Source organism: Petromyzon marinus, chromosome 32 (assembly GCF_048934315.1).
Source record: "Petromyzon marinus isolate PM22_M1 ecotype Great Lakes invasive population chromosome 32, UKy_Petmar_22M1.pri1.0, whole genome shotgun sequence".
NCBI lineage: Eukaryota > Metazoa > Chordata > Hyperoartia > Petromyzontiformes > Petromyzontidae > Petromyzon > Petromyzon marinus.
The window spans coordinates 733,086-804,038 of NC_133698.1; the positions used below are offsets into that span (position 1 = coordinate 733,086).

General features: G+C 52.1%; 2 protein-coding genes across 9 annotated transcripts; one reads left to right on the forward strand and one right to left on the reverse strand.

Annotated features, from left to right (window-relative positions):
* Positions 1–3,598: 3,598 nt before the first annotated feature.
* LOC142929651 (uncharacterized) lies at positions 3,599–5,295 on the reverse strand (the record flags this gene model as incomplete). Its single annotated transcript, XM_076071350.1, has 1 exon — positions 3,599–5,295. A coding segment is annotated over one exon (1,590 nt), but the record flags the coding sequence as incomplete, so codon positions are not given.
* Positions 5,296–15,667: 10,372 nt separating this feature from the next.
* LOC142929609 (transmembrane protein 237-like) lies at positions 15,668–59,566 on the forward strand. 8 transcript variants are annotated; one of them, XM_076071196.1, is made up of 14 exons: positions 15,668–15,790; positions 17,781–17,812; positions 22,459–22,472; positions 23,649–23,711; positions 23,807–23,905; positions 24,414–24,489; positions 24,627–24,717; positions 39,025–39,191; positions 56,029–56,161; positions 57,166–57,342; positions 57,736–57,809; positions 58,114–58,186; positions 58,894–59,003; positions 59,240–59,566. In XM_076071196.1, the coding sequence occupies exons 4-14, from the start codon at positions 23,694–23,696 to the stop codon at positions 59,305–59,307; spliced, it is 1,086 nt and encodes a 361-aa protein (XP_075927311.1). In that variant the 5' UTR covers positions 15,668–15,790; positions 17,781–17,812; positions 22,459–22,472; positions 23,649–23,693; the 3' UTR covers positions 59,308–59,566. The 8 variants fall into 8 exon arrangements, with proteins under 8 accessions (XP_075927311.1, XP_075927314.1, XP_075927310.1 ...); XM_076071195.1 differs by having other exon boundaries at positions 15,671–15,790; positions 23,798–23,905; XM_076071194.1 differs by lacking the exon at positions 24,414–24,489 and having other exon boundaries at positions 15,674–15,790.
* Positions 59,567–70,953: the final 11,387 nt, after the last annotated feature.

Consider the following 70,953-nt stretch of genomic DNA (forward strand, 5'->3'; position numbering starts at 1 on the left):
GAAGGTGGGCGGGAGTGCGAGCCAGGAATTGGGAGTGGGAGCAAGGTGGGTTGGAGTGGGAGCAAGGCAGGTGCGAGTGCGAGTGGGAGTGGGAGAGAGGCGAGTGGGAGTAAGAACGAGGCGAGTGGGAACGAGGTGGGTGAAAGAAAGAGCGGGAGTAAGGTGGAAGTGGGGGCAAAGCGGGTGAGAGTGGGAGAGAAGAGGGTGGGGAGTCGGAGTGGGAGCGAGTCCGGTGGAAGTTGGCGCGAGGCGGGTGAGTGTGGGAGCGAGGTGGGTCGGAGTAGGAGCGAGGCAGGTGGGAGTAGGAGCGAGGCTGGTGGGAGTGGGGGTGGGAGTAAAGCGGTGGGAATGGAAGCGAGGAGGGTGGAAGTGGGAGCGAGGCAGGTGAGGGTGGGAGTGGGAGCGGGAGTGATGCGAGTGGGAGTGGAAGCGAGGTGGGTGGGAGCGAGAGCGAGGCGGGTGGGCAGGAGTGGGGGCCAAGAAGTGGGAGCGGGAGCAAGGCGGGTTGGAATGGGAGCTAGGCAGGTGAGAGTGGGAGTGGAAAAGAGGCAGGAGGGAGTGATAGTGGGAGCGTCACGGGTGGGAGTGAGAGCGAGGAGGGTGAGAGTGGGAGCAGAGGAAAGGCGGGTGAGAACGGGAGCGAGGCGGGTGGGAGTGGGAGCGGGAGCAGGAGCGAGGCGGGTGGGCGGGAATGGGAGCCAGGAAGTGAGAGCTGGAACAAAGTGGGTTGGAGTGGGAGTGAGGCAGGTGAGTGTGGGAGTGGGAGAGAGGCAGGTGGGAGTGGGAGCGATGTGGGTGGGAGTGGGAGTGGGAGCGAGGCGGGTTGGAGTTTTGAGCAAGGCAGGTGAGAGTGGGAGAGAGGCGAGTGGGAGTAAGAGCGAGGCGAGTGGGAGCGAGGCAGGTGAGAGTGGGAGCGAAAGGGTGGTAGTGGGAGCAGAGGAAAGGCGGGTGGGAGCGAGAGTGAGGCGGGTGGGCGGGAGTGGGGGCCAGGAAGTGGGAGCGGGAGCAAGACGGGTTGGAGTGGGAGCTAGGCACGTGAGAGTGGAAGTTTGAGAGAGGCAGGTGGGAGTGAGAGGTGGAGCGAGGCGAGTGGGAGTGAGGAGGGTGGGAGTGGAAGTGGAAGCAAGGCGGGTGGGTCTGGGAGCGACTCGGCTGGGAGTGAGAGCAAGGCGTGCTGGAGTGGGAGCGAGGCAGGTGACAGGATTAGTGGGAGAGAGGCAGGTGGGAGTGGGAGCAAGGCGGGTGGGGGTGGAAGCGAGGCAGGTGGGGGTGGGACCGATGCGGGTGGGAGTGGGAGCGACGCGGGTGAGCGGGAGTGGGAGCCAGGAGGTGGGAGCGGGAGCAAGGTGGGTTGGAGTGGGAGCAAGGCAGGTGAGAGTGGGAGTGGGAGAGAGGCGAGTGGGAGTAAGAGCGAGGCGGGTGGGAGTGGGAGCGAGGCGGGTGGGAGAAAGAGCGGGAGTGCGGTGGGAGTGCGAGCAAGGCGGGTGGGAGTTGGCTCGAGGCGGGTGAGAGTGGGAGCGAGGTGGGTGAGAGTAGGAGCGAGGCTGGTGGGAGTGGGGGTGGGAGTAAAGCGGTGGGAATGGGAGCGAGGAGGGTGGGAGTGAGAGCAAGGTGTGTTGGAGTGGGAGCGAGGCAGGTGAGAGTGTAAGTGGGAGAGAAGCAGGTGGGAGTGGTATGCGAGGAAGGTGTGAGTGGGAGCGAGGAGGGTGGGAGTGGGAGTGGAAGCGAGGCAGGTAGGGGTGGGATCAAGGCGGGTGGGAGTGGAAGCGATGCGGGTGGGAGTGGGAACGAGGCGGGTGAGCGGGAGTGGGAGCCAGGAAGTGGGAGCAAGGCGGGTTGGATTGGGAGCAAGGCAGGTGAGAGTGGGAGAGATGCGAGTGGGAGTAAGAGCGATGCGAGTGGGAGTGAGACGAGTGGGAGTGAGAGCGAGGCAGGTGGGAGAAAGAGCGGGAGTGACTTGGGAGTGGGAGCAAGGCGGGTGGGATTCGGAGAAAAGAGGGTGGGGAGTGGGAGCGAGGTGGGTGGGAGTAGGAGCGAGGCTAGTGGGAGTAGGAGCGAGGCTGGTGGGAGTGGAGATGGGAGTAAAGCAGTGGGAATTCGAGCGAGGAGGGTGGGAGTGAGGCAGGTGGGAGTGGGAGCGAGGCGGGTGGGAGTGGGAGGGAGGTGGGAGCGAGGCAGGTGGGAGTGGGAGCGAGGCGGGTGAGAGTGGGAGTGAGGTGGGAGTGGGAGCGAGGTGGGAGGTAGGCGGGTGGGAGTGGGAGCAAGGTGGGAGTGGGAGCGAGGTGGGAGCGACGCGGGTGAGAGTGGGAGCCAGGCGGGTGAGAGTGGGAGCGAGACGCGAGTGAGAGGGAGGTGGGAGCGAAGCGTGTGGGAGTGGGAGCGAGGCGGGTGGGAGTGGGAGCGAGACAGGTGGGAGTGGGAGCGAGGTGGGAGTGGGAGCGAGGCGGGTGGGAGTGGGAGCGAGGCGGGATTTGGAACGAGGCGGGATTTGGAACGAGGCGGGAGTTGGAACGAGGCGGGAGTTGGAACGAGGCGGGAGTTGGAACGAGGCGGGAGTTGGAACTAGGCGGGAGTGGGAGCGAGGTGGGAGCGAAATGGGTGAGAATGGGAGTCAGGGGCGTGAGAGTGGGAGCGAGGCGGGAGTGGGAGGGAGGTGGGAGCGAGGCGGGTGGGAGTGGGAGCGAGGTGGGTGGGAGTAGGAGCGAGGCAGGTGGGAGTAGGAGCGAGGCTGGTGGGAGTGGGGGTGGGAGTAAAGCGGTGGGAATGGAAGCGAGGAGGGTGGAAGTGGGAGCGAGGCAGGTGAGGGTGGGAGTGGGAGCGGGAGTGATGCGAGTGGGAGTGGAAGCGAGGTGGGTGGGAGCGAGAGCGAGGCGGGTGGGCAGGAGTGGGGGCCAAGAAGTGGTAGCGGGAGCAAGGCGGGTTGGAATGGGAGCTAGGCAGGTGAGAGTGGGAGTGGAAAAGAGGCAGGAGGGAGTGATAGTGGGAGCGTCACGGGTGGGAGTGAGAGCGAGGAGGGTGAGAGTGGGAGCAGAGGAAAGGCGGGTGAGAACGGGAGCGAGGCGGGTGAGAGTGGGAGCGGGAGCAGGAGCGAGGCGGGTGGGCGGGAATGGGAGCCAGGAAGTGGGAGCTGGAGCAAAGTGGGTTGGAGTGGGAGTGAGGCAGGTGAGTGTGGGAGTGGGAGAGAGGCAGGTGGGAGTGGGAGCCAGGACGTGGGAGCAAGGCGGGTTGGAGTGGGAGCAAGGCAGGTGAGAGTGGGAGTGGGAGAGAGGCGAGTGGGAGTAAGAGCGAGGCGAGTGGGAGCGAGGCAGGTGAGTGTTAGTGGGAGAGAGGCAGGTGAGAGTGGGACCGAGGAGGGTGGGATTGGGAGCGAGGAGGGTGGGAGTGGGAGTGGGAGCGAGGCGGGTGGGAGTGGGAACGAGGCGGGTGGTAGTGGGAGCAGAGGAAAGGCGGGTGGGAGCGAGAGCGAGGCGGGTGGGCGGGAGTGGGTGCCAGGAAGTGGGAGCGGGAGCAAGACGGGTTGGAGTGGGAGCTAGGCACGTGAGAGTGGGAGTTTGAGAGAGGAAGGTGGGAGTGAGAGGTGGAGCGAGGCGAGTGGGAGTGAATAGGGTGGGAGTGGAAGTGGAAGCAAGGCGGGTGGGTCTGGGAGCGACTCGGGTGGGAGTGAGAGCAAGGCGTGCTGGAGTGGGAGCGAGGCAGGTGACAGGATTAGTGGGAGAGAGGCAGGTGGGAGTGGGAGCAAGGCGGGTGGGGGTGGAAACGAGGCAGGTGGGGGTGGGACCGATGCGGGTGGGAGTGGGAGCGACGCGGGTGAGCGGGAGTGGGAGCCAGGAGGTGGGAGCGGGAGCAAGGTGGGTTGGAGTGGGAGCAAGGCAGGTGAGAGTGGGAGTGGGAGAGAGGCGAGTGGGAGTAAGAGCGAGGCGGGTGGGAGAAAGAGCGGGAGTGAGGTGGGAGTGCGAGCAAGGCGGGTGGGAGTTGGCTCGAGGCGGGTGAGAGTAGGAGCGAGGCTGGTGGGAGTGGGGGTGGGAGTAAAGCGGTGGGAATGGGAGCGAGGAGGGTGGGAGTGAGAGCAAGGTGTGTTGGAGTGGGAGCGAGGCAGGTGAGAGTGTAAGTGGGAGAGAAGCAGGTGGGAGTGGTAAGCGAGGAGGGTGTGAGTGGGAGCGAGGAGGGTGGGAGTGGGAGTGGAAGCGAGGCAGGTAGGGGTATGATCAAGGCGGGTGGGAGTGGAAGCGATGCGGGTGGGAGTGGGAGCGAGGAGGGTGAGCGGGAGTGGGAGCCAGGAAGTGGGAGCAAGGCGGGTTGGATTGGGAGCAAGGCAGGTGAGAGTGGGAGAGATGCGAGTGGGAGTAAGAGCGATGCGAGTGGGAGTGAGACGAGTGCGAGTGAGAGCGAGGCAGGTGGGAGAAAGAGCGGGAGTGAGGTGGGAGTGGGAGCAAGGCGGGTGGGATTCGGAAAAACGAGGGTGGGGAGTGGGAGCGAGGTGGGTGGGAGTAGGAGCGAGGCTAGTGGGAGTAGGAGCGAGGCTGGTGGGAGTGGAGATGGGAGTAAAGCAGTGGGAATTCGAGCGAGGAGGGTGGGAGTGAGAGCAAGGCGGGTGAGAGTTGGCGGGAGGTGGGAGCGAGGCAGGTGGGAGTTGGAGCAAGGCGGGTGAGAGTGGGAGCGAGGCGGGATTTGGAACGAGGCGGGAGTTGGAACGAGGCGGGAGTTGGAACGAGGCGGGAGTGGAAGCGAGGTGGGAGCGAAATGGGTGAGAATGGGAGCCAGGGGGGTGAGAGTGGGAGGGAGGTGGGAGCGAGGCGGGTGGGAGTGGGAGCGAGGTGGGTGGGAGTAGGAGCGAGGTGGGTGGGAGTAGGAGCGAGGTGGGTGAGAGTAGGAGCGAGGCTGGTGGGAGTGGGGGTGGGAGTAAAGCGGTGGGAATGGAAGCGAGGAGGGTGGAAGTGGGAGCGAGGCAGGTGAGGGTGGGAGTGGGAGCGGGAGTGATGCGGGTGGGAGTGGGAGTGGAATCGAGGTGGGTGGGAGCAGAGGAAAGGCGGGTGAGGACGGGAGCGAGGCGGGTGGGAGTGGGAGCGGGAGCAGGAGCGAGGCGGGTGGGCAGGAATGGGAGCCAGGAAGTGGGAGCTGGAGCAAAGTGGGTTGGAGTGGGAGTGAGGCAGGTGAGTGTGGGAGTGGGAGAGAGGCAGGTGGGAGTGGGAGCGGGAGTGATGCGGGTGGGAGTGGGAGTGGGAGCGAGGCGGGTGAGAGTGGGAGTGGGAGAGAGGCGAGTGGGAGTAAGAGCGAGGCGAGTGGGAGCGAGGCAGGTGAGTGTTAGTGGGAGAGAGGCAGGTGGGAGTGGGAGCGAGGAGGGTGGGAGTGGGAGTGGAAGCGAGGTGGGAGTGGGAGTGGAAGCGAGGTGGGTGGGAGCGAGAGCGAGGCGGGTGGGAGCGGGAGCGAGGCGGGTGGGCGGGAGTGGGGGCCAGGAAGTGGGAGCGGGAGCAAGACGGGTTGGAGTGGGAGCTAGGCACGTGAGAGTGGGAGTTTGAGAGAGGCAGGTCGGAGTGAGAGGTGGAGCGAGGCGAGTGGGAGTGGGAGTGAGGAGGGTGGGAGTGGAAGTGGAAGCAAGGCGGGTGGGTCTGGGAGCGACTCGGGTGGGAGTGAGAGCAAGGCGTGCTGGAGTGGGAGCGAGGCAGGTGACAGGATTAGTGGGAGAGAGGCAGGTGGGAGTGGGACCGATGCGGGTGGGAGTGGGAGCGACGCAGGTGAGCGGGAGTGGGAGCCAGGAGGTGGGAGCGGGAGCAAGGTAGGTTGGAGTGGGAGCAAGACAGGTGAGAGTGGGAGTGGGAGAGAGGCGAGTGGGAGTAAGAGCGAGGCGGGTGGGAGTGGGAGCGAGGCGGGTGGGAGAAAGAGCGGGAGTGCGGTGGGAGTGCGAGCAAGGCGGGTGGGAGTTGGCTCGAGGCGGGTGAGAGTGGGAGCGAGGTGGGTGAGAGTAGGAGCGAGGCTGGTGGGAGTGGGGGTGGGAGTAAAGCGGTGGGAATGGGAGCGAGGAGGGTGGGAGTGAGAGCAAGGCGTGTTGGAGTGGGAGCGAGGCAGGTGAGAGTGTAAGTGGGAGAGAAGCAGGTGGGAGTAGTAAGCGAGGAGGGTGTGAGTGGGAGCGAGGAGGGTGGGAGTGGGAGTGGAAGCGAGGCAGGTAGGGGTGGGAGCAAGGCGGGTGGGAGTGGAAGCGATGCGGGTGGGAGTGGGAGCGAGGCGGGTGAGCGGGAGTGGGAGCCAGGAAGTGGGAGCTAGGCGGGTTGGATTGGGAGCAAGGCAGGTGAGAGTGGGAGAGATGCGAGTGGGAGTAAGAGCGATGCGAGTGGGAGTGAGACGAGTGGGAGTGAGAGCGAGGCAGGTGGGAGAAAGAGCGGGAGTGAGGTGGGAGTGGGAGCAAGGCGGGTGGGATTCGGAGAAAAGAGGGTGGGGAGTGGGAGCGAGGTGGGTGGGAGTAGGAGCGAGGCTAGTGGGAGTAGGAGCGAGGCTGGTTGGAGTGGAGATGGGAGTAAAGCAGTGGGAATTCGAGTGAGGAGGGTCGGAGTGGGAGTGAGGCAGGTGGGAGTGGGAGCGAGGTGGGTGAGAGCGATAGGGAGGCGGGTGGGCGGGAGTGGGGGCTAGGGAGTGGGAGCGGGAGCAAGGCGGGTTGGAGCAGGAGCTAGGCAGGTGAGAGTGGGAGTGGAAAATAGGCAGGTGGGAGTGAGAGTGGGAGCGACACAGGTGGAAGTGAGAGCGAGGTGGGTGGGAGCGGGAGCAAGGCAGGTGAGAGTGGGAGCGAGGCGTGAGTTGGAACAAGGCGGGAGTTGGAACGAGGCGGGAGTTGGAACGAGGCGGGAGTGGGAGCGAGGTGGGAGCAAAATGGGTGAGAGTGGGAGCCAGGGGGGTGAGCGTGGGAGCGAGGCGGGATTTGGAGGGAGGTGGGAGCGAGGCGGGTGGGAGTGGGAGCGAGGCGGGTGAGAGTGGGAGCGAGGTGGGAGTGGGAGCGAGGCGGGTGGGAGTGGGAGCGAGGTGCGAGTGGGAGCCAGGCGGGATTGGGAGGGAGGTGGAAGCGAAATGGGTGAAAGTGGGAGCGAGGAGGGTGGGAGTGGGAGCGAGGCGGGTGGGAGTGGGAGCGAGGCAGGTGGGAGTGGGAGCAAGGCGTTTGGGAGTGGGAGCAAGGTGGGAGCGAGCTGGGAGTGGGAGCTAGTTGGGAGCGAGGTGGGAGTGGGAGCGAGGCGGGTGGGAGTGGGAGCGAGGCGGGTGAGAGTGGGAGCGAGGCGCGAGTGGGAGGGAGGTGGGAGCGAGGCGGGTGGGAGTGGGAGCGAGGCAGATGGGAGTGGGAGCAAGGCGGGATTTGGAACGAGCCGGGAGTTGGAATGAGGCGGGAGTTGGAACGAGGCGGGAGTGGGAGCGAGGTGGGAGCGAAATGGGTGAGAATGGGAGCCAGGGGGGTGAGAGTGGAAGCGAGGCGGGAGTGGGAGGGAGGTGGGAGCGAGGCGGTTGGGAGTGGGAGCGAGGCGGGTGGGAGTGGGAGCGATATGGGAGCGAGGCGGGTGGGAGTGGGAGCGAGGAGGGCTTGGGAGCAAGGCATTTGGGAGTGCGAGCGAGGTGGGAGCAAGGTGGGAGAAGGAGCAAGTTGGGTGGGAGTGGGAGCGAGGTGGGAGTTAGAGCGAGGCGGGTGGGAGTGAGAGCGAGGCGGGTGGGAGTGGGAGCGCGGCGGGTGAGAGTGGGAGCGAGGTGGGAGCAAGGCGGGTGGGAGTGGGAGCGAGGTGGGAGCAAGGCGGGTGGGAGTGGGAGCGAGGTGGAAGCGAGGTGGGTGAGAGTGGGGGCGAGGCGGGAGCGGGAGCGAGGTGGGAGCGAGGCGAGGGGGAGTGGGAGCGAGGCGGGTGAGAATGGGAGCGAGGCGGGAGTGGGAGCGAGGCGGGTGGGAGTGGGAGCGAGGTGGGAGCGAGGCTGGTGGGAGTGGGAGCGAGGAGGGAGTGGGAGCAAGGCGTTTGGGAGTGAGAGCGAGGTGGGAGCGAGGTGGGAGTGGGAGCGAGGTGGGTGGGAGTGGGAGCGAGGCGGGAGAGAGTGGGAGTGAGGTGAGAGTGGGAGCGAGGTGGGAGCGAGGCAGGTGAAAGTGGGAGTGAGCTGGGAGTGGGAGCGAGGTGGGAGGTAGGTGGGAGTGGGGGCGAGGCGGGTGAGAATGAGAGCGAGGCGGGAGTGGGAGCGAGGAGGGAGTGGGAGCGAGGTGGGAGTGAAGCAGTTGAGACTGGGAGCTGGCGGGTAGGAGTGGGAGCGAGGCAGGTGGCAGTGGGAGCGAGGCCGGTGGGAGTGGGAGCGAGGTGGGAGTGGGAGCGAGGTGGGAGTGGGAGCGAGGCGGGTGGGAGTGGGAGCGAGGCATGTGAGAGTGGGAGGGAGGTGGGAGCGAGGCGGGTGGGAGAGGGAGCGAGGTGGGTGGGAGTGGGAGCGAGGCGGGTGGGAGTGGGAGCGAGGCGGGTGGGAGTGGGAGCGAGGCGGGTGAGAATGGGAGCGAGGCGGGAGTGGGAGTGAGGAGGGAGTGGGAGCGAGGTAGGAGCGAAGCGGTTGAGAGTGGGAGCCAGGCGGGAGAGAGTGGGAGGGAGGTGAGAGCGAGGCAGGTGGGATTGGGAGCGAAGCGGGAGAGGGAGCAAGGCGGGTGGGTATGGGAGCGAGGCGGGTGAAAGTGGGAGTTGGGAGCAAGGCGGGTGGGAGTGGGAGCGAGGTGGGTGAGAGTGGGAGCGAGGTGGGAGAGAGGCAGGTGGGAGTGGGAGCGAAGCGGGAGTGGGAGCCAGGCAGGTGGGAATGGGAGCGAGGTGGGGTCGAGGTGGGGGCGAGGTGAGTGGGAGTGGAAGCTAGGTGGGTGAGAGATGGAGCGAGGTGGGAGTGATGCGGGTGGGAGTTGGAGCCAGGCGGCTGGGAGTGGGAGCGAGGTGGGTGAGAGTGGTAGTGAGGCGGGTGGGAGTGGGATCGAGGCGGGTGAGAGTGGGGGTGGGAGCGAGGTGGGTGGGAGTGGGAGCCAGGCGGGTGAGAGGGGGAGTGAGGTGGGAGTGAGGCGGGTGGAAGTGGGAGCAAGGCGGGAGTGGGAGCGAGGCGGATGGGAGTGGGAGTGAGGCGGGTCAGAGTGGGAGCAAGGCGGGAGTGGGAGGGAGGTGGGAGCAAGGTGGTTGGGAGTGAGAGCGAGGCGTGTGAGAGTGGGAGCGAGGTGGGTGAGGGTGGGAGGGAGGTGGGAGCAAGTGGGGTGGGAGTGGGAGCACGCCGGGAGAGAGTGGGAGCGAGATGGAAGCGAGCCGGGTGGGAGTGGGAGCCAGGCGGGTGAGAGTGGGAGCGAGGCGGGATCGGGAGTGAGGTGGGAGCGAGGTGAGGGGGAGTGGGAGCGAGGCGGGTGAGAATGGGAGCTAGGTGGGTGAGAGTGGCAGCGAGGTGGGAGCGAGGCGGGTGAGAGTGAGAGCGAGGTGGAAGCAAGGCGGGTGGGAGTGGGAGCGAGGCGAGAGTGGGAGCGAGGCGGGTCGGAGTGGGAGCGAGGCGGGTGGGAGTGGGAGCGAGGTGGGAGCGAGGTGGGAGTGTGGGCGAGGCGGGAGTGGGAGCGAGGTGGGTGTGAGGAAGTTGGGAGTGGGAGCGAGGCAGGTGGGAGTTGGAACAAGGCGGGTGAGAGTGGGAGCGAGACGGGAGTGAGAACGAGGAGGGAGTGGGAGCGAGGTGGGAGCAAAATGGGGGAGAGTGTGAGCCAGGGGGGTCAAAGTGGGAGCGAGGCGGGAGTGGGAGGGAGGTGGGAGCGAGGCGGCTGGGAGTGGGAGCGAGGCGGGAGTGGGAGCAAGGCAGACGGGAGTGGGAGCAAGGCGGGTGGGAGTGGGAGCAAGGCGGGTGAGAGTGGGAGGGAGGTGGGAGCAAGGCGGGTGGGAATGGGAGCGAGGCGGCAGTGGGAGCAAGGCAGGCGGGAGTGGGAGCAAGGCAGGTGGGAGTGGGAGCGAGGCGGGGGAGAGTGGGAGCGAGGTGAGAGCGAGGCGGGTGGGAGTGGGAGCGAGGGGGGGGTGGAAGTGGGAGTGAGGCGGGTGGGAGTGGGAGCGAGGAGGGAGTGGGAGGGAGGTGGGAGCGAGGCGGGTGGGAGTGGGAGCGAGGCGGGAATTGGAACGAGGCGGGAGTTGGAACGAGGTGGGAGCGAAATGGGTGAGAATGGGAGCCAGGGGGGGGAGAGTGGGAGCGAGGCGGGAGTGGGAAGGAGGTGGGAGCGAGGCGGGTGGGAGTGGGAGCGAGGGGGGTGAGAGTGGGAGGGAGGTGGGATTGAGGCGGGTGGGAGTGGGAGCGAGGCAGGTGGGAGTGAGAGCGATACGGGTGAAAGTGAGCGGGAGGTGTGAGCGAGACGGGTGGGAGTGGGAGCGAGGGGGGTGGGAGTGGGAGCTAGTTGGGAGCGAGGTGGGAGTGGGAGCGAGGCGGGTGGGAGTGAGAACGAGGCGGGTGGGAGTGGGAGCGAGGGGGGTGGGAGTGGGAGCGGGGCGGGTGAGAGTGGGAGCGAGGTGGGAGCAAGGCGGGTGGGAGTGGGAGCCAGGCGGGTGAGAGTGGGAGCGTCGCGGGAGCGGGAGCGAGGTGCGAGCGAGGCGAGGGGGAGTGGGAGCGAGGCGGGTGAGAGTGGGAGCGAGGTGGGAGTGGGGGCGAGGCGGGTGAGAATGGGAGCGAGGCGGAAGCGGGAGCGAGGAGGGAGTGGGAGCGAGGTGGGAGCGAAGCGGTTGAGAGTGGGAGCTGGCGGGTGGGAGTGGGAGCGAGGCGGGTGGGAGTGGGAGCGAGGTGGGAGTGGGAGCGAGGCGGGTGGGAGTGGGAGAGAGGCATGTGAGAGTGGGAGGGAGGTTGGAGCGAGGCATGTGGGAGAGGGAGCGAGGTGGGTGGGAGTGGGAGCGAGGCATGTAAGAGTGGGAGGGAGGTGGGAGCGAGGTGGGTGGGAGTGGGAGCGAGGTGGGAGTGGGAGCGAGGTGGGTGAGAGTGGGAGCGAGGTGGGAGTGGGAGCGAGGTGGGTGAGAGTGGCAGCAAGGTGGGAGCGAGGCGGGTGGGAGTGAAAGCGAGGAGGGAGTGGGAGCGAAGCGGTTGAGAGTGGGAGCCAGGCGGGAGAGAGTGGGAGGGAGGTGAGAGCGAGGCCGGTGGGAGTGGGAGCGAGGTGGGAGTGGGAGCGAAGCGGGAGTGGGAGCAAGGCGGGTGGGTATGGGAGCGAGGCGGGTGGGAGTGGGAGCGAGGTGGGTGAGAGTGGGAGCGAGGTGGGAGCGAGGCGGTTGGGAGTAGGAGCGAGGTGGGAGCGAGGTGGGAATGGGAGCTAGTTGGGAGCGAGGTGGGAGTGGGAGCGAGGTGGGTGGGAGTGGGAGCGAGACGGGTGGGAGTGGGACCGAGGCGGGAGTGGGAGGGAGGTGGGAGCGAGGCGGTTGTGAGTGGGAGCGAGGCGGTTGAGAGTTGGAGCAAGGTGGGAGTGATAGCGAGGCGGGTGGGAGTGGGAGCGAGGTGGGAGCGAGGCGGGTGGGAGTGGGAGCGAGGCGGTTGAGAGTGGGAGCGAGAGGGAGCGAGGCGGGTGGGAGTGGTAGCGAGGCGGGTGGGAGTGGGAGTGGGAGCGAGGTGGGAGTGAGGCGGGTGGGAGTGGGAGCGCGGCGGGGGGGGAGTGGAAGCCAGGTGCGTGAGAGTGGGAGCGAGGTGGGAGCGAGGCGGGTGCGAGTGGGAGCGAGGCGGGTGAGAGTGGGAGAGAGGTGGGTGGGAATTGGAGCAATGCGGGTGAGAGTGGGAGCAAGGTGGGAGCGAGGCGGGTGCGATTAAGAGCGAGGCAGTTGAGAGTGGGAGAGAGGCGGGAGCGGGAGTGAGGTGGAAGCGAAATGGGTGAAAGTGGGAGCAAGGCGGGTGAGAGTGGGAGTGAAGTGGGAGTGAGGCGGGTGGGAGCGAGTCGGGAGAGGGAATGAGGCGGGTGGGAGTGGGAGCGAGGAGGGAGCGAGGTGGGAGTGGGAACAAGGCGGGTGAAAGTGGGAGGGAGGTGGAAGCGAGGCGGGTGGGAGTGGGTGCGAGGTGGGAGCGAGGCGGGTGGGAGTGGGAGCAAAGCGGGAGTGGGAGCCAGGCGGGTGGGAGAGGGAGCGAGGCGGGAGTGGGAGAGTGAGCGAGGCGGGAGTGGGAGAGTGAGCGAGGCGGTTGGGAGTGGGAGCGAGATGGGAGTGGGAGCCAGGGGGGGTGGGAGTGGGAGCGAGGCGGGAGTGGAAGCGGGGCGGGTGAGAGTGGGACCGAGATGTGAGTGGGAGCGAGGCGGCTTGGAGTGGGAGCGAGGCAGGTTGGAGTGGGAGCGAGTCGGGTAGGAGTGAGAGCGAGGCGGGAGTGGGAGCGAGGCGGGTGGGAGTGGGAGCGAGGTGGGAACGAGGTGGGAGTGGGAGCGAGGCGGGTGGGAGAGGGAGCGAGGTGGGAGTGGGAGCGAGGTGGGTGAGAATGGGAGCAAAGTGGGAGCGAGGCGGGTGCGAATGGGAGCGAGGCAGGTGAGAGTGGGAGAGAGGTGGGAGCGAAATGGGTGAAAGTGGGAGTCAGGTGGGTGAGAGTGGGAACGAGGCGGGTGAGAGGAAGGAGGTGGGAGTGAGGTGGGTGGGAGTGGGAGCCAGGCGGGTGGGAGAGGGAGCGTGAGCGAGGCAGTTGGGAGTGGGAGAGAGGTTAGAGCGAGGTGGGAGTGGGAGCGAGATGGGAGTGGGAGCGAGGCGGGTGGGAGTGGGAGCAAGGCGGGTGGGAGTTGGAGCAAGGGGGGGTGGGAGTGGGAGCGAGGCGGGAGTGGGAGCGGGGCGGGTGAGAGTGGGTCAGAGATGTGAGTGGGAGCGAGGTGGCTTGGAGTGGGAGCGAGGCGGGTTGGAGTGGGAGCGAGGCGGCTGAGAGTGCCAGTGATGCGGGAGTGAGAGCGAGGCGGGTGGGAGTGGGAACGAGGCGGTTGGGAGTGGGAGCGAGGTGGGAACGAGGTGGGAGTGGGAGCGAGGCGGGTGAAAGTGGGGAGGTGGGAGCGAGGTGGGTGAGAGTGGGAGCGAGGTGGGAGCGAGCTCGGAGAGGGAGCTAGTTGGGAGCGAGGTGGGAGTGGGAGGGAGGTGGGTGGGAGTGGGAGCGAGGTGAGAGCGAGGTGGGAGTGGTAGAGAGGCGGGTGGGATTGGGAGCGAGGCGGGTGAAAGTGGGGAGGTGGGAGCGAGGTGGGTGAGAGTGGGAGCGAGGTGGGAGCGAGCTCGGAGAGGGAGCTAGTTGGGAGCGAGGTGGGAGTGGGAGGGAGGTGGGTGGGAGTGGGAGCGAGATGGGAGTGAGAGCGAGGCGGGTGGGAGTTGGAGTGAGGCAGGTGAGAGTGGGAGTGAGGTGGGAGCGAGGCGGGGGGGAGTGGGAGCGAGGTGGTTGGGAGTGGGAGCGAGGTGGGTGAGAGTGGGAGCGAGGTGCGAGCGAGGCGGATGCGAGTGGCAGCGAGGCAGGTGAGAGTGGGAGCAAGGCGGGAGCGGGAACAAAGTGGGAGCAAGGCGGGTGGGAGCGAGACGGGTGAGAATGGGAGCGAGGCGGGTGAGAGTGGCAGCGAGGTAGGAGCGAGGCGGGAGTGGGAGCGTGAGCAAGGCATGTTGGAAGTGGGAGCGAGGTGGGAGCGAGGTGGGAGCGAGGTGGGAGCGAGGTGGGAGTGGGAGCGAGGCGGGTGGGAGTGGGAGCGAGATGGGAGTGGCAGTGAGTCGGGTGGGAGTGGGAGCGAGGGGGTTGGGAATGGGAGCGATGCGGGGGTGGGAGTGGGAGCGAGATGTGAGTGGGAGCGAGGCGGGTTGGAGAGGGAGCGAGGCGGGTGGGAGTGGGAACGAGGTAGGAGCGAGGCGGGCGGGAGTGGGAGCGAGGTGGGTGTGAGTGGAAGCGAGGCGGGTGAGAGTGGGAGGGAGGTGAGAGCGAGGCGTGTGGGAGTGGGAGCGAGACAGTTGGGAGTGGGAGCGAGGCAGGAGTTGGAGCGAGGTGGGAGCGAAGTGTTTTAGAGTAGGAGCCAGGTGGGGGAGAATGGGAGCGAGGCGGGGGAGAATGGGAGCGAGGCGGGAGTGGGAGCGAGGCGGGTGTGAGAGAGGTGGTGGGAGTGGTAGTGAGGCGGGAGTGGGAGCGAGGCGGATGAGAGTGGGAGCGAGGTAGGAGCGAGGCGGGTGGGAGTGGGAGCGAGATGGGTGAGATTCGGAGCGAGGCGGGAGTCGGAGCGAGACAGGAGTGGGAGCGAGGCAGGAGTGAGGTGGGTGGGAGTGGGAGCGAGGCGGGTGGGAGGGGGAGCGAGGCGGGTGGGAGGGGGAGCGAGGCGGGTGGGGGTGGGAGCGAGGTGGGAGCGAGGTAGGAGTGGGAGCGGGGAAGGAGTGGGAGCAAGGCGGGAGTGGGAGCGAGGCGGGTGGGAGTGGGAGCGAGGCGGGGATGGGAGCGGGGATGGGAGCGAGGCGGGAGTCGGAGCGAGGCAGGAGTGGGAGCGCGACGGGTGGGAGTGGGAGCGAGGCCAGAGTGGGAGCGAGGAGGGTCGGAGTGGGAGCGAGGCGTGTGGGAGTGGGAGCGAGGCAGGTAAGAGTGGGAGGGAGTGATGCGTGTGGGAGTGGGAGCCAGGTGAGTGAGAGTGGGAGTGAGGTAATTGAGAATGAGAGCGAGGCGGGTGGGAGTGGGAGCGCGGTGGGTGAGAATGGGAGCGAGGCGGGTGAGAGTGGCAACGAGGTGGGAGCGAGGCGGGTGGGAGAGGGAGAGAGGCGGCTGAGAGTGGGAGCGAGGTGGGAGTGAGGCGGGTTGGAGTTGGAGCCTGGTGGGTGAGAGTGGGAGCGAGGTTGGAGCGAGGCGGGGGGCAGTGGGACCAAGGCGGGGGGAGTGGGAGCGAGGCGGGAGTGGGAGGGAGGTGGGAGCGAGGCGGTTGGGAGTGGGAGCGAGGCGGTTGAGAGTGGGAGCAAGGTGGGTGGGAGTGGTACCGAGGTGGGTGGGAGTAGGAGCGAGGTGGGAGCGAGGCGGGTCGGAGTGGGAGCGCGGCGGGTGATAATGGGAGCGAGGCGGGAGTGGCGAGGTTGCAGCAAAGTGGGTGAGAGTGGGAACCAGGCGGGTGAGAGTGGGAGCGAGGCGGGTGGCAGTGGGAGCGAGGCGGGTTGGAGTGGAAGCGAGGTGGGTGAGAGTCGGAGCGAGGTGAGAGTCGGAGCGAGGTGGGAGCGAAGCGAGTGAGAGTGGGAGCCAGGTGGGTGAGAGTGGGAGCAAGGCGGGAGTGGGAGCGAGGTGGGAGCGAGGCGGGAGCGAGGTGGGTGATAGTGGGAGCGAGGTGGGAGTGGGTGCGAGGCCGGTGATAGTGGGTGCGAGGCCGGTGAGAGTGGGAACGAGGCGGGAGTGGGAGCGAGGCGGGTGGGAGTGGGAGCAAGGTGGGAGCAAGGTGGGAGCGAGGTGGGAGTGGGAGAGAGGCGGGTGGGATTGGGAGCGAGGTGGGTGAGAGTGGGAGCGAGGCGGTTGGGAGTAGGAGCGAGGTGGGTGAAAGTGAGAGCGAGATGGGAGTGGGAGCGAGGCGGGTGGGAGTGGGAGCAAGATGGGAGTGGGAGAGAGGCGGGAGTAGGAGCGAGGCGGGAGTGGGAGCGAGGTGGGTGAGAGTGGGAGCGAGGTGGGAGTGGGAGCGATATGGGTGAGAGTGGGCGCGGAATGGGAGCGAGGCGGCCCCCGAAGTCTGCGCAGGGTGTCGAGCCGAGCGCTGCAGCACGTGACGAGTGGCGACCCGGCACCACTCGTCACGTGACGCAGGCGCCGCCGCCGCGCGCGCCCTCTGATGACGTCACCCGGGTTACCCCCAGCGACCAGCGGCCCAAGACGCGCGGCGATGAGCAACGGCGTGAGGAGACACAGAGACACTTCAAACAATAACACTAGACACTACTAGTCACTACTGCTAACACAGACACTACAAACAATAACACTTATCACTACTTCTACTAACACACACACTACAAACAATGACACAAATCACTACTAGTCACTACTACTAACACAGACACTTCAAAGAATAACACTAGACACTACTAGTCACTACTGCTAACACAGACACTACAAACAATAACACTTGTCACTACTTCTACTAACACACACTACAAACAATAACACAAATCACTACTAGTCACTACTACTAACACAGACACTACAAACAATAACACTTGTCACTACTTCTACTAACACACACACTACAAACAATAACACAAGTCACTACTCGTCACTACTACTAACACAGACACTACAAACAATAACACTAGACACTACTAGTCACTACTGCTAACACAGACACTACAAACAATAACACTTGTCACTACTTCTACTAACACACACACTACAAACAATAACACAAGTCACTACTAGTCACTACTACTAACACAGACACTTCAAACAATAACACTAGACACTACTAGTCACTACTACTAACACAGACACTACAAACAATAACACTTGTCACTACTTCTAACACAGACACAACAAACAATAACACAAGTCACTACTAGTCACTACTACTACTAACACAGACACTACAAGCAATAACACTAGTCACTAGTAGTCACTACTACTGCTAACACAGACACTACACACAATAACACTTGTCACTACTACTACTAACACAGACACTACAAGCAATAACACTAGTCACTAGTAGTCACTACTACTGCTAACACAGACACTACACACAATAACACTTGTCACTACTACTAACACAGACACTACAAGCAATAACACTAGTCACTACTAGTCACTACTACTAACACAGACACTACAAACAGTAATGCTAGTCACTACTACGAGTCACTACTACCAACTCAGACCTCACAAACAACAACACTCGTCACTACTAGTCACTATTACTACTAACACTATTACTAACACTACTGCTCACTACGACTACTACCACCACAGAGTTTCAGTTTATTTATTTTGGTATAGCCATGTGAGCCATTCGGCTCTAGAATCGGGTGCAACCACAACCAACAAAAAACACGAACAATAAAAACATCTTAAAGTGACTATGTGACTGTGACACTACAAACAATAATACTCTTACTAGTCACTACTACTACTAACACTGCTACTAAGACTACTACTGCTACAGAGACACTACAAACAATACTACTCACACTACTACTAACACTACTACTCACTGCCACAGAGACACGACTACAGAAACTCACTGCAAGAGACGCATTCACTGTGACTCCATATCGACCACACTACCCTACAGTCTCGACGCAGCACTAGACAGCACGATAACAACACATCTCATCATTTACCCCCCAATAACGCAACTCACCACGATCGACAACAATACACGTGTATTTTAAGGACGCGTTTACAGTCTTTTTTGTTGCTATACATTTCTTCTTTGAGATTTCAATTGTGCCCAGGTCGCTTCTGAAAAAAGTGCTACATAGCTCAGTGGGCCTTACCTGGTAAAATAAAACATTTTAATACTAACACAACTGCAAAATAGCTGAATTCATCGTTCCGTCCCTTCTGTTCCGTTTCTTGGCTGCCGCTATCATTCCCATGTAGCCGTGACGCCTCCTGCCCAAGCCCCCTCACTCTCCGTGGCAGTCAAAGATGATGCCCGCGGTATCCCGCGTGCGTTCTCTCTCACCCGTGTGCCCCCCCTCTCAGTGGAAACCATACATCTCTCCATGCTTGTTTGCACACTACATTTTCTGCGTTAGCGACCACATTTCTGAGCCATGTCAGAGCAGTTCATGCTCATTCATTAAAAGAGTGAATACTCCCACAGACAACCGGTTGTTGGTAAGCATTGCAGAATCCATGCGTATGTATGATTTTTCTATTTTCTTTTGCAGAATATTCCTCGGGCTTTGCCACCTCTCCCTGTGTAAGATGAATTGTTACTTCAGTGCTCAGTCACGTCACATACAATTAGCAACATGCAACTTCAAACATGTAATTTTACCCATAATAAGCCGATGCTTTTTTTGTGTTGTTGCGTCAAAAATCCGCTTGTAAAAACTGAACAACAAAAACTTGAACCTTGGAGCGAGGCAAGGCCTCATTGAAAATAATCGTGAGACAAGCCAACATAGTGGCTGTGTTGAAGCAAATTTGCCTGGGACACTCACTGGGAATGCGTATGGATCAGTTGGTTAAATTACTTTAACCAGGTAAAACACAACGGCATTATCACTTACAGAATGCCACATTTTTGGGCCATGCATTTTATTATTTTTAAAATGAGCACCGTGTTATTAATTATCGTTTGCATTGTCCTATACTGCTCGCCTTTTTTGTGGCCTTTGTACTCACAATGTTGAGATGGCTCCATAAATGAGGCTGTCTCGTGCAGGCCATTCAGTTTCACGAACAGTGCATGCTTTTATATTCTTAGTTTTTTCGGTAAAGTCACGTTGAAGAGAAACAACAAAATAACAAAATATATATAAAACAATAAAAAATTCTCACGACGTTTCGACCATAACTCAAACGGTCATCATCAGGTGTGTCGGTTTACATAAATTTATTTTGAAAACGGCATATTTATTTATTTATATATAAAAAATAACGTTTGCGTCACGCGCAACGATTGGCTGTTTGCCAGGACTAGTCCATCTATTTTTTTGAAAAGAGGAGGGGGGAGACGAAATTTTTTATAATGTATGCTGTCTGAAAGCCACTGTAAGCGTGAACAATCAATCAAGAACTGAAATGATTTATCAAATCTTTCCAATGATTGCTAAGATAGAATCCATCTTCTCGGTTGAAATTGTCTCTGTGTTTGTATATGTGGATAGCCTCATGAACGAATCTCTCATGGAAGCCAGATGGCTTACAAAGAACCTCCGTCTTGGAAAAGTCAATGGCATGTGAGCCTACTGAATTAGAACAATGATCTGCTACGGCCGAGGTGTTGGTCCTACCGTGTTTAAGGTCTGCTTTATGTTCACGAATGCGGTCCGAGATATGGCGTTTGGTTTCTCCAATGTAACTACTACCACAGAGGCAACTTAGTTTGTAGACACCAGGGTATTGTATGTCCGGAATCACATCTTTTACAGACGGAACCAGATCACGGATTTTATGTAATGTGTTGAAACGGACCTGGATCTTGTGTTTATTCAAGATTTTGGAGATCTTTTTTGTGATCCCAGCAATGTAGGGTAAAGTGATGGTTTTGAAAGGCTCCTCAAGAGGGTTCTTCTTCATGGTTTGAGTGATAGCTTTGCGGATTGTATAGTCGGAGTAACCATTAGCCCTAAGAGCTTGGTGTACGTGCTTGAGTTCACTGCTTATGTGTTCCTGGTCGGATATGCATTGGGCTCTATGATACAGAGTCTTGATGAGAGAATTCTTCTGTGATGGATGGTGGTGGGAATCCGGTTTCAGATAAGCATCCGTATGGGTAGCTTTCCTGTAGACAGAGTGGCTCATTGAACCATCAGGTCTCTTTTTAATTAGGACATCCAAAAAAGGTATCTTGCCATCTATTTCGACTTCCATGGTAAATCTGATGGCTGGGTGTATGGAATTGATGTGGTCGAAGAATTGGTCTAGAGCAGGCCGGCCATGTGGCCAGATGACAAAAGTGTCATCCACGTACCTCTTCCATAAGGTTGGGCGCAGAGTGGCAGTCTGGATGGCGTCAGTCTCAAATTTCTCCATGAAAATGTTAGCTATAACTGGAGAAAGGGGGGAGCCCATTGGGGTGCCCTCAGTTTGTTTGTAGAAAGTTCCATTCCAAGTGAAGTATGTATTGGTTAAACAGTGTCTCACCAGGGGGGGTACCTCAGTGTTTAGTCCTTGATGAACCAAGTCTTCAATGATTGCAATGGTGTCAGGTACAGGAACCTTGGTGAATAAGGAAACTACATCAAAACTGACAAGCAGGTCGTCTGGGGACAGGGAAATACCCTTGATTGTTGATACCAGGTGAGTAGAATTTTGTACCGCAGAGGTGGTCTTTCCAGTGAAAGGACGCAGGATTTCAGACAAAAAACGAGCTAGTTTGTAGGTGGGGGAGCTGATAGTAGAGACTATGGGACGAAGAGGTGTATCAACTTTATGTATTTTTGGTAAGCCGTATAATCTTGGTGGCCTGGCAGCAGAAGGTTTCAACGAAAACTGTTTAGATTGATCAATTAATGCGGTTGAATCAGAAATTATTTTGTTGGTTTGTGTGACGAGGCTGTTGGTGGGATCTCTTTTTATTTTTTGTATAACTACCATCGTCGAGTAATTCTTTAATTTTGTTGTTGTATTCTATTTTATCCATGATAACAGTAGCATTGCCTTTGTCAGCTGAGAGAACTACAATATCATTCCTCTTTTTTAATTTATATAATTCAAAACGCTCATCTTTGCTGAGGTTGCTAGCTGGCCATGATAACAGTAGCATTGCCTACTGTTATCCATGATAACAGTAGGCAATGCTACTGTTATCATGGATAAAATAGAATACAACAACAAAATTAAAGAATTACTCGACGATGGTAGTTATACAAAAATAAAAAGAGATCCCACCAACAGCCTCGTCACACAAACCAACAAAATAATTTCTGATTCAACCGCATTAATTGATCAATCTAAACAGTTTTCGTTGAAACCTTCTGCTGCCAGGCCACCAAGATTATACGGCTTACCAAAAATACATAAAGTTGATACACCTCTTCGTCCCATAGTCTCTACTATCAGCTCCCCCACCTACAAACTAGCTCGTTTTTTGTCTGAAATCCTGCGTCCTTTCACTGGAAAGACCACCTCTGCGGTACAAAATTCTACTCACCTGGTATCAACAATCAAGGGTATTTCCCTGTCCCCAGACGACCTGCTTGTCAGTTTTGATGTAGTTTCCTTATTCACCAAGGTTCCTGTACCTGACACCATTGCAATCATTGAAGACTTGGTTCATCAAGGACTAAACACTGAGGTACCCCCCCTGGTGAGACACTGTTTAACCAATACATACTTCACTTGGAATGGAACTTTCTACAAACAAACTGAGGGCACCCCAATGGGCTCCCCCCTTTCTCCAGTTATAGCTAACATTTTCATGGAGAAATTTGAGACTGACGCCATCCAGACTGCCACTCTGCGCCCAACCTTATGGAAGAGGTACGTGGATGACACTTTTGTCATCTGGCCACATGGCCGGCCTGCTCTAGACCAATTCTTCGACCACATCAATTCCATACACCCAGCCATCAGATTTACCATGGAAGTCGAAATAGATGGCAAGATACCTTTTTTGGATGTCCTAATTAAAAAGAGACCTGATGGTTCAATGAGCCACTCTGTCTACAGGAAAGCTACCCATACGGATGCTTATCTGAAACCGGATTCCCACCACCATCCATCACAGAAGAATTCTCTCATCAAGACTCTGTATCATAGAGCCCAATGCATATCCGACCAGGAACACATAAGCAGTGAACTCAAGCACGTACACCAAGCTCTTAGGGCTAATGGTTACTCCGACTATACAATCCGCAAAGCTATCACTCAAACCATGAAGAAGAACCCTCTTGAGGAGCCTTTCAAAACCATCACTTTACCCTACATTGCTGGGATCACAAAAAAGATCTCCAAAATCTTGAATAAACACAAGATCCAGGTCCGTTTCAACACATTACATAAAATCCGTGATCTGGTTCCGTCTGTAAAAGATGTGATTCCGGACATACAATACCCTGGTGTCTACAAACTAAGTTGCCTCTGTGGTAGTAGTTACATTGGAGAAACCAAACGCCATATCTCGGACCGCATTCGTGAACATAAAGCAAACCTTAAACACGGTAGGACCAACACCTCGGCCGTAGCAGATCATTGTTCTAATTCAGTAGGCTCACATGCCATTGACTTTTCCAAGACGGAGGTTCTTTGTAAGCCATCTGGCTTCCATGAGAGATTCGTTCATGAGGCTATCCACATATACAAACACAGAGACAATTTCAACCGAGAAGATGGATTCTATCTTAGCAATCATTGGAAAGATTTGATAAATCATTTCAGTTCTTGATTGATTGTTCACGCTTACAGTGGCTTTCAGACAGCATACATAAAAACAAATTTCGTCTCCCCCCTCCTCTTTTCAAAAAAATAGATGGACTAGTCCTGGCAAACAGCCAATCGTTGCGCGTGACGCAAACGTTATTTTTTTTATATATAAATAATTAAATATGCCGTTTTCAAAATAAATTTATGCAAACCGACACACCTGATGATGACCGTTTGAGTTATGGTCGAAACGTCGTGAGAATTTTTTATTGTTTTATATATATTTTGTTATTTTGTTGTTTCTCTTCAACGTGACTTTACCGAAAAAACTAAGAATATGAATTACTGCAGTCACGAAAGCTTTAAATCAAAAGTGCATGCTTTATCAAAGCATATTAGCGTTTTTTTATATCACAGGTATGGTATATGCCTTGTAATTGGTGTTTGAACGTCTTAACACTTGTATTCATGCCAAAAAGATTAAAGTCGTTGCATCACTCAATGTATTTTATGTGTTTGTATTTTTCTTTACAGAAAAGGGGGTGAAGGTAAGTGAATGGTCTCTCAAACTATTTGAGGTGGTTGTTTTGACTTAATGCATTAATGCCTGTGGCAGGGTACTGGTCCAGTAATGGTAAGAATCTAACGTCATTTAAAAAAAGAGTTGGACATGTGTGCTGGAATCACACTCGACACTTCAACATTTGGGGAAAATAACCCACCAATGACAACTTGGTAAAACCACATTTCAACATCGGCAGACTAAGTTCGTCTGTGAAATAGCACCTTCAAAAGATAGCAACAACCCCTGGTGCACTCGTTTGCATGTAAGGCTCACTATTGGATAAGAGTAATTGCTTCATAATACATTTTAAAGAGTTACAATTATATATACAGTTATTCTTAGCTCTTTCGGTAAAGTCACGTTGAAGGGAAACAATAAAATAATAATATATATATAAAACAATAAAAATTATCACGACGTTTCGACCATAACACAAACGTCGTGAGAATTTGCTTAATTTGAAACCATCTTCTCGGTTGAAATTGTGTCTGTGTTTGTAGATCTGTGTCTGTGAAACACAGACACAATTTCAACCGAGAAGATGGTTTCAAATTAAGCAACCATTGGAAAGATGTTCTAAATCGAACCAAACATTAAACTAATTTTCAATGGTACAGTATATTTTTCAAGTAGTGGTACCCCAAACTTTCGCAGCTCTTAAAAATTCCCTTTTCACACCATCAATAGGTAAACTCCCCCCCCCCCCCCGCGCCAATCGGCATGTGCACCCGCATGTACACCACCTCTCCACCGTTCATCATGCTAAGTCGGCCAATCAAATGCTAATTTTTATGCTAATTCCTTTGTCAAGGCACCTTGTTTCCTCGCACACAGCTTAAAGGTCGCGGTCTGAGCGTGGCTGTGTTTAACTCCAGCGCTGTCCTCGAGACAGCCTGATCCCTTCACCTGATGAAGGCCGCTTGTGTTGTGGCTGAAACGTCGTGATTTTTGTTGTTTTATTTTTTACCTACGTGACTTTACCGAATAGAACCAAAGAGAATGTGTTTATTGTTACAGGATAATTAAAATGCTGGATTGTATTTCGCAGCAGAGTACTGATTCATCTCGCATATCTGCCGGCGTCATATAGAACCATACACAAGTGGTTTCTCTGGATAGGACCCCATCCTAGTGATGGTGTCGTGTTTTTCCTGGTTAGGTGATGATATTCCACTGACATCTGTAAGAAAGAAGAAAAAGAAAAATGTCAACACAAAGTCAGGTCTGTAAATGCTTCATGTCCACTACTTTTTATATAATTGGCTATGTTATGTTCTCTGAACAGTGCCTAACAGGAAACATTTTCAGTGTTCACAGAAAGATTTACTGAAAAGACTGGATCCAACAGTGAAAAGGAATCAGAGATCCCAGCTTCAGGGGTCCAAAATAAAAATAAAAAGCAAGCACATGTCACAGGTAATGCTGCTGGATCATGTGCAATAATGCACTGCACATTATTGTCGGTCTTTACACACCCATTCAAAGATAGTCCACAGTCATGACTTGCAAAACTTTTCATGTGTAATGGAATACACATTTTTTTGAGGTCAGAAACATAGCCATGAATCATAATCAACGAACAAAAAATGAAAGTGCGCAACGAAGCATGGAGAGAAGCATGCTTGCAATTACTGAGAGACAGGGAAAAAAACAAGTGGATTAGAGAATGCATGCAGGTTAATGACATCCGAACTATTAAGCAAAGTCTGCTTGGCTTGGACGCTTCATGATCAGAAGGTACGATGGACCGTGGTTGAGAATAATAACTGAGGAATAGAACATGTCCGAGAGAAAGAACACCGAGGAGGAGATGAAGTGATTAAACCGTGTGCTCGGTGCTGGATTGATTGCTGCAATGCAACATTGTTGGATTGATCATGGCTGTTGATGATATCTTGGGACTGAGACTTTTCCTCTTTCCAAGATGAGGTCATTACAAGCCAGACATGAACAGAGACTTCCTTGTGGAATGCCACAGTTGCATGGTGGTGGTGTGAGAGGTATTTTTGTAAAAGCAGCATTCAAAGGCACAAAAGTATATTAATATGATAACACAAAGCTGCAAACACATGTTGTGCAAGAAAGTCAGTTATGAATTTCAGTGTGATATTTTTTCTATTTCTGATGTCTTCTCTAGGCACTGGTGAGACACCTTATTCTATGGAACAAAATACCCCAGGTCTGCCCGAAGATGAGAAGGTTACGCGAAAACCCAAAAAGAGAACCAAGTAAGACAATTCCATCAGTCTTTTGCTTATGATCAGAATATGGACATGTAGTATGCACATACCTTCTTTTGAGACATGTACATCCAACAGGGGTGGTAACGCGGCCCAGCGGTACCATATAACACCGCTTATTGCAGAGGCGGTTTGAGCCCAGCAAGCCACTCTGGTAAAGACTGCGGGTCTATTAACCATAAAAGACAAGCCGACATCACGGTCCAAATTAAAATGACTCGCAATTTCCTTAAGTAGAAAACACTTGGAAATTGTCACATTGTGATTTTTGGTGACTTCAGTGGTATTTTTTTCTTGTAAATATTTATTTAATACTAGCAGGAAGAACCCGGCATTGCCTGGGGGAAAATATATATTTCAAAACTTGTCTTCTCTTAAAAACATAACATATACATATGTAGTGGGCACAAACGGACACTCAGACGCGCGGGCTGGAGGCAACACATTTATTAATCCACCGCGCTAACACAAATGGGGTAACTGCCCCTTGACCAGATGCTAACCTAAGGTGGTGGTCCACCGGGCTAACTACACTAGCTACACGGGGAGTAGCTACTACGAACGGGACCCCAGCTTGGGTTTTCGTCCCAGGTGGGTCTTCGTCTTCAGGCGAAGGCAGCACGTAGAGTCTTCAGGATGATAACAGCCCCGTCCCACTTGGGACCCGGCTTTTTATCCCATGTGGCGGGGCTCGCTCTGCCCCTAGCCACGACTCCCTTCTCGAACTCTCGAGGAGGTTCTCCACCGGACACGTGGTCCCCCCAGCCCCCCTTTTGGGGGCCCCTGGGTAGACACCTCCGGTCACGTGTCCTCTGGGGTCAACCAAAGTGCCGTGGAACCCCGTTCCCGAAGCCGGCACCCCCCTGTGCACTCTATCTACTAGGGCTGGCAGTCCATGCTCCCTGAGCACCACGAGGCCCGGTACTGCAACCCCATTCATTTTTGTCCATGATATCAACACATTGCATGGCGTGCCATACCCAGGCTGGCCCCACACAGGAACAGCCAGCGATGTCACTACATCACACCCCCCCCCCCCCCCCCTTCGTAGCATTCAGCCGTCCCGGCTGACAACTCCCCCTTAGCAACTAACTATCAATTAACCTAACAATTTAACAAGAACAAAGTGCGCCTCAACAAACCAAGAACAATAACAACAATTAACAATTAAATACCCAAACCCACCTATACAATATTTACACTGTCAACAAATGTACAACCCAATGGGGAAAAAGGTAAGCCCCGACAACAACACACAACAACAAAAAAATTGACACGCGACGCCGGAATCCCCTCCATCACCCACATCTCCCACCCTCACCGTGCAACAACGCCCGCGAGCACAACACAAGCTAGGTTCAGCAAATAGCCGGCATGACACAACGAGCGCGACAACCAACCGATAAATTTTGATTTAAAGCTTTCGTGACTGCAGTAATTCATATTCTTAGCTCTTTCGGTAAAGTCACGTTTAAGGGAAACAATAAAATAATAAAATATATATAAAACAATAAAAATATATTTAATTAATGCAAACCGACACACCTGATGACGATCGTTTGTGTTATGGTCGAAACGTCGTGAGAATTTTAAATTTTTTATATATATTTTGTTATTTTATTGTTTCCATTCAACGTGACTTTACCGAAAGAGCTAAGAATATGAACCAACCGATAGTGTAGGTGCGTGTAAGCATGGGGATCACGAAAACCGAGTTTTCAAGCGAGTCCGTGTGGCAGGGCCCCCAGGGTATGTGGGCGTGCACTCCCTGGAGGTCCCAGGAGAACCATTCAATAGAGTCGTCGAACGGCCGGCCGGGCCAACATGCTCCCGTCCTCTGCAGCCAACGGAGCCGGTGCAAATGGAGAATGGACCTCGTCAGTCGCGCGGCGCCTGAGTAAGGAGTCACACAATGCCGCCGAGGGTCAATCACAGCGGGCACATCCCCCAGCTCGTCCGACACATTAGACACACGGCCCCCACGTTTTGGAGATGGGATGAATACACGAGGAGCGATGAAGGGTTTTAGATGCAACGGATGAACAAACCATGTCCGCCGACCGAACCGAATCTGAACACACTGTGGTCGGACCACCCAAAGCACATCGACCAGTCCCCTCCAGGGTTTAAGCAATTTAGACGACGTCCCCACCGGCACCTGAGGACAGTGCAGCCAGGCTCTGTCGCCAGCAGCCCAGGCATGGGCGGAAGTACGGAAACCCCTCAGCCGCTCCTTAGCCAATTGGCGTGATGCGAAATTTTCCCTGGAAGCCTCGCGTGCTTTGGAAATCTTCTGAAGGGTAAGGCGCATGGCATCCGAGATCGTGGACTTATTTTTGTCGGGTGCAACACGTAATTCGACATTAATTGAAGGGTCATGGTCTCTGCCGTACATGAGAAAGAATGGCGAGTAGCCGGTGGATGTGTGTGGAGCCATCCTATAGGCGGCCAGAACCCCGGGGATCTGCAGATCCCAGTCAAGCTGTGATTCGCTGACCTGGTGGTTCAGCAACGAGATCAGAGTCTTGTGCAGCCTCTCCACCATTCCATCAGTCTGGGGGTGGTATGGTGACGTTCACACCTTCTTAGTCCCCAACAGGTCACACACCTGCCTCAGCAATTTAGAAGAAAAATGTTTGCCCTGGTCGGTCAAAAAACGCTCAGGTGCATGCTTTTCCATCACGTAGCCATTGAGGAACGCCTCAGAGATGGCCACCGCCGATTGGTTGGCCATCGGCCAGCGCAAGACGTATTCTACGCCGACTAACAAATATTTATTTCCACAAGGGGTGGTGGGAAATGGACCAAGGATATCGAGAGCAACCAATTCATTAATGCGGGAGACCTGAATAGATTGCAATGGCTGACAACAGGGCCTGGCTGGGCTTTTCTGTCGTGCACATTGCACACGTCTATTTAACAAATCTGCAACATCCTCTGCCATGCCTGGCCAGAAGAAATGAAGCCGGATCGTGGCAAGAGTCTTGTGCACCCCCAAGTGCAGCAGCCGCTTATGGAACGCCCAAACGACCCTACCCCACAGGGCAGTGGGAGCAACAATGGCATGACGGCGCAGGCGCCCATCCCAATACATGAGTAGGCCGTCCCGCAGGACAATAGAGGCCACCCCGCCACAATTCTTACCACCATCCGTCTCCTTGATGTGGCGACGCATCCTAACCAGGGAGGCATCCTCAACCTGGAGGCGCCCCCATTCTGTGAGGGCTAGCCCAAGGATGGTGTCCCGTGCCACAGGACCCTCGGCTAAATCGGGGCTATCCACCTTCGCCGTCTCTGCGAGGGGCGGGGGCGAGTCATCACATGGCGTTTTACAATGCCCCGAGCCGAAAAAGCATGCCCACCTGTCGGGTGGGGCCAATTGCGACAGGGCATCGGCGTTCGTATGTTGAGTGCCTTTTCGATAGCAAACCGCAAAGGAGTAGTCTAAAGGACCTCCAACCAATGCGAAAGTTGGCCTGACGGTTGCTCAATACGCAAAGCATATTGTAGTGCAGCATGGTCCGAGTGCACCGTAAATCGTCTGCCGTACAGGTAGGGGCGGTATTGTTGCACAATAAAAACGATCGCCAGTAGTTCCCAGCGCATTACACAGTAGCGCTGTTCGGACAGCGACAACACCCTGCTGCCATATGCAACGACGCACTCCACCCCGTTGACAACCTGGGACAGAACTGCACCGATGCCGGTGTTGCTCGTGTCTGTGTCAAGGATGAACAGCGCAGAATAGTCGGGGTAGCGGAGGGGAGGGGCGTTCACCAGGGCCTCGTGGAGCACAACAAATGCGGCCTCCTCCTCCCCCCAATGAAACTTCTGACCTTTAGCTGTCAAGGCATGGAGGGGTTTCACGATGGTGGCGAACCCGGCGACATAAAGGTGATAATAGGACATGTGATCTGATCCCATCTGTGAAGGATGTGATCCCTGACATGCAATACCCCGGCGTCTACAAACTAAGCTGCGTCTGCGGCAGTAGTTACATTGGGGAAACTAAGCAACATGTCTCAGACCGTGTTCGTGAACACAAGGCAGATCTGAAACATGGTAGGACCAATACCTCGGCCGTGGCTGATCATTGTTTTAATGTGGTGGGCTCACACGATATTGATTTCTCTAAGACGAAGGTACTTTGCAAACCCACTGGCTGTAAATAAAGATTAATTCATGAAGCCATCCATATATACAGACACAGACACAATTTCAACCCAGAAGATGGGTACAAACTTAGCAATTATTGGAAGGATGTTATCAACCAGTTAAAGTCATAACTGGCTGTGATGTTCCCATCCTGCCACCTTCCGATGTTAGTTATTTTCGGCTCTCCGATTTTACATTAACAGGTTAAATTTCTCACACCAACACAGCCACCTTCGCGCGCCGTACCTCGACATGGCGGTGGCTCTGCGATCTCACATTAACATAGCCACCTCAGCGCACTTGCCGTAAAGGCTGCTCACCGATCTTACATTAACATGCTAATTTTTACCTGGCAGCCCTTTAATTGGTGGAAACCCACTGCCAATCGCGGTTGCTGCCCATCACTTACATTAACATTAGCTGCCCCACCCATGCAGCTGACATTTGGGCTATGCCCATTTTTAACCTTTATAAACAGTTTAGAAGCTAACCCCCTTTTCCTGATGATGACCGCTTGTGTTGCGATCGAAACGTCGTAGTTTTTTGTTATTTTCTTTGAACCTATCTACGTGACTTTACCGAAAGACCCAAATAATTTCTGGCACGACATAGATGTCAGGGTCCTATGCAGGCGTTCCACCATCCCATCAGTCTGGGGGTGGTAGGGCGAAGTCTGAACCTTCTTAGTGCCCAATAAATCACACACCTTCAACAATTTAAATGAAAAATTTCGGCCCTGGTCTGCAAGAAGGCATTCCGGGGCACCCTTATCCAACACATACCCATGAAGGAATGCTTCAGTGATGGATGCAGCCGACTGGTCCGGCAGCAGCCAAGCCACCGGCACCGTGATAAGTACTCTACCCCGACCAGCAAATATTTATTCCCCCGCAAAGTGGTGGGGAAGGGCCTGAGGATATCGAATGCAGCGAGTTCGTTCACCCGGGACACGCCAATAGACTGCAGCGGTGGTCGGCCCTTCCTCGGTGGGGGTTTTCGGAGAGTGCATTCCATACACCCCTTCAGCACATTATAGACATCTTCTGCCATCCCGGGCCAGAAGAAATCGAGTCTTAGTCGACAATGTTTTCTGCACCCCAAGGTGCTTCAACCTTTCATGGGCAGCCCATATAACTCTACCCTGTCACCCTTTTCCACCCTCCGCCTTCCAGACGCAGCACCGCAGTGAGTGCAAGAGCGATCGTGCTATCGCACGCGTCGGCCGTGTTAGGTGGTAGGACATCCACCGATGCCACAACAGTGTGCGATAAACCTGCCTCCGCAGGTTTACAGCGCCCGACACCCGTAAGACATGCACACTGGTTCATTGGCGGCAGTCACGACAGTGCATCTGCATTGTAGTGACGGACATCTTTCCTATAGGCGACTGTAAATTAGTAATCCTGTAGGATCTCTAACCACCTGGAGAGTTTCCCCGATCGCTGTTCAACCCGCAGTGCATATTGGAGAGCAGCATGGTCCGTGCGCACCCCGAACTTTGTACCATACAGGTACGGACGGTATTGTTGCGCAAAATAAATTATGGCAAGTAAATCTCGGCGCGTCACACAGTAGCGCTGCTCTGCGGGGCACAGTACCCGACTCTCATAAGCGACTATGCTCTTCACCCCGTTCACAACCTGAGACAGTACAGCGCTAATTCCGGTATCACTGGCGTCCGTGTCCAAGATGAACAGCAATGAAAAATCGGGGTATGGAAGGGGAGGTGCGTTGACCAGGCTGTCATGCAGCGCGACAAATGCAGCCTCCTCCCCCCACTGAAATGTGTGACCCTTTGCAGCGAGAAATATGGAGAGGTTTAGCAATTGTCGCGAACCCGGGCACAAAACGGTGATCATAAGACGCGAACCCTACAAAGCTGTGCACCTCACCCACCAACGTGGGGGTTGGCCATGTGCGCACACATGCGTTTTGTCTGGGTCTGTGGCTATCCCGGATTCACTAATGATATGCCCCAGGTACCGAACCGACCTTTGCAAGAGGTGGCATTTCTGCGGCTTAAACTTAAGATCAGCTGACCGCATCTTGACAAAAAACGCTCGCAATCGCTGTAATTGTTCCTCGAACATTCATCCAAATTACAATCGCATTGTCGAGGTAAATCGGACACGAATCCCATTGGAGTCCTGACAATACCAACTTCATGAGTCTCTGGAACATGGCTGGAGCCGAGTGGAGTCCCATTGGGAGGCAGTTAAATTGAAACAACCCTTGGGGTGTATGAAATGCAGTCTTAGGTTTTGAACTCTCATCCAGAGGCAACTGCCAGAATCCCGACAACTAGTCGAGGGTGGAGAAGAACCACGCACCCGATATGGCGTCCAATGAGTCATCCATCTGTGGGAGCGGGTACGCATCCGCCATGGAAACCTTATTAAGCTTTCGGAAATCCACGCAAATTCTTAAACTCCCGTCCTGCTTCTTAACAAGGGCAATGGGAGCCCCCCACGGACTGTTGGATGGGGAAATTATATCTGCAGCCAACATCTCGTAGACCGCTTGCCGAACATGGTCCTTCTCTTTCGGGCTGAATCTATATGGGTTTTGACAAATGGGGACGGTGCTATTCGTATCAATGTGGTGATGCATTCGGGACGTGTAGCCCATGTCATACTTCCCCTTACTGAAGACATAAAATTATCTGAGAAGTGCGCGCAATTCGGCCCTCTGTTTGCAAGATAAATCGGGGCTTTCGGAGCAAAGCGCATCTTACCAAGATTCGTCCGTCACCCCTCCATGCTCCACTGCAGCCACGATTCGGGCAGTCCAACCTTTGGTTCCCTCGCAACACGCTGCTGTCGCGTGAGCCAGGACCGTAACCGCCTGTATCACTGCGGCACCCAGACCAGCATTAACACCTGGATAAAAGGTTCCTGGTCATTCCTAACAATAGTTTGCGCTCTCACCAGCGTAAGGCCCCGGGCCGCTTTGTTTGAAGGGGAAAAAGAAGCCCCACCTCTTTGATTTTACCGGTCGAGCTACTGCCGCAGCCGTAAGGGTACAAGCATCTGCGCACCAGGGGGAATTTTAACAGTTTCCCTCACTAGGGCTTGAACCGTAGCGTTAGCCGTACACAATCAAGTCGGGGCAGACAAAAACGCCAATCGACGGCCTGAAAGCAACTCAATGCACCCTTGATCTACTAAGATCTTAAGGGGCATCCTCCCAAGAAAATCAGTCTCTCACAGACAGGGTACAGCCAATGATTTTGAAACTAGATTGGATATCTCCAATCTACCCAAAGAGCAGCCATTAGCAGCAAAAAACGGTCTTCCCACGGGACTCAGATCACACGAATTCTGCGGCAAGGTTTTGTAAATAATTTCCGAAATGATGGTAGCAGATGATCCTGTGCCAATGAGCACCCGCACCTCAACACCCTGCACGATCCCAATGACTGCCGATGATCCCGCCGCCGCAGCGATGATATGATGTCTCAACGCCAACCACTGACTCGGACGCTGCGGCCATCTGCCACCCACCACAACCCGATTCTCACGCTCCATAATACGGCGAGGAGTAACGATACATGAATCTGACTCGGCACGCGAACAAGATGCATGAGGTGACTGTAACGGCCGGGTGTGTGATGCATCGCGACTCGCCCGTGGACTCGGTGGTGCTGAGGTCGGTAGAGTGAAAGATTACGCCGTCGTGGGGAATTTCCCCTGGTCGGTGCGGCATCCCCTGAGATGTGACCCGGCAGGCCGCACTTAAAACAGACGACGGGAGCACTCCTTGGACAAAGAAGAGTCCCACCCCATTGATCTCGCTCCCCTCGCCGATCTGCATCGTCTTTCCCACGAGAATCAACGTTGACCAATGCACAGACTTGGGGGGACTCTGTGCCTTCAGGCGCCTCCGTATTCCCCAAAAGTCCTGCGCAAGCAGCCACCCCAATTCTTGGGCCGGCATCAAAATGAGCTCCAACACCAAAGAGTCCAATCCAATTTGGCTTGAGTCGTTACTACGCCCAGCCAGCAAAATGGCGGCCCTGCATGGGCTGGAGCTCCCCCACTTCCCACTTTCAGCAGCCAACAGTGGCGGGGCTTTCCGGACGCGGCTCTTGCACTCCAGCGTCTTCCTCCGGCTCCTCCATGTCCAACTACACCACCAACGCTGCTGCTGCGGACAACAAGTCCCCGAGGCGGGCGCTGCGTATCCGGCATGCTTGTCCCGACGACGGTAGCACGGAGACGTCAGTTTCCTCCTGCTCTTCCGCCAGGAGAGCCGCCTCAGGAAATTCTCCGAGGTCGCAGTCCCCGGGGCTGTCTGGGGAATCACTTCCCCGCTGTCTTCCTCGTCCGAAGACACCATGGCGAGAAGTTTCTTTCTCGTGAGCATCGCACACCACTGGAAGTTTCCGCTAATTATTTTAAGCACTTCTGACACAAGATGTGGTTGGTTCACTGAGCAACACTAACTCAGGAGGCAACATGTTTATTTTATGGACCACAACAGGATAACTACATAAACCGGGTCAGGACAGTCGGCACACTCCTTGACCCACTGTGCCAAGCACGAAAACCGAAGACCTAGGGGAATATGTAGCACGGAGGACTCAATTCCAGCAGACAGCACCGACCCAGCCTCGGGACCTCCCTTTTATGCCCCCCAGCGTGGCCTGGCTCCGCCCTCGGCCACGCTCCCTTCTGGAAGCTACCAAAAAGTTCTGGGCCATACCCCACGTGTTCCTTCTATCACCTTTGCCAGCCAACCGGGCTGCTACGTCCTCAGTTGCCCCCTCTCTGCCAGCCACCAGAACTATGCCGCCTAGGGACCCGTTCCATGACATTGCGTACCCTACTTGCGGAGAGGGCTACTACACTCCCAGTTCCCCTATCAGTAACTGGTGCTAGGCACCATAGTAACCAATTCTATGTCACTACATCAGTATCTATTGAATATTTAGTATTATCTATAAACTCTATAGTAGTATCCACTGACTACAGTAGTAACTACGAACTCTATAGTAGTGTAGTGGATTCAACTGATTCATGTATCGTTACTCCTCGCCATGTTATGGAGTATCAGAATCGGGTTTTGGCGGGTGGTGGATGGTCCCGGCGTCCAGGTCAGTGGGGCATCATATTATCACTGCGGCGGCGGGATCATCGACAGTCGTTGGGATCGTAGAGGGTGTTGAGGTGTGGGTGCTCATTGATACAGGAGCATCTGCTACCATCATTTCGGAAATTATTTACAAAACCTTGCCGCAAAATTTCTGTGATCTGATTCCCGTGGGAATACCGTTTTTGCCGCTAATTGACTGCACTTCGGATATCGTTGGACAGATATCGGCAACAATCCGGATTGGAGATATCCAAATGACAGGTCTGGTGCTAGTTTAGAAATTATTGACTGTACCCTGTGTTTTAGGGACCGATTTTCTTGGAAGGATGCCCCTTAAGATCTTAGTAGATTAAGGGTGTATTGAGTTGCCTTCCGGCCGTTGATTGGCGTTTTTGTCTTCCCCAACTCCATTGTGTATGGCTAACGCTACAGTTCAAGCCCGAGTGAGGAAAACTGTTAAAATTCCCCCTGGTGTGCATATGCTTGTACCCTTATGGCTGCAGAAGCAACTCTACCGGAAAATCACAGTGGAGGGGCTTCTTTTATCCCTTTCAAAGAAAGCTGCCCGGGGCCTTACGCTGGTGGGAGCGCAAACTATTGTTAGGAACGACCAGGAACCTTTTATCCAGGTGTTAAATGCTGGTCTCGGTGCCGCAGTGATACAGGCAGTTACGGTCCTGGCTCACGCGACAGCCGCGTGTTGCGAGAGAACCAAAAGTGGGACCGCCCGAATCCTGGCTGCAGTGGAGCATGGAGGAGTGACGGACAAATCTAGGTTAGATGCGCTTTGCTCTGAAAGCCCCGATTTATCTAGCAAACAGAGGGCCGAATTGTGTGCACTTCTCAGATAATTTTGTGATATCTTCAGTAAGGGGAAGTATGACATGAGCCGCACCTCCCTGATGCATCACCATATTGATACGGATAGCGCCGCCCCCATTCGCTAAAACCCGTATAGATTCAGCCCGAAAGAGAAGGACCATGTTTGACAGGCGGTCTACGAGATATTGGCCGCAGATATAATTTACCCGCCCAACAGTCCATGGCGGGCTTCCATTGCCCTTGTTAAGAAGCAGGACGGGAGTTTAGGATTTTGCATGGATTTCCGAAAGCTTAAGGTTTCTGTGGCGGATGCGTACCCATTCCCACGGATGGACGACTCATTGCACGCCCTATCGGGTGCGCGGTTCTTCTCCACCCTCAACTAGTTTTGATTTAAAGCTTTCGTGACTGCAGTAATTCATATTCTTAGCTCTTTCAGTAAAGTCACGTTGAAGGGAAACAATAAAATATAAACCATTTCAGGTCTTAATTGATTGTTCACGCTTACAGTGGCTTTCAGACAGCATACATTAATTTTTCGTCTCCCCCCTCCTCTTTTCAGAACATAGATGGACTAGTCCTTCTAAATAAACTGCCAAATCACTGCGCGTGGCGCTGACGTTTTTTAATAAATAAATAAATACACCGTTTAAAAATAAAAGAAAATTATGCAAACCAACACACCTGATGACGACCGTTTGTGTTATGGTCGAAACGTCGTGAGAATTTTTATTGTTTTATATATATAATTATTTTATTGTTTCCCTTCAACGTGACTTTACCGAAAGAGCTAAGAATACCTCAACTAGTTGTCGGGGTTCTGGCAGTTGCCTTTTGATGAGAGTTCCAAACCTAAGACTGCGTTTCGTACACCCCAAGGGTTGTTTCAATTGAACTGCCTCCCGATGGGACTCCACTCGGCCGCAGCCATGTTCCAGAGACTCATGGAGTTGGTATTGTCAGGACTGCAATGGGATTCGTGTCTAATTTACCTTGAAGATGTGATTGTAATTTGGATGAATGTTCGAGGAACATTTACAGCGATTGCGAGCATTTTTTTCAAGATGCGGTCAGCTGATCTTAAGTTTAAGCCGCAGAAATGCCACCTCTTGCAAAGGTCGGTTCAGTACCTGGGGCATATCATTAGCGAATCCGGCAATAGCCACAGACCCGGACAAAATGGCATGTGTGCGCACATGGCCAACCCCCACATTGGTGGGTGAGGTGCGCAGCTTTGTAGGGTTCGCGTCTTATGATTGCCGTTTTGTGCTCGGGTTCACGACAATTGCTAAACCTCTCCATGTTTCTCACTGCAAAGGGTCACACATTTCAGTGGAGGGAGGAGGAGGAGGCTGCATTTGTCGCGCTGCGTGGCAGCCTGATTTTTCATTGCCGTTCATCCTGGACACGGACGCCAGTGATACCGGAATTGGCGCTGTACTGTCTCAGGTTGTGAATGGGGTGGAGAGCATGGTCACTTATGGGAGTCGGGTACTGTCCCCCGCAGAGCAGCGCTACTGTGTGATGCACCGAGATTCACTGGCCATCGTTTATTTTGTGCAACAATTCCTGTCCATACCTTTATGGTAGAAAGTTCTGGGTGCACACGGACCATGCAGGTCTCCAATATGCACTGGGGGTTGAACAGCCATCTGGGAAACTCTTCGGGAGGTTTTAGATCCTACAGGATTACTAATTTACAGTCGCCCGAAGGAAAGGTGTCCACCACTGCAATGGAGATGCACTGTTGTGACTGCCGCCAAAGAACCAGTGTGCATGTCTTACGGGTGCCGGGCGCTGTTAACCTGCGGAGGCAGGTTTATCGCACATTGTTGTGGTATCGGTGGATGTCCTACCACCTAACACGGCCGATGCGTGCGATAACACGATCGCTCTCGCTCTCATGGAGCGGGGGCGATTCCAGGCGGATGATGCCTCCTTGTTGAAATTGCGGCGCCGCGTCAGGAAGGCAGAGGGTGGAAAAGGGCAACAGGGAATGTCCCTGGTGGTCCTAGAGTGGCTGCTGATGAGGTGGGACGGGGAGATGCAGCGTTATAACAACATTGTGCCAACTGCTCTGCGGGGTAGAGTTATACGGGCTGCCCATGGAAGGTTGATGCACCTTGGGGTGCAGAAAACATTGTCGACTCTCAAACTCGATTTCTTCTGGCCCGGGATGGCGGAAGATGTCTATCATGTGCTTAAGTGGTGTGTGGAATGCACTCGCTGAAAACCCCCACCGAGGATGGGCCGACCACCGTTGCAGTCCATTGGTGTGTCCCAGGTGAACGAACTCGTTGCACTCGATATCCTCGGGCCCTTCCCCACCACTCTGCGGGGGAATAAATATTTGCTGGTGGGAGTAGAGCACTTATCACGGTGGCCGGCGGCTTGGCCGCTGCCAGACTAGTCGGCTGTGTCCATCACTGAATCATTCCTTCATGGGTATGTGTTGGATAAGGGTGCCCCAGAATACCTCCTTACAGACCAGGTCCGAAATTTTTCATCGAAATTGTCGAAGGAGGTGTGTGATTTGTTGGGCACTAAGAAGGTTCGGACTTCGCCCTATCACTCCCAGACTGATGGGGTGGTGGAATGCCTGCATAGGACCCTGACATCTATGTTGTGTCAGCAAATTAACGAGGCACAGTCCTACTGGGATTTGCACTTCAGGGGGTTCTTGCGGCCTATAGAATGGCTCCTCACGCTTCTACCGGGTTCTCACCTTTTTTCCTTATGTACGGGAGAGAACGGGACCCCCCATAGAAGTCCAATTGAATATGGAGCCGGATAAGAAGAAGGTTGCTATACCAGGCTTTATGCATCTTACCCTTAAGCAGTTGTCGGAAGCGCGGGAGGCATCCCAAGGGAATTTGGCCATGCGGCAAGCGGCTAATGAAAAGTTGGTGGAGCTTCGGGAATCTGGAACCAAATGGAAACCAGGGGATAAGGCTTGGCTGCACTGCCCGCAAGTGCCAGTGGGCACGTCCCCTAAATTGTATATACCATGGCAGGGCCCGGTTGAAGTGATTGAGGTTAGGAAACCCCAGAGTATACGAATCCAGTTTGGTCGCAGGCGTTGGCACGTACACCCGTCGCGGCTGAAACTTTTTAACGCGAATGATCATTTTTCCCCGTCAACCGCGTCAGCGTTCTCGCGCATGCGCAGATGCATACTTTGGCGCCGCCCACAGCATATAAAATTAATATATTGTTAATTTAAGTACTTTAAATTTGACAGATGGTAAAAAACGAATAGCGCTTTTTCGTCCCGGGGCTTATTGCATGGTATCTGGGTACTTTTTTGATACGTAAACCCCACAGTTTGTCAGTTACCAATGCAGACAGACAGACAGACACACAGACAAAAAATTCCATGTATAGGTAAGTTAAATAGCAATATTAATAAAAACACCATAGGCTGTAAATGAGCTAAATTTGCTCGGAAAGGAGACAAATAGAAAACAGGAAGACACCTCACCCCTGAATTAGCACCAGTATTTCAAGGACAGACTATATTATGGAAGAATATTAAGCCAATTAATTGTTTTGGTTGCAGATTGAGTTTTGGATTTTGTGCATCACACATAACTGGGAAACTACTATTCAGAAAAATAAATGGTAAGCCATTGACAAGAGCACTGAAAAAATGACATGCATAGATCTTGAATCGTTACAGTTAATCACATTGAGAAACGGACATAGTGTCACGCGTGGCTACTGAAGCGGGGCGGAGTGTTAAGCAGCAGCAAGCAGCAGCAGCAAGCTAACATTAGCTTTTTATTTTACCAGGTAAGGCCTATAGAACTATATAGCTTTTTTTCAGAAACCACCTGGCCACAAATGATAGCTCAAAGAAGTGGCTTATCACGTGAAAATATATTACAGCCAAATACTCTAAACGCATGTTGATTCTAAATGTGGATGAAAAACCGGAGGACCTGGAGAAAAATCCACGCAACCACGGGGAGAGCGACACGCAAACTCCAAATATACAGCAGGCATCAGGGTTGGGATCAAACCCACAACCTCCTGTATACCAGGCGAGGTAGTTAACATCTCGCCACTGAGGTTCCTCAAGCAGTAGCAGCAGCCGCCTGGTCCAGGCACATGAACTGGCGGTGGCAATGGCGCGCCAGGTTGCCGTGTGCAGCAGACCTCGGGCGACATCCAAAGTCATACTCTAAATGAGTGTTTTACTCTTCTTGGGTAATTTGATTGCAGGAAGAATCAGCAGAGAGATCAGGTGCATTACGAAAGTGATCTGCCAGTGGAAGAGGAGGATGTGGTGACTCGTGATGCCGTGGTGTTGGGACCAAGCGAGGCTCCCCTCTTCGTGTTGCCCACGAGCACCAGCCAGCCACTCAGCAAGGTCTTTGTTGAGAGGAAAAGTGAGTGTGACCTTGCACGTCGACGCGGATACAAACTGACTGCCACATCAACCTCGATGAGAGTCGTGAACATTTTGTATTTAAGAATGATCGAAAATAATGCAGAAAAATAAAAATGTTATGAAAACGTATTTTTGTCCCATTACAAATACCAAATTAGCTAATCAGTAAAGAAATCGTTTTCATAGCATTTTAAAGCTTAAACTAACTCCAAAATGCTGGACTGAGCTGACCAGGAGATGGAAGTAATGCAAATAAATTCTATCAAATGTGTTTGTTTTGTAATATCTCTTCGCATGCCTGGGTTATTTATTGGTGCCTTATACAATATAATTTGGGTTTATTGAAATATATCACCTAGAACATCCCTTGAGATGGAACATCTTCATTTGCAAGTGTGTCCAAGGTTGTCAATTGTTGCCCACTTCACAAACACAATGACACAGTTTGTAAACGTGTACGTCTCACTGTATATGTGTGTGATGTGTGTGTGTGTCATGTGTAAGCATTTATGTCTGTTGAGTGTACTGTAAAATGCGTTTTAATGAATACACATCTTAAAAAGCACCTCTTATGTGAGAGATCATGTCTCTTATACACACACACACAGCTGCATGCGTGTGTGAAATTGTGATTGTTACAAAGACAAAGATCCCCCATATATCCTTTTAACAGGCTGTTAGCGAGCACCTATGAAGGCCGGCACAGCATGTGAAGGGGTGGTGGCCAACACTACGGCCTGCCACCTTTATCTCCCCAGTGCTGATGTTTACACACCATACGCGGCACTCATTTGAGGCTCAGTCGGCCTAGGGGAGGCCCAGGACTAATTCAGATTATCGATACTGGTCTAGGGTTTTGTAAAATCACTTCGACTGACATGTTGTAACAGGTCACCTGCTTACACTTTACTCTTTGGTTCTTTCGGTAAAGTCACGTAGGTATAAAATAAAATAAATCACGACGTTTCGATTGCAACACACGCAATCATCATCAGGTGGGAAAACCACAGCAGGATTTTTTTTTGCTGAAGTGGGAGAGAGATGCCATGGTAAGAGGTTATATAGGTAAGAAAAGGGTCAAGAGGGGAGAGAGGGGTGGGGTAGGGGAGCGCTGTGTGGACGCTAGGAGAGGGACGTGAAGCTGGATGGGGGGAAGTGGGCGGGGCTGGAAGTGGGAGGTCGAGAGAGCTGGGTATGCGGAGGGGAGCGCTGCGTGAACGCTAGGAGAGGGGATTGTGAAGCTGGACGGGGGGAAGTGGGCGGGGCTGGAAGTGGGAGGCCGAGAGAGCTGGGGATGCGGGGGGGAAGTTAACTCGGAAAAATAGGTTAGTACCCGGCAGAAATGATAGACAACAACCATAAAGCAGTTATCCATCGTCTCGGTTGAAGTTATGTCTATGTATCAAAGGTTTGTTTATGAAGCCATCCAGATATATAAACATAGACATAACTTCAACCGAGAAGATGGATACAAATTGAGCAATCATTGGAAGGATGTTATTAACCAGGTAAAACCCTAACTGCTTTATGGTTGTTGTCTATCATATCTGCCGGGTACTAGTCTATTTTTCCAAGTTAACTCCCCCCCCCCCCCTCATCCCCAGCTCTCTCGGCCTCCCACTTCCAGCCCCGCCCACTTCCCCCCGTCCAGCTTCATGTCCCTCTCCTAGCGTCCATGCAGCGCTCCCCCCCCCCACCGTACCCCCCCTCCCCTCTTGCTCCTTTTCTTACCTATATAACCTATTACCACGGCATCTCCCTCCCACTTCAGCAAAAAAATTCTTGCTGTGGTTTTCCCACCTGATGATGATTGCTTGTGTTTCGATCGAAACGTCGTGATTTATTTTATTTTATACTTACGTGACTTTACTGAAAAAAAACAAAGAGTATGGATTCCTGCAGTCACGAAAGCTTCAAATCTAGATTGCTTACACTTTATTAGCCTATTCTTGCACCAGTTGTAGGCACTCCTATCCCTGTCTCTACGGTCACTTCTGTTAATCAATTCTCACTTATCTACGTTCCACTTCGCTAACCTGCACACAGCAGCTCTCGCTCTCGGCAGCTCCTCACTCAAGGCTCCGCACACAGCAGCTCTCACCCAGAGGCTTGCACACAGCAGCACTCACACAGAGGCTTGCACACAGCAGCGCTCACATAGAGGCTTGCACACTGCAGCACTCACACAGCTTCTCACACAGATGCTTGCAGAGAACTCAGCAGCTCTCACACAGCTTATCCCACTCCACCTCTGCCCTCACCTACGCTCCCTCAGACCCACTCACTCGTCCACCCCGCCCGGCGACTTGTGAGGGTTGAGGTCCGTTCTCGGCTTGAGCGGCAGCGGCAAGATGTCTTTTCTCTAGTCCCCAGCAACACGAACTCCCGCTCCGCACTCACGCGCGTCCTTATATTCCCCTCCCAATTGTCCAGCTCCTCCCTTGTGTCTCTTTAGGGCCAGAAAGGCTGGCGCCTGTCAGGCCATCAATCACCCCTTATCGCACGTCTCCCTAGCAACACCTCCAGTGTCAGCATGCAACCCCAGGCAGACCTGGTCTGCACCAGCTTCTCTCCCAAATTATGTGGCGGTTTGCCCGTGCAACCTCATGTTGCGTGTGCAACATGACGTTGCACGGCCAACAGTGTGCGCCATGTATTTCACCACTCTACGTTGGTAATGGCGCTGAGCGTGAATCGGATTTCGGTCTCCCATTTTATATCGCAGCACGCTAACTGCTACACTACTGCTTCCCATGTGTGTAACAGACAAAGATATCCCGTATAGCCTTAACATACTAGGAGCAAGTGCCATTAGCGAGCACCTATGAAGGCCAGAACGGTACATGAGAGGGTGGGTGGCCAGCACCAAGCCCGACCGCCTTTGTCTCCCCAGTGGCGATGTTTACACATCGTACCAGGTATTCATTTGAGGCTGAGTCGACCTAAGGGAGGCCCAGGACCAGTTCAGATAATCGTCACTGGTGTTGGCCGTGAGCGGGAATCAAACCTGGGTCACCAGGTTCATAGCACAGCTCGCTAACCGCTACATTATCGCTCCCCTGTAACAGACAGGACCTCACACACACATACATGTGTAGCGCAGTGACTTTGAAGACGATAATTGTGGAGGCACCTTATTAACTCACACGATCTCGACTACACACACTCGTCACTCGATAGCATCGATGGCGCTAACTCTAAGATAGCTGACAGGCTATCTAGCAGCGCGACGTCCAGCGATGTTAGAGACAGCAGCGACGACAAGACGATCCGATTCCCATGAACAGCCGAGAGCTATTGCCCATGCAACATGAGGTTGCACGGGCAAACCACCACCTAATTTGGGAGAGAAGCTGGTGCAGACCAGGTCTGCCTGGGGTTGCATGCTGACACCGGAGGTGTTGCTAGGGAGATGTGGGATAAGGGGTGATTGATAGCCTGACAGGTGCCAGCCTGTCTGGCCCTAAAGAGACACAAGGGAGGAGCTGGACAATTGGGAGGGGAATATAAGGACGTGTGTGAGTGCTATGGCTCTCAGCTCCTTTTATCCACAGAGCATGGTCTCGCTCCGCCCTGGCCATGCCCCCCTTCTCGAACTGACTAGCAGTTTCCAGGAGCTTCCCGATGGATGCCTCCATGACCCTTGCCCCAATTCCTCCATTCTGCCGACACACCCGTGTATACTGTTGCTCACTGGTGTGTGTACTGTTTATACACCGCAGTTGCCATTTCTGGTCACCAGCCAGCGCTACTACATTACATCACTCCCCCCCTTCTAAAAAAAAACAGCCGTCCCGGCTGATATACAGCAATCTAACAAAGTGGCTAGGGCAGAGCAACCACAGCAGAATGGACTATGAGGTAACCAACACTCCGCGAGGGTGAGGGAATAAAAAATAAACCGCAAAAAAAGAAAATCCCGTCGACCGACGAGCACAGTCGCGACGCCCCCATGAACAGACGGGCAGCAGCAAGTCCCACCGAGCACAACTCGGCGCACGGCACGGCAAACCCATCCCGGCGCACCAGGGAAAGCCCGGTCACCGGAACGTAGCACACTTGAACCGGGTCCTCGACGCCAGTCCCCTGCCTTTGACAGGGTCTTGTATTTCTTGGGTCTCCAGGGACTTGCACAAACGGCCTAAAGGGCGCAGCCGCTTGCTTGACTTAATGGAAGAGTTCGACCTGGTTCCAGCCTTCGGTCCATGCGCACAAGGCGACTTTGGGAGAATGTCCGGGCTTCAGAGGCTGGGATCCTGTGGGCGGCACAACGCAATCTTTCTGAAGCACAGCTTCCGGGACTGCCCCGGCTCATCAGACACATCAGACACCAGCCGTACGGGACTTGGAGATGAACTGTCTATCTGAGGATGAACATAGGGTTTCAGACGCGACGGGTGTACCAATCAACGGCAACGTCCCCCCTGTATCCACACACACTGTGGCTTTTGAATTTCCACCACTTCAACGGGACCTCGCCATGGCCGATGTAATTTGGGAGACGTACAGAGTGGTACCTGTGGGCAGTGCAACCAAGCTCTGTCCCCGATTTTCCATGGAAGCATGTACTCACGCTGCCCCACGCTCTTGTCGTTCGCAGCCTGCTTTTTAGCAGAATTTATCCTCGCTGCTTCATGTACTTTGGACAATCGTGCAAGCATCAGCTGCATGGGCGCCGGCATGGCGGCCTTCTTTTTCCCCGAAGCCATGCCCAATTGTACTTCCATCGGGGGTTCGTTCTCTTGCCCGTACATAAGATAGAACGGGCAAAATCCCGTTGAGGCGTGTGGGGTCATCCTGTATGCAGCTAGGACCCAAGGGACGTGCAAATCCCAGTCCTTTTGCATCTCATTAACCACCTGACAGAGCATCGATGTTAAGGTCCTGTGCAGGCGTTCTACCAAGCCATCCGTTTGGGGATGGTATGGTGACGTTATGATCTGTTTGGTGCCCAAATCATTACATACCTCCCCTAGCAGTTTTGACCAGAGATTCTGCCCCTGATCCATGAGAAGCTGCTCAGGCGCTCCCTTGTCTATCACGTAGCTATGCAAAAATGCATCGGCAATGGATGCGGCTGGTTGGTCTGTTAGTGGCCAAGCCACTGGGAAAAATGTTCCACACCGGCTAAGAGGAATTTATTTCTCTTTTGGGTAGCCGAAAACGGCCCCAAATGTAAAGCACAACCAGCTCATTAATTCGGGACACCGTGATGGACTGCAATAGAGGCTGAGACCTTGTCAACGGTGGTTTGCGGCATGAGCAATCAGTGCATCCCTTGACCAGGTGGTACACATCGTCCGACATACCCGGCCAATAAAAAATCTCGCTGCAGCGTCAAGAGCGTTTTCCGGACTCCGAGGTGCATTAACTTATTTTGTGTACCATCCACGTCACCCAACCCCGCAGGGCAGTCGGAAAAACCATACAATGCCGCTGCAGCTCCTCATTCCACCTCATCAAAAGTCCTTCGCGAAGAACTATGTGGGACACCCCCACCGTGTATTTCCGCTTTTCGCCTCAGCACAGCGCCACAATTTTAACAGTGACATGTCCTCTACCTGCAGCCGTCCCCACTCGGCATGTGTGAGACCCAATGTGCTGTCCCTAGGTGTGACCACCTCGGCTGGCACTGTTTCACTGGACGCCGCCACAACTTGATGGTGGCGTCCAGCCGCAGATGGTTTTCACCTGGCAGCGCCCGTTGAACACGCACATCGCACACTCAGCGGCAGGCGGGACAGCGCATCTGCATTGCAGTGCCTCAGTCCCTTTCGGTAGATTACCCTAAACGAGTATTCCTGCAGTATTTCCTGCCAGATGGCTGATCAACTCACAAGGAGTATTGAAGAGCCGCGTGGTACGTGCACACAACGAAGTCCCTGCCATACAGATACGGCTGATACTGCTGTATGAAATATACCTGGCCAAAAGTTCCCTGTATGTCAAACAGTAATGTTGTTCCATGGCGGACACTCCACACTATTTTTAACCTGAGATTAGACAGCTCCTATGCCCGTATTGCTGGCATCCGTATGTAATATGAATGGCAGGGAGAAATCCGGATAGCCGAGGGGAGGCGCGTTAGCAAGATGATCGCGCAACACTATAAATGCGGCCTCCTCCTCCCCCCACTGAAACTTCTGGTGTTTAGCGGTCAAAGCGTGGAGTGGCTTGGCAATCATCATGAAATGTGGAACGAACCATCGGCAATAAGACGCGAACCCGACAAAGCTGCGTACTTCACCCACCGACGTGGGGGTTGGCCAATCATGGACGCACGCCGTCTTATCCAGGTCCGTGGCTATTCCGGACGCCCTGACAATATGGCCCAGATACCACACAGAGGTTTGTAATAGATGGCATTTCTCTGGTTTCAATTTGAGATTGGCCGCCCACACCCTGCAAATGCTCCTCGAACGTGTGGCCAAACACAATGACGTCTTCGAGGTAAATAAGACATGAGTCCCATTGCAGGCCCGCCAAGACCAATTCCATCAGCCGCTTGAATGTGGCCGGTGCCGAATGCAGTCCAATAGGCAGACAGTTAAATTGGAACAATCCCTGGGGAGTTCAGAACGCGGTCTTGGGTTTAGAGTCCTCGTCAAGGGGCAGCTGCCAAAACCCCGCGAGTAAATTAAGAGTGGAGAAGAACCGAGTACCCGAAAACGCGTCCAGAAAATCGTCCATCCGAGGGAGCGGGTATGCGTCTGCCACCAACACCTTATTCAACTTTCGAAAATCAATGCAAAATCGCAGGCTCCCATCCCGTTTTTTAACTAGGACAATGGGGTGCCCCACAGGCTGGTAGAGGGGCAAATAATGTCCGCAGCAAATATTTCCTCAACCACCTGCTGAACATGTTCCTTCTCTCTCGGGTAGGCCTTGGCAAGGTAAGGTAAAAGGTAAAAACAACGAGCCTACCTTTTTCTTTGGTTCTTTCGGTAAAGTCACGTAGAATGAGAATAAAATAATAAATTGATAAAATAAAATAACACAATAAAATTCTCACAACGTTTCGGCCACAACACAAGCGGCCTTCATCAGGTGAAGGGACGAGACTGTCTGGAGGACAGCGCTGTCCTCCAGACAGAGAATTTTATTGTGTTATTTTATTTTTTCAATTTATTATTTTATTCTCATTCTACGTGACTTTACCGAAAGAACCAAAGAAGATGAATCCTTGCAGTCACGAAAGCTTTAAATCGAAAGAGCCTACCTTTACCCTACCTTTTACTTTACTACAACACAAAAGTGGACTGGATGAAGAGCGTCGACGACAGCGGCTGGCAAACGCATGTGAACTCCCGCCCGGCTCCGCTATTCGCGCGTTCGCAGGGAGTTGACGTTGTCAGCGCTCCCAAGTAGTCACAGGCCATCTTGTAGTAGGCAGGAAACAGCTCTTTGCAGAGAGACCACCACTGCATTACGTCAATGAAGGCGCTGGCGGTCGTGACGCACATGCTCAGAAAACGATTGACTTCATCACCGTCGTCGATGGAGCTGCCGACGTTGCTGAACAGCGACCCCTCCTCCATATGGGCAGCGACTACTGTTGGTGGGATCGCGAGCACGTCCGCGTAGCGATGCTGCAGGACAGAGCAAATCATGGCCTTCAGTGTAGCCAGCTCATCTTGGTCTGACGTTTTCGGCAGCTGTGGATTCAAGTAGGATGCCACAATGGCGGGTTCCTGAACCAGGAAGTCACGGTACCGCACCAGCATGGCCTTCATCCCCATTGCGGTCAAGGACTCATCGATCGCTCTAAGAGCGGCTTCACCGCGATCGCAATGACAGATTAGGTGCTCCATCGTCACCGGCATGAGGTCCAATGTCGACTTGGGGTCCGCCGTCAACGAGGTTATGACTTGGCGCGGAATTCGCAGGAATGCTGTCACGCCCTCAATGTTTGTCCACTGCAGTTCAGAGAAAGCACCGACGCCGATCACATCGTGGAAGCATGACATGATAATGTCCAATGGGACACACTTTTTGATGGCGCCGTCGCCCATGTCAAACGTCGAATTCCACCTGGTCGGCAAGTCCTGGTGCATATTCTTAGTTTTTTCGGTAAAGTCACGTTGAAGAGAAACAACAAAATAACAAAATATATATAAAACAATATATTTTGTATATATATTTTGTTATTTTGTTGTTTCTCTTCAACGTGACTTTACCGAAAAAACTAAGAATATGAATTACTGCAGTCACGAAAGCTTTAAATCAAAATTTAAGTCCTGGTGCGTCGGCTCCTTGCTGGCGAGTTTAGCGATCTCAGCCTCGCGGCGGTACGACTGCTGGACGACCTTCCTGCGCCTGATATTGACGAGCGCCTTGTGCAGTTCGGTGTTGGTCGACTTGATCAGTTTGAGAACTTGGACGACACCGATCTGGACCAAATGATCCGCGCAACGAATATCGTGGCAAGCCTGCAACTGCTCATATCCGGCGTCCGCGTTGACCAGGGCGAACAACATCTTGACAGCACTGATCGCATCAGAGCCATTGTCTCTGGTGACAGCGAGCAGCTTGGTCGAGACATTGTACCCGAGGCTTTGGAGGTGCTCAATCAGAGTGGTTCCAATGCGCTTGCCGACACCCCTTCCGGACTGCACATCGAGGATCGTCAGCAGCATGGATTTCGACAATCGTGCGAATGATGGTGCGGGTCGACGGGCCCTTGTATCCCTACATCAATGTGTGGACCAAGATCTTGAACTTGTCACTGCCGGCGGCTCGCAAAGAGATTGCACCTTGTATAACAAAATCAACCACCGCGTTCTCAAACTTTATTAGGAGGCGATCCGGGATTGCTGGCCGGCTTAGCGTTTGCTGCATGAGACGGCTCGCCGACGCCGACGTCCCGACCTCGCTGCCTGGGGCAAGCACGTTGTGCTTCTTGAGGTGGGCTTTCCACCCCGACGCATTCATGTGGGAGGAAAACCACTTGCAGAAGTGCACACACTGCCGCTTTCCTTGCTGCACATGGGGATCACCCTCCATCCAATCGTGCCCTGACGATCGGCAGTATGATGGCGTGATGCTCGACAATCCTGCGAATGATGGTGCGGGTCGACGGGCCCTTGTATCCCTGCATCAATGTGTGGACCAAGGGCTTGAACTTGTCGCTGCCGGCGGCTCGCAAAGAGATTGCACCTTGGATAACTAAATCAACCACCGCATTCTCAAACTTTACCAGGAGGCGATCCGGGATTGCTGGCCGGCTCAGCGTTTGCTGCATGAGGCGGCTCGCCGACGCCGACGTCCCGACCTCACTGCCTGGGGCAAGCACATTGTGCTTCTTGAGGTGGGCTTTCCACCCCGACGCGTTCATGTGGGAGGAAAACCACTTGGAGCAGTGCACACACTGCCGCTTTCCTTGCTGCACATGGGGATCAAACAACCATCCAATCGTGCGTGTGCTCCCACGGAAACGCATGCCACTGCCTCTTTCAATTGCTGTTTGCAGCGACCCCGAAAATGCCGTTGCTGGCATGCTTGACCTCATCCTCTACCTCAAGAATGTGGTCCCTCTCCATCTGGTCCGACATCCATGATCGCAATTTAAAATGGAGGCCACGGACTGCGCCACGGAGATTTTAGCAGGAAACATGGTATTTACCGGGTAATACTTTGAGCTACCTTTACCCTACCGGGTAATTCTTCCGCGTTACCTTTACCCTACCCTTTACCTTACCCCTTGGCATGGTCGACACCTTTACCCTTTACCTTTACCCTTTTACCCAATTAAAAGGGTAAATTACTCTACCTTGCCGAGGCCTATTCTTGGGCTCAGCCTGTATGAGTTTAGTCTAATGGGGGCTACATCACCCGTATCAATTCGGTGTTGCAGCAATGAGGTACGGCCAATATAAAATTTACCCTGGCTGAAAACATCAGCAAGTTCCCACAACAGAGCACGCAAATTGTCCCGTTGCTCTCGAGACAAGTCCGGATTCTTGGCGCACAGCTCATCAGCCCTTGTCCTGTCTAACTCCCCTCGCTGTTCCACCGCGCCTATGACCTCTGCTGCAGCTGTGTCGACATCCTCGCAACACGCAGCCTTCCCGTGAGCCAAGATCGTACCAGCCTGGACAATGGCTGTTGTCAACCCGACATTCAACACCTGCAAAAATGGCTCCTGGTCTGTCCTAACGATCGTCTGAGCGCCCACTAGCATGAGGCCCCGAGTCACCATATTGGATGGGGTTAAGAGGAGCCCCGCTTCAGAAGTTGCTGACTGCAGCCATTTATGGTAGCACAGCGGAACTAACATTTGTGCGCCTGGCGGAATCGCAACCGAATCCCTTGCCAAGGAATGGATCGTGGCGTTAGCAGCAGTAAGCCTAATCGGGGAGCGCAAAAAGGGGCAATCGTTGTCCCGATGGCATTCCAACACAACCCTGATCAATTCATATTTTCAAAGGTATCCTGCCCTAAAAGTCGGTGCCCAGGAGGCAAGGTGCAGCCAATGTCTTGGAAACCAACACAGGACCGGACATCTCGATTTCTCCGATCCTAACACGTGTCTCAATTTGCCCAATGATCCCCATGCTCCTGCCATTGGCAGTGATACAAGCCCTCGCAACCGGGGTAAAACAACGAGTCCATGACGGCAACAAATGGTAAACAACATCAGAAATGATGGTAGCCGAGGCCCCCGTATTGACCAGGACCCATACCTCTACTCCCTAGACAAAACCCGCCACTGCAGACGAGCCCACCGCAGCCGCTATCACCCAGTGCTCAAATTTCCTCCATTGCATACTGGAATTCAGCCACCCGTCCGCCGCTCGAGTCCATCGTTCGCGCACCGCAACAAGATGATGAGTTACAATGGCTTACAAAGAACCTCTGTCTTGGAAAAGTCAATGGCATGTGAGCCTACTGAATTATAACAATGATCTGCTACGGCCAAGGTGTTGGTCCTACCGTGTTTAAGGTCTGCTTTGTGTTCACGAATGCGGTCCGAGACATGGCGTTTGGTTTCTCCAATGTAACTACTACCACAGAGGCAACTTAGTTTGTAGACACCAGGGTATTGTATGTCCGGAATCACATCTTTTACAGACGGAACCAGATCAGTCATGCCATTGACTTTTCCAAGACAGAGGTTCTTTGTAAGCCATCTGGCTTCCATGAGAGATTCGTTCATGAGGCTATCCACATATACAAGCACAGAGACAATTTCAACCGAGAAGATGGATTCTATCTTAGCAATCATTGGAAAGATTTGATAAACCATTTCAGTTCTTAATTGATTGTTCACGCTTACAGTGGCTTTCAGACAGCATACATTATAAAAAATTTCGTCTCCCCCCTCCTCTTTTCAAAATATAGATGGACTAGTCCTGGGCAAACTGCCAAATCGCTGCGCGTGACGCTAACGTTTTTTATAAATAAATAAATGCGCCGTTTAAAAATAAATGTATGCAAACCAACACACCTGAAGATGACCGTTTGAGTTATGGTCGAAACGTCGTGAGAATTTTTATTGTTTTATATATATTATATTATTTTGTTGTTTCTCTTCAACGTGACTTTACCGAAAAAACTAAGAATATGAATTACTGCAGTCACGAAAGCTTTAAATCAAAATTTAATCGCCTCTACGGGGAGGGTTTTCACATAACTTTAAGATCCTTCAACAAACTCCGGGATAAGAAAGCTCAGCTGATCGAGTCTCTCACCTTCCTGAAGAGATGCCGCGACTCCGGGGTAATACCAATCGCATTTACACTGACCTCTTCTGCTGTAACTTCTTCTGATGCGAAACGAATTCTTTTCAAAACTAGCTTAGCTCTTATCTCAGAAAAAATGAGACTTATACGCACAGAACTAGATCAGTTAGACAAGACACTCTACAAATCACACTTATCATTGACGGCAATAATGTCCACATCGGATTGGGAACATGTAGACAATATGACTGCCTCTTCAGCTGCTACTATGTCGACCAAATGTAAGGAAAACCTGATTTCCAAATTTAACCTCCTCTTCAACAAAAGACCGGACCCACACACCAAAAAGTTAGACGTTAATAAAGTCGTAATTAATCGCAGTAACTTCTATTTCCGATGGTCTGAAATCCGTTTTAGCTAAAGGTCTAAACTTTGCAGTCACACCAAAACACATACCAGTTAATGATATAATTGCCCAAGTAGACGTTGCTCTCAGGGGCCTGGGTCACATCGCTGCAGACGTAGCAAGATCTGAAATCGCTGCAACCCTCAAAAACGCTAAGATGCCAGCTAGCAACCTCAGCAAAGATGAGCGTTTTGAATTATATAAATTAAAAAAGAGGAATGATATTGTAGTCCTCTCAGCTGACAAAGGCAATGCTACTGTCATCATGGATAAAATAGAATACAACAACAAAATTAAAGAATTACTCGACGATGGTAGTTATACAAAAATAAAAAGAGATCCCACCAACAGCCTCGTCACACAAACCAACAAAATAATTTCTGATTCAACCGCATTAATTGATCAATTTAAACAGTTTTCGTTGAAACCTTCTGCTGCCAGGCCACCAAGATTATACGGCTTACCAAAAATACATAAAGTTGATACGCCTCTTCGTCCCATAGTCTCTACTATCAGCTCCCCCACCTACAAACTAGCTCGTTTTTTGTCTGAAATCCTGCGTCCTTTCACTGGAAAGACCACCTCTGCGGTACAAAATTCTACTCACCTGGTATCGACAATAAAGGGTATGTCCCTGTCCCCAGACGACCTGCTTGTCAGTTTTGATGTAGTTTCCTTATTCACCAAGGTTACTGTACCTGACACCATTGCAATCATTGAAGACTTGGTTCATCAAGGACTAAACACTGAGGTACCCCCCCTGGTGAGACACTGTTTAAACCAATACATACTTTACTTGGAATGGAACTTTCTACAAACAAACTGAGGGCACCCCAATGGGCTCCCCCCTTTCTCCAGTTATAGCTAACATTTTCATGGAGAAATTTGAGACTGACGCCATCCAGACTGCCACTCTGCGCCCAACCTTATGGAAGAGGTACGTGGATGACACTTTTGTCATCTGGCCACATGGCCGGCCTGCTCTAGACCAATTCTTCAACCACATCAATTCCATACACCCAGCCATCAGATTTACCATGGAAGTAGAAATAGATGGCAAGATACCTTTTTTGGATGTCCTAATTAAAAAGAGACCTGATGGTTCAATGAGCCACTCTGTCTACAGGAAAGCTACCCATACGGATGCTTATCTGAAACCGGATTCCCACCACCATCCATCACAGAAGAATTCTCTCATCAAGACTCTGTATCATAGAGCCCAATGCATATCCGACCAGGAACACATAAGCAGTGAACTCAAGCACGTACACCAAGCTCTTAGGGCTAATGGTTACTCCGACTATACAATCCGCAAAGCTATCACTCAAACCATGAAGAAGAACCCTCTTGAGGAGCCTTTCAAAACCATCACTTTACCCTACATTGCTGGGATCACAAAAAAGATCTCCAAAATCTTGAATAAACACAAGATCCAGGTCCGTTTCAACACATTACATAAAATCCGTGATCTGGTTCCGTCTGTAAAAGATGTGATTCCGGACATACAATACCCTGGTGTCTACAAACTAAGTTGCCTCTGTGGTAGTAGTTACATTGGAGAAACCAAACGCCATGTCTCGGACCGCATTCGTGAACACAAAGCAGACCTTAAACACGGTAGGACCAACACCTCGGCCGTAGCAGATCATTGTTCTAATTCAGTAGGCTCACATGCCATTGACTTTTCCAAGACAGAGGTTCTTTGTAAGCCATCTGGCTTCCATGAGAGATTCGTTCATGAGGCTATCCACATATACAAGCACAGAGACAATTTCAACCGAGAAGATGGATTCTATCTTAGCAATCATTGGAAAGATTTGATAAACCATTTCAGTTCTTAATTGATTGTTCACGCTTACAGTGGCTTTCAGACAGCATACATTATAAAAAATTTCGTCTCCCCCCTCCTCTTTTCAAAATATAGATGGACTAGTCCTGGGCAAACTGCCAAATCGCTGCGCGTGACGCTAACGTTTTTTATAAATAAATAAATGCGCCGTTTAAAAATACATTTATGCAAACCAACACACCTGAAGATGACCGTTTGAGTTATGGTCGAAACGTCGTGAGAATTTTTATTGTTTTATATATATTATATTAATTTGTTGTTTCTCTTCAACGTGACTTTACCGAAAAAACTAAGAATATAAGATGATGAGTGTTGATAGAACCAGACGCACACGACGACCTAGATGCATGAAATGGCGGTTGGGGCCGGGTGTCGGATATGTCATGACTTGCCTGTGGGGCTTGAGGAGCGGTCATCGGCTGGATGGAGGGCGTCGGAGGTCTCACCGACATCTTGATGGCACTCTGGCATTCTCGTGCGATGTGGCCAGCCCGGCCGCATCTGAAGCAGGTCCTGGTCGGTCTCCACGAAGGAGGGGACTCCTCCACTCCCTGACTCCAACCCAGAGGCTGCCCCCTCGCGTCCTTCCCGTGCGGGCCCTGGTCCCACATCGCCAAGGCGATCTCCATCTCCCGCACCATGGTTCCCTCCGCCCCGTCGGTGTCCCCCGACAAAGCCGCTACCCTGGGCCACTGCAGCAATTTCTTGCGCGCTTGAATGCACCGAGCCACCCTCAAGGACGTCAGCTCCTCTTCCTCCACGATGGTCAGCACGACACCCAACTACTGCACCAACGCCATCAGTCTCTCCACCGCAAAGGAGTAGAGTGCCGCCTGGTCCATATGAGTATACGCCGTCTACCCCAACACCAGCAGTGCGCTGTGGAAAGCGAAAGGCGTCTCGGCCTCCCCTCGCCTCCGCTGCAAGAACATATGCCCGAGAGAGGGTAGCCCAATCAATCTCGGGGTGGCCCGGAATGCCGCCAATGCATCATCGTCGAGGGCCATTGGTTAGGCCCGCAGAGCCTCCTCTTCTGTCCAACCAACGGACAAATAGGCCGCCTCGAAGCAGCGTCGAAACGCGGTCCATTCACCTCCCCGCTGCTACGAATTCCAAACGGGAGACAGTTGCCGGGGTCAGCACGCGGCTCCTTCGTACACTGTCGGAGGCGGCGCGTCTTTTTCGTCGTCCCGCAGCGCACACAAAATGGTGGCCGTCGGCGGCGCCACAGCCTCAGCAGATGAAATGGCAGCCGACGACTGCCCGGTCCCTGTGATAGGAACCGCTGCCGCAGGCAGCTGCTCCGGTGGACCCCGCGGCTCCCGCGCCGGCTCTCCTCCGACAGGCGTGGCCACGGAGAGCTGTGCGACCAGCTGATCGATGGTCAGGAGGAGCAGGTCGAAGTGGCTGGCCACCTCCTGCCACCCTTCCTCGACATGTGGCTGTGGAGGATCGGCGCCCCTCTCCCCGAGCTCTGCCGCCATTGCTCCCGCACCTATGGGACTTTGAGGCGGGGTCCCGGGGCTGTTGGGGGAACGATCTCCTCGTTGTCCTCCGACGACACAACGGGTGGGTTCCTTTTCTTTGTCGACTCCGACATGACGTTTTAACACTTCTAACACCAGTTGTAGTGCAGTGACTTCGGAGACGCTAATTGTGGAGGCACCTTTTATTAACACACTATCTCGACTACACACATTCGTCACTCGCTAGCCTTTACACAACACTAGCCGTCTAGCATTGACGGTGCTAACTCTTATCTAGCCTGTCAGCTAGATGGCCTGTCAGCTATCGAGCTGACAGGCCATCTAGCAGCATGACGTCAAGCGATGACAGAGACGGCAGCGATGACGGCGACAAGGCCGATGACAGCGATGGCAGCGACGACGATGAGACCATCCAATTTGCACGAACAGCCGAGAGCTACAGCTCTCAGCTCCTTTTATCCACACAGCATGGCCTCGCTCCGTCCTGGCCACGCCCCACTTCTCGAACCCACTAGCAGGTTTCAGGGGCTTCCCGATGGACCCCTCCATGACCCTTGCCCCAGTTCCTGCATTCTGCTGACACAGCCGTGTATACTGTTGCTCACTGGCGTGTGTCCTGTTTGTTCATCGCAGTTGTTTCTGGTCCCCAGCTGGCGCTACTACACTACACATGTCGGTGTGGGGGTGTGTAACCGCGAGCAGTAGTACAGTGGTTAGCGCACTGCACTACAAACCCGGCAACCCGAGTTGAATTCCCGCTCATGGCCACCACTAGTGACAATTATCTGAACTGGTCCTGGGCCTCCTCTAGGTCGACTCAGCCTCAAATAAGTACCTGGTGGGGTGTGTAAACATTGGCACTTGGGAGACAAAGGTGGTCGAGCGACGTGCTTAGCCACCGACCCACTCGTGTGCCATGCTGGCCTTCATAGGTGCTCTCTAATAACATTTGCCCCTACGGTATGTTAAGGCTATACAGGGTATATTTTTTTATTTAAAGCTTTCATGACTGCAGTAATTCATATTCTTAGCTCTTTCGGTAAAGTCACCATAACACAAACGGTCGTCATACACCTGATGACGACCGTTTGTGTTATGGTTGAAACGTCGTGAGAATTTTTATTGTTTTATATATTTTATTATTTTATTGTTTCCCTTCAACGTGACTTTACCGAAAGAGCTAAGAATAGGGTATATTTTTCTTTGTTACACACACCTATGCGGGCGTATCAACAGTGGTTGTCCTATAGATAGACTCACCTACACCTTAAAGCAGATGAGCCCCACCTTTATGCTAATTTGAGCAGGACATCACTTTGATTTCAATAATTTAACATGTATCATAGTTTTAATTACGTCTTTGATGAGCGGAGTAAAGGGATGCATGGCGTTTATTGTGGCTCTGAGTACAGGCGGGTTTCAGGCTGCGGAGCGACAGCAGCTGGGAGTCCGGCAGGCTGCAGTGAGTCCCACGAATGAATTCCTCGCTCCGAGGCCTCTACCTTCCCCCCGGGACGTCGCTCTGCGAGTGCAGAAGGGATTCAGGTGTGTGACGGAGCTGCAACTTCTATCACACAGCCAGTCGCGAACAAGCGAGCCAACAACTCACTTCAATTAGAGTCGTGTGGTAAGCCAATAGGGTTGTTTTTTAATCCCTCAAAATTGGGGGGTGGGTGGGAGAGGAGCAATTAATTTGAGCTTTCAAACCTAGGCCTATGGGAGTTTGTGTACACTTTTAGAGGGGTTCCAAATCATATTCCAGATTTTAGAGTGAGGCTCAGGTGTTTGCAGAGTCTTGGGTTGGATGTGTTTTGAATGTCTGTTGAATGCTGCAGAATGTCACTAAAGCGTTTTGGCTTAAATATAATGTTGGAGCTGTGTTCTGGCTCGGCCTTTGAGGTGGCTCAGCTCAGACTTGAGCCGTTCAGTCGCTTCCAAAGATGCATGAGCAGCTCAGTCATGGCTCGGTTCAGGCTCAGCTCATGGTAATTCCTAAGCATGGCTGGGACCACGCGCAGGATTTGGGCTCACTTGATCCAGAGCCAAACCACAACTGCAACATTTTAGTCGCAGTTCAAACTGCTATCTAGGCTTTTTAAATTACGCCACGGTGGTGAGATGTTAACTATCTCGTCTGATATATAGGAGTACGTGGGTTCAATCCCGACCCTGACACCTGTGTATATTTGGAGTTTGCATGTTCTCTCCGTGGTCGTGTGGATTTTTCTCTGGGTACCCAGTTTTTCCCTCCACATTTAGAAACATTCGCTTAGAGTAACTGGCTGCTATAAATTTTCACGTAATAAGCTGCTTCGTTGAGCTTCTGAAAAGGAGTTATATAGCTCAGTGTGCCTTGCCTGGTCAAATCAAATTTTAAAAAATATGGCTTGCATCATTGTGGACAGCCTAAAGATTACCATGCCTTTTTGTGAAATGCCTCTAATAAATTAAGTCATCGTGTATAGTTATTGTTCGTAGAAATTCGAAACAAAATAATGGAATACTGTTTTTAATGTTTCAATGTCTGTTTAACTGTTTTTTTTGTCAAGGGTGGTGTCATTGTTTGCCCACGGAGTGCTGGCAGGGTTTGCTCTGTGGAACACGGTACTGGTCTATGTCCTGTGGCAGAAAAACTCACTGCCAGGGCAGTATGAGCCACTGGCCATTCCTGCCCAGGAGCTTGCGTATCTCCTACTCGCTCTAAGCACCATCTCCGCATTTGATAGGTCTGTATTGGGTCACGCTGTGGACGAACCAGCAGGCAAAATAATTTTCTTGCTCACGTATTTAATGTCGAAAAACTTGGGATTCCCTCTCATTATCTCTTATCCCAAGCTCTTATTATAATCTTGCTCAATTCAGGGACTTTGTGAAATTTTTGGGTTCCTCCTGATCAGACATGACTCCGCCTTCCTCAGACTCTACACTTGTAGTTGTGCCCACACTGCCCCTAACCCCTTTTGTTCTTAACCAAGACCCCCACTGCCCTCATATTCTCTAACACTCACTCGCCCTCTTTCATTACATTCTCTACCTCATATTCCAACATATCCAGCACTGTTGATGATATGCAAATGCAGGTTGTGCTATAACACGCTTTATTGTTTTATCTTTGGCAGAGTTGACCTCGCAAGACCCCAAGTGTTTCTTCGAGGCTTGATAACGCTGGACTCAGCTGCATGGGCTTCTGTTGGTAAATCCTTCAGTGTTTTTGTTGTGGCGATAATGATGATGATTATAATGTACAATCAAGTTTGTTACACAGGAAGGTTGGAACAGCACTTTTGGCATGACCCACATAGAGACTGTGAATCAGCATATTGACAAGTTTGATAAAGCCACTAAAGCCACTGTCTTCAAAAGAAACTTCTAATATTATAAATGGCAATGCTCTCTATTTAATCTCCTACAATTTAGGCTACCATATTTCATGCCAGTGAAAAATTGTATGGGTGTTTTGTTATGTGCATCACAGTAAACTATATACGTGTTCACAGTGTATTTCAGTGCGCTGGTGTTGTCTCTGAGCATGACTAAGTCCAGTCACAAGCTTGCGTCTCAATCCGATTGGTAAAAACAAACCCACTGCCCACACCAGCATCCACATGTAGCTTCACTTGCTGAGTGCCCTTTATCCATGTTGATATCACTGCCCATAATTCTGAACAGCTGACATTGTTATTTAAATCTGTGGATGTTATTGTAGTTTGTGCATGTTTAACGTGATATTTGTATTAGGGGATGAGGTAAATGTAATTAACACGGGCAGTTAATAATCCACTGCTTGCCTGCGGCCTTCCCACATCATCGTTATCCCATTGTCTCACAGTTCCACAATCCATCACTCCTGCACAACTTCATGGTGGACCAGTTTCGACATCCATTGTCTCATCAGCAGAGTCAGGCTTACTTGAACCAATGCTGGTGAACTGCCAGATGTTTAGAGGCAAGGAAAGTCATAACCACTCCAGAGTTTTCTTGGATTGTACCAATGTTGCTTATGACATGCACTTCCAGAAGGCAGTGTGGCTGTTGGGTCGTGTAAAAATAATACTTATTTTGTAGAGCGACAGGTATGGGAAGGAGGCCTTAGTGTACTAAGAGTGCATTTTGATTGTTGAGGAAAGGCTCACTGGGTGCCATGACACTTGTTTTAAGAGGGTCCTGCATTTAGATGTTTGGCAAGTTCCAGTAATGAGTGGGTTTTTTAGGAAACGAGAGAACGTGGAGGAAACAAAGTGTGTGATTGTTGTGATTGTTGATGATTTGTTCCACAGGAGCCTTCAGGATGAGTCTCCGTGGATCATTTTGAACATGATCGTTAGCGTAATGGTTGTCTTTGGATGGCTAATCCTATCCCTCTCTCCAACAAGCGATCACAGCACAGGTATACAATTAGTGTGACACTTTCCATTTTTAATAAGCTTATTAATTTTTACTTCAACCATGTAACCTACTTATTCCTCACCACACAATTGCATATACGGGCTTCCCACCCCTCATAACCACACTTTTACCTTACAGATATTTGCATTATTTAGTGCTACATACTGAACGTTGAACTTTATATATACATACTTTATCTACGTCATGCACCTGCATACGATCTGTGCGTGCTCACAGAGAACATGTTTGGAATGGAACTGGGTTTGGAAGACTCTACGCATCGGCATCCCACAGGGGAGGCGTGAGCAGACCTGGAGGAGCGCGGCAGATTTTAAGGAATTTGCCTAATTGAAAAATCACATTAAGTGAAACGTTTAAGATATAACATTGGTTGATAAATGTTTTTCTTGTCAGGCAGTAAACCTTCTCCTGCCTTGTGCCAATACAGTACATTTATAAAGAGTCTGCGTAATATTATTACGATAAACATGTTTCTTTTACATTGTGTAATGAAAGCAATCACAACCGTCCATGTGATCCAGTAAACTTTGTTGTTGTTTTTAAGTTCTCCAAAAATATGTGGTCCCTCATTCCTTATGGTCAGAGTTGAGATTTGTAAAAGCCTATTGAAAAATACAGCATTCAGCATGTAATGATACATCACTTCATCTTTTACCGGATTTCATGAAGTTTTGTACAATTTCTCCTTGTATTTTAAAGCAACAGTAGGTTGTGCATACTGCAGTGTGACCAGCTTGTGGGCACCAGTTGGAGTGCCTCTGACAGAGTTTCTTAAAATCCGAATAATATAAAAAAAAATTCTCCCAACCCTGTCCCAATTTTTCCCAAACTGTATTCCGATGATAGTGCACGATGTGTGTCATTTGTAAACACGCAAGAAACACACATGAAGCTCACGCACGCACACATTCCGCACGAAAAAATGCAAATAGTTTAAAGTAGTTATCTGCTCAAGTGGCCATTGAGACAATGCTCATCTCTTGTTCACAGCTGCCACAGGACAGCCACTATTCTTGGGTCTTACCAAAAGACCCAAGAATAGGACAGCCACTGCTGACTTCTCCACCAAGTGGTACTCAGATGGGCCAAACCAACCGCCACCAGAATGTGAACTGGCGACCTGCCGATTGCAAACTGCTCACTTTATACTGCTGAGCCACCTCACCTGATAATGCTACATGCAACATGCGTGTGTTTACACATACCCCAAGATGCCCCACCGACCATACCCACCTCACACCACACCGCACATTGTACCCACCACACAATGACCCCCATTCGCCATTATGCGGCGATGATGTCACCAACACTGTTTGTGCCAGGCTAGGTGCACCTTGCGGCCACGTGAAATTAGAAAGTCTCGCTGGCAGTCGTGGGACAGACCCAGGTGTTAGAAATTGACTGACCGGGATAACGAGCAGATTCACCACCATTCGTGCTGCCTACTTTAACAACTTACTTCGTTCTAGCCGCCCGTGCTCTCTGCTCATTGCAAGCATCCCCACTCCACCCTTCGTTGTTGTTGGAGGGTGCCTGCCGCCCACTGCCCAGTAGCGTCCTTCACAAGCCTCCTCCACATATGCCGATCTTGACACCGTTGGTACCAGTCATCAGCAAATCCAATCAGCTCCACAGCATTCTGTACCGCATCGGTCCATCTCTTCTCTAGCCCATGCCGTGTTCATTTATCCCTCTATCCAGCCAAAGAGAAGCTGCTTGGGGATGAAGTGGTTGTGCATGCGGGCAACATCACCCAGCCAGCGAAGCTTCGCCTGACAGAGGAGCTCACTGATGGGACAATGTCCAGATCTTTAAAGGATCGATGAGCTCATAAACCAGTCTGGTTAAATGCAGGGTGGGTCATAGGCAGGCCAGTCAGAATGTTTCAAATTGGCACAGATGTTCGTTTAAAGGGCTCGACATTTCACAAGCAAAGAAAAGGAGGACGCAACTCTGGCTAAGAAGACCCGGAGCTTCGCGTGGAGCAACAGGCCAGGTAGTTTTCACACGGCGTTACGCATCTGATGAAAATATAATACCACTTAACTGATAAGGCGTGAGACCTCCACTGCCAAACCAGAGCTGGTCATAAGCACACTGCCCATGAATGGAAATTTATCCACTCTCTCCGCAAATGCTCCATCACTCATGGGGAGTTGAGGGGGTGGAGTGTTTAAATGGAATAAAATACCCAGGCAGATGCTTTGGTTTTGTAAGGCTGATAGCCCCCATATCAGAATAGCACAATTCCAGGTTCAGCAGTAGTCTCCATCTCCTCAGAGTGAACAGCAATTACCAGATCATCAGCATACATAACATTACCTACTATAATCACCTAGAAATGTCTGTCCGTCTCGCGCGTGACGTCATTCCACATGAGGCCCACCCCCCCGCGTGACGTCACTCCACATGAGGCCCACCCCCCCACTCATTAATATTCATGGTGAGTGGATTTTTACACGAACGCAGAGGAAGGTCGAGCTGAATTAAAAAAAATCATGCAAAGTCGCTTCAAATATGACGTTTCTTTACAGAAAGTGATGGTAAAAATAAATCTACGCAGCACAGTGCTACATCCATGCGTGCAAAAGAGCCCCCCCCCCTTCATTAATATGCCCGCGTGGAAATTTACACTAACACACAAGAAGGTCGCGCACTCCACATGCCGCACCCCTCCCCTCATTTATAATGAGCGGGTGACGTCACTCCACATGCCGCACCCCACCCCAATAACCATTCGTGGTTGACGTCACTCCACATGGGGCACTCCCCCCCCTCATTAATATTCATGAGCTGAACAATTTTTCTATTGAATATTTCAGACTTACTGCAATATACACCCGTCCTTGGACGAGCAAATAAGCTAGTGGTTGAATAGGGAGCCATCTCTTGACCACACCCGGACATTGATCAGCCTCACATTGTATCGGTACCAGATGGAGATTTCTTCAGTACAATCATGGAAAGCGTCTTGAATTACGTAGGAGCCAGAGGACATCCCTGTCGCATCCCAAGGTGAACGGGAAATGGCTCTGACTAATGGCCACGCAGCTTTACCCAGGGCCTGCCCATCATCATGTAGGTCCTGAATGATTGTGTAGTGACATCGCTGGATGTCACGATGTTGTGGGTGCAGTACCGGCCCTAGAGGGGCACGGTGTGCATGGAGTGACATCGCTGGATGGCACCATGCTGGAAGTGCAGTGCCGGCCCTAGAGGGAACGGTGTGTGTGTGTGCCTACCTAAGGGGAAGGTCGGGTAAGGCCATGACACTGGTTGACCCGGGAGGACACGTGATCAGTTTGAATGACAGGGGGGGCCCCAAAGAGGGGGCTAGGATGGTCACGTGATTCGAACCCAGGTTCTTCCTGACGGTTCTGGAAGGGGGGCGTGGCCACGGGCGGAGCTGGCCACACCAGAGAGAATATAAGCCGAGTCCCGAGAGGGGTCTGGGTTGTCCGTCCCGGGGAAGAAACCCTTTGTCGACGATCTCCGTTCTGCGAGTCTTCCAGCACGTGGACCCGGGCAGTATGTTGTTGGTCCCAGGTCCGGAGTTAATAGTTACTCACTAACCAGTGTAGTTAGCCAGGGTGGTCACCACCCTAGGTCATTGCCTTGTTAAAGGGTGAACTAAATTAATGCGCTGCCTCCAAGTCTAAGAGTGCGACTCAGTTGAACCCACTACAATTGTGAGAAGAGGGTCCGGGACCTGGAAGAACAAAGAATAACCCAGAACCCTCTATTGATGGCATCATAGGCCTTGACCACGTCAATAAAACAGAGATTTAGGTCCTGGGGAAAATCCCTACACCTCTGCTGTAGCAGACAGATAGAGAGTAAGGCGTCTGTACAGGCCTGTCCCAGTCTGAAACCAAATTTGGATTCCACAATCCTTTTTTCAACGTCCCTGGCAAGGAGATGTTGCTTAATGCTTGCCAGGACCTTTTCTGGCACACTAAGGAATAAAGATGCCCCAGTAGTTATTACAATCAGTGTGGACCCCCTTTTGATATATTCATAAGCATGGTTTTTATTTTTCAAGAGCCAAGGATGCAGTAGGAATATCAGAGGGAGAGCGAGATGGCACATAACAAAATGTGCAATTGATATAGCGAGGCGCTACCCCCTCGTGATTAGGAAACAGACGAGAGCACCTGGGATCTACATCCTGGACACTACATCCTTGTGATTGAGGGAACAGACGAAAACACCTGGGCTCGTCTCCTTTCCATGGCAGGGGCAACGATCGGGGACAAATAATTTCAAAGGAACAACGATCGTGGAGCAACGGTCATGATATTCTTAGTTCTTTCGGTAAAGTCACGTTGAAGGGAAACAATAAAATAATAAAATATATAAAACAATAAAATTCTCACGACGTTTCGACCATAACACAAACGGTCGTCATCAGGTGTGTCGGTTTGCATAAATGTATTTATTTTTAAACGGTGTATTTATTTATTTATAAAAACGTTAGCGCCACGCGCAGCGATTTGGCAGCTTATTGAGAAGGACTAGTCCATCTATGTTCTGAAAGGAGGAGGGGGGAGACGAAAAATGTAATGTATGCTGTCTGAAAGCCACTGTAAGCGTGAACAATCAATTAAGACCTGAAATGGTTTATCAAATCTTTCCAATGATTGCTAAGCCAGAATCCATCTTCTCGGTTGAAATTGTCTCTGTGCTTGTATATGTGGATAGCCTCATGAACGAATCTCTCATGGTAGCCAGATGGCTTACAAAGAACCTCTGTCTTGGAAAAGTCAATGTCATGTGAGCCTACTGAATTATAACAATGATCTGCCACGGCCGATGTGTTGGTCCTACCGTGTTTAAGGTCTGCTTTGTGTTCACGAATGCGGTCCGAGACATGGCGTTTGGTTTCTCCAATGTAACTACTACCACAGAGGCAACTTAGTTTGTAGACACCGGGGTATTGTATGTCCGGAATCACATCTTTTACAGACGGAACCAGATCACGGATTTTATGTAATGTGTTGAAACGGACCTGGATCTTGTGTTTATTCAAGATTTTGGAGATCTTTTTTGTGATCCCCGCAATGTAGTGTAAAGTGATGGTTTTGAAAGGCTCCTCAAGAGGGTCCTTCTTCATGGTTTGAGTGATATCTTTGCGGATTGTATAGTCGGAGTAACCATTAGCCTTAAGAGCTTGGTGTACGTGCTTGAGTTCACTGCCTATGTGTTCCTGGTCGGATATGCATTGGGCTCTATGATACAGAGTCTTGATGAGAGAATTCTTCTGTGATGGATGGTGGTGGGAATCCGGTTTCAGATAAGCATCCGTATGGGTAGCTTTCCTGTAGACAGAGTGGCTCATTGAACCATCAGGTCTCTTTTTAATTAAGGACATCCAAAAAAGGTAGCTTGCCATCTTTTTCGACTTCCATGGTAAATCTGATAGCTGGGTGTATGGAATTGATGTGGTCGAAGAATTGGTCTAGAGCAGGCCGGCCATGTGGCCAGATGACAAAAGTGTCATCCACGTACCTCTTCCATAAGGTTGGGCGCAGAGTGGCAGTCTGGATGGCGTCAGTCTCAAATTTCTCCATGAAAATGTTAGCTATAACCGGAGATAGAGGGGAGCCCATTGGGGTGCCCTCAGTTTGTTTGTAGAAAGTTCCATTCCAAGTGAAGTATGTATTGGTTAAACAGTGTCTCACCAGGGGGGGTACCTCAGTGTTTAGTCCTTGATGAACCAAGTCTTCAATGATTGCGATGGTGTCAGGTACAGGAACCTTGGTGAATAAGGAAACTACATCAAAACTGACAAGCAGGTCGTCTGGGGACAGGGAAATACCCTTGATTGTCGATACCAGGTGAGTAGAATTTTGTACCGCAGAGGTGTTTTTTCCAGTGAAAGGACGCAGGATTTCAGACAAAAAACAAGCCAGTTTGTAGGTGGGGGAGTTGATAGTAGAGACGATGGGACGAAGGGGTGTATCTACTTTATGTATTTTTGGTAAGCCGTATAATCTTGGTGGCCTGGCCGCAGAAGGTTTCAACGAAAACTGCTTAGATTGATCAATTAATGCGGTTGAATCAGAAATTATTTTGTTGGTTTGTGTGACGAGGCTGTTGGTGGGATCTCTTTTTATTTTTGTATAACTACCATCATCGAGTAATTCTTTAATTTTGTTGTTGTATTCTATTTTATCCATGATGACAGTAGCATTGCCCTTGTCAGCTGAGAGGACTACAATGTCATTCCTCTTTTTTAATTTATATAATTCAAAACGCTCATTTTTGCTGAGGTTGCTAGCTGGCATCTTAGCGTTTTTGAGGGTTGCAGCGATTTCAGATCTTGCTACGTCTGCAGCGATGTGACCCAGGCCCCTGAGAGCAACGTCTACTTGGGCAATTATATCATTAACTGGTATGTGTTTAGGTGTGACTGCAAAGTTTAGACCTTTAGCTAAAACGGATTTCAGACCATCGGGAATAGAACTGTTACTGCGATTAATTACGACTTTGTTAACGTCTAACTTTTTGGTGTGTGGGTCCGGTCTTTTGTTGCAAGCACAGAGACAATTTCAACCGAGAAGATGGATTCTGGCTTAGCAATCATTGGAAAGATTTGATAAACCATTTCAGGTCTTAATTGATTGTTCACGCTTACAGTGGTTTTCAGACAGCATACATTACATTTTTCGTCTCCCCCCTCCTTTTTTCAGAACATAGATGGACTAGTCCTTCTAAATAAACTGCCAAATCGCTGCGCGTGGCGCTAACGTTTTTATAAATAAATAAATACTCCGTTTAAAAATTAATAAATTTATGCGAACCGACACACCTGACGACGACCGTTTGTGTTATGGTCGAAACGTCGTGAGAATTTTTATTGTTTTATATATATTTTATTATTTTATTGTTTCCCTTCAACGTGACTTTACCGAAAGAACTAAGAATATGAATTACTGCAGTCACGAAAGCTTTAAATCAAAATTCAACGGTCATGATGTTAAGGTGAAGATGGTGAATCCCCTTCTTAAACATTGGGAATACCAGGGCACCCTTCCAATACTACAGAATCTGTCCTGTGGACCAGTCTGTTGCAATTGTGTCATATAGGGCATCCTCCACACAATTGTCACTATTCTACAGAAGTTTGCTTGAGAGATCATCTCTGTCCAGCACTCTACCTGATATCAAGACTTGGATCACCTTTCACATTAACTCAACAAATATCACATTGGCCAGCCACTACTTTCCCCAACATTTGAGGCACCTCAGCCCCAACAGGGTCAACCATATATTGCTCCATGATGTTATCTGAGCTGAGGGAGTTTTCCCTCCCCAAGACCAAACAGAAATGCTTAGCAAACCCGTTCCTGGTGGTCAGAGATCGGATCACCATTCTTTCCCTTAAGATGGTAATAGGTGTGGCACTCGAAGTAACTTTTTGATGGAATTATAAAGTGACTTGTGATCGGATGTCATTGAGGCAGTTTCTGTCTCCTCATTCAACCCACAACCACCACTCATCCTTGCAGCACCACACGGCTCTCTGAAACTTCGAGCGAAGGCTGCGATAAGCCTCTACATTCTCGGACATGGCATATTGTAGACTGTGGGAATGAACCTGTCACGTTCTTTCGACTAGCCAGAATACCTCCTCCATCAGCCAGGGTCTCCAGTGAGGTCTGGACCCAAAGCAACCATTGTAGCCGCATGAGCCACATTGCTGAACCTCACCTATTTTCCTTCGGCATCAGTAGGAGTGGGGGGATGACGATGCCAACCCCAGCTGCAAGCAATGATAAAAATGTTGCTTGCAACTTTCATCAGCTAACAGAGACCAGACCACTATGGGTTTGAATGGAGTTCTAGATGGACACCCACCACGACAAAGGAAGGATGACAGACGCATCTTGCAGATGACAAATCGATAGTCAGTGGGTAGATCAACTCCACGGTAGGTCCTGCTGTCAAAGACAGGGGCCTATATTTGCTATTCCATCACTTTATCAGGCATATGTTCTCGCATACATCGATGATATTTTGTGGATGTGCCAATGCCAGAAGAACGTGTTGTCATGCGGGCTACATGACCCAGCCAACGCAGCCTTGCCTGTCGGAGGAGCTCACCGATGGGACTTTCTCCAGATCTTTCAAGGATTTGTGAGCTCCTCACACAATCCAGCTTGGTTAAACCCAGGATGGATCGTAGGCAGGCCAGCCGAAATGTTTTTAACCGGCGAAGATGTTCCATTAGGGGGGTCCACGTTTCGCAAGTGTAGAGAAGAGAGGGAATGACTGTGGCCGAGAAGACCTGAAGCTCCGTGCAGAGCAACAGACAGCGTTACGCAACCGATGAAAAGATAATACCGCTGGACTGATGTGGAGTGAGACCTCTGCTGTCAAACCAGAGCCGGTCATGAGCACACTGCCCAGATATGGGAAACTCTCCACTCTCTCCACAACAGCCCCATCACCAATTGGGAACTGTGAGAGTGGAGTATCCGAGATGGTACAAAATACCCAATGTTGAAAAATGTATAAATAATATAATGAAATTCCAAGAATATGTAATTATCATAGATTATGTTAATTTATGTAGTTATGCAAATGATATATGCTAATCGGGAAGGTGTAATTGTATACATTATGCACGTGTATGCAATTTGTTAATGTATGCAATTATGATAATTAGGCCCTACCTCGTTGTATAGGATTGTATTATCAATCGGGATAATACAATAATTCTTGCTTTAACTTTTACTGATTATGTCTTCGTGTGTTTTATCTCAGTTCTCAAAATTCAGATCTCTCCACAGGATACAGTTCTTATAATTAAGATTATTATGCATGAACTTAGGAAGGCACCACTCAGACTCTTCTGTGTTAAGCAACTTTAATCTCTAAACAAAAACATAACATTCTAAAATGCGAACTCTTGTGCTTGGAATGCAACACAGTACTCCTGGAAATGTCCTCATTTATCTGTACATTTAACCTTCAATGATTACGTTTGTTAAACTGGATAACATAAGAATCAATTAATTCCTCAGAGTAAAGCGAGCATACACGGCGATAGGAAAAAGTCCTTAAAAATGAATGTGACAATATTCATACGAACAGCAATAAAGAAACATGTCCCGAAAGAAAAAGTAGACCTCAATGAATTCATTGGTAAGATTATGCAATTAACGAAATGTCTTGAAACAATGGTGGGCAGCAGTGTGCCTGCTTGTCTAGCAAATGTTATCAATTGGCTAAGGCTTCAGTAAATTTGTGGGGGCTACCGTCCCCCGCCATCACCGAATTGTCGGGGCCGTTGTCCCCCGATTCCCCCGTGACGCTCGTACCGCTACCCCCCGGCTGTTCTGTGGGGTCCGGGCTACCGGCCTCCACTTCCTCGCGTCCCTGTACCCCTGACTTTGTTGCTGACCACGTCGGCATATTTCTATTAGCGGGGTGGTACGCTTTACGCTTGCAGCACGCTACGCTGGTTAAAGGGGATCCCTGCGTTGATTTAAAGGGACCGTTTAAACCACCGCGCGAATACGCGCACGCCTGGCGCGTCGCTCGCTACCGCGCTATAGACACTCGTGCAGGCGAGCGATCGCAACACAGTCACACCGGCGCGCGAGTGCTAAGCACTATTGTGATTGCGCAGGTACGCGAGTGCTAAACACTACTGTAAACAATCGTACAGATGCGTGGACACCAAGCACGCTCCACACTTTCAAAGACCGCACGACGCAGTTTTATCCCCCTGCTAGTGATTTTATTTGCCGCGAGTAACTCGTTTAATCTACGTGTGATGGTGTGGGTCAGTGGACGCTAGTCTATCCCTCGGAGGTCTTAGATTCAATTTCTCCTACCGATCGTCCCGCTCTCTACCCTGGATTTAAAACACTTAAACTTACGTCTCTCTCCCTCGCACTTACTTCCACCCTGCTGCGCTGAACGCTGTAGGGGGACGAGGCGGCGAGTTGTCTCTGTAGAGGGGCGAGCCTGGCGGTGCTGGAGTACGTCCCACGGACGTCTCGGACGGCTGACTCTGCTGCTCCCGGGACTGCGATGATCTTGAAGAAGAACTGTCTAATACTGCCTCAATCACCTCCTTTTATCCTACCTATCACAAAGGCATTCCGTGGCGCACGCGACCACAACACCGTCGCACAGGCACACGAGCGCTAAACACCCCCGAAAACAGTCGCTTAGGCACGGGCACGCTGAACAGCACACCCGTAAACAGCCGCGTAGGCACGCGCACGCTATTCGCTCCGCCTCGATGTAAACAACTGTGCGTGCGTGCGACCACCAAGCACTCTTTACCCTCTTATCCGCCACAAACAGCCGCATATGCGCACGAGCGCAAAACAGTACTGTACACACTCGTACCGGTACGCGAGCACCAAACACTCCGTCTCCCTCCTCGTACTCACAGCGACCACGACACAGTTTTATCCTCTATTAGTGGGTTTATTCCCCGCGAGTATCCCGCTAACTACAGGTGTCTGTGGGAGTCAGCAGGCCCTCCTAGCCTATCCCTCGAGGATCCCAGATTCAGCTTATCCTCCCTATAGCTCCGCTTTCTACCCTCGGTTCAATAGCCCAAACTTACCTCTCTCTCTTACGCGTACTTCCACTCTGCTGCGCTGGAAGCTGTAGAAAAGCGATCCGGAGAGGGTTGAGCCTGGCTGTGCTGAAGTTCGTCATGCGGACGTCTCGAACGGCTGACTCCCCTCCTGCATGGACCGCGATGATTTTTGATAAAGACTGACCCCGCTACCCCCAGCCTCTGTGCTTTTATCCACTCTAAAGGCATTCCGGTGCTCCCGCACTCCTGCGTGCCCTGTCCATTCAGAGGCCGAGTTATTCTCGTCTCATTGTTATTGAATCCCTAATCTTACCTATAACAAAGGCGTATCGTCGTTCCCACACCCCGTGCGGTCCATTCAGATGTTGGCTATTCTTACCCCTTTGTTATCTAGATCCCTGATCCTAACAAAGGCATTCCGATCCGCACCCCTTTGGCCTCCTGACTCGTGCTTGTGTGTGTGCGGTTTCACTCTCGGTGGCTCAACGGCCTCTGCTGTGACCACGTAACTTTAATATCAGGTCACGGCGCCGCGGTCCATGTCAGCCACGGGGGGAGATCGCCCAATTCCCCGGCCGCAGGAAACCATGAAGCTTGATCCCATTAGGGGCTTCTGGATAAAAACCCGTCGGTCAGGTGATCTCCCCTTCCGGCTCTACGTGGGGTGTGTGTGTGTTCATGCGGGGGGGGGGGGGGGAGGGGGGCGGAAGCGAAGCGCGTCGCGTCGGCGTTGGTGTCGCGGCGGTGGGCACGGTCCCCGACGGAGCTACTCCGCTGCGGTGGCACCACAGTACTCCTGCAGCTGCGCCAGCCATCGGGCCATCTGCCCCCGCGGTTCCTTGAATGTAAGGAGAAACTGCAGGGCATAATGGTCGGTGCGCACCCGACATTTCCTGCCATACAAATACGGTCGGAACTCTTTACACGCGAAGATCACGGCATGCAGTTCTTGACGGGTCACGCAATAATTCAGCTCGGCCCCACTCAGGGTCCGACTGGCGTATGCGATGACCCGCTCCGTCCCACCCTGTACCTGTGACAGCACCGTGCCCAGCCCACTGCTGCAGGCGTCGGTGTCCAAGATAAAATCCGTGGTGAAATCGGAGAAAGCTAGGGTAGGGGTGTGGGTGAGGTGGTCTTTGAGGGTGGTGAAGGACGTTTGGCAGGCCTCCGTCCATCGATAGGGGTTCTTAGGGGAGGTGAGTTGGGTGAGGGGGCGTGTAATCTCGCTGAATCCCTTTACAAATCGACGATAATAGGTGGCGAGTCCCAAAAATGACCTGATCTCCGTCAGATTCCTGGGCCGTGGCCATTCCACTACGGCGTGCACCTTTTCCGGATGGGTGCGCACCCCCGCCTCGCT

Excerpts from the sequence above, each read along its gene's own strand:
- LOC142929609 (XM_076071193.1), top strand. The coding sequence starts at position 15,728 with ATGACGTCACCCGGGTTACCCCCAGCGACCAGCGGCCCAAGACGCGCG. Across the intron at positions 24,718-39,024 it reads AAACCCAAAAAGAGAACCAA|GAAGAATCAGCAGAGAGATC; the intron begins GTAAGACAATTC and ends ATTTGATTGCAG. Across the intron at positions 57,810-58,113 it reads AGCTGCATGGGCTTCTGTTG|TGTATTTCAGTGCGCTGGTG; the intron begins GTAAATCCTTCA and ends ACGTGTTCACAG.